Raw genomic sequence first — 72089 nt, forward strand, 5'->3', positions numbered from 1 at the left:
ACTATTTCAAATGGTGCAGCTTTAACATTGAAGCTAAATGAGCCTTATAAATAACAGGCTGCCAATATGAAATATCAGTGGTGTTATGCCATGGCAAAGTAGATCTGACTATGATTTTGCTTTCAAAGATGTAATTTAATGGATATATTTTCTTTCTTTTTTTTTGCGTAGATGTCTTCTTTAGTTTCTGTACACTCTGAATTGCGTAGGAATCATTAGCAGAATATATTCTTCCATCAAAAAGGAGATCAAATCCGTCACACCAAGCTCTAGTATGTATGTAAGAAGCACTACCCTGAGGAAAACCCTATCATTCTGAGAAGTCTTTGTAAGCTGAATCTCGTCCAGACAAGTGGGGCAGAGATTTGCTGCTGTGCAGAGCGGTTGAAAGACTCAGCATGGGATGAGGAATGGATGTTCCTTGAGTAACAGGAATCATGAATTGTAAGAACTGCACAAAATTCTGATCCTTCTGCATTTTTTTTCATGTCAAACATTGGTGTGATTTGTTACTGGGTGTTGGATGTACAATCTGGTAATTTAAAAAAAAAAAGTTACTCATACAAAGTGGAATTTGCCAGTGCTTGGACAAACACAGCAAGTGTAGCCAGAGATTTCTGCAGGGTAGGGGGTCATTCGGAGCGTTTCCAAGATGCATCGCTGTACATTCATGCTCTACAAATATTACTTAGAGTTGCTGTCTTATGTTTGAGCTAACAATTATTTTGATAATTCTTTGAGGAAGGACACTTCTAGTCCCTCATCCCCATCGTTATGATGCTTGTGATGTTAAACACTACCGATGTTCATTCATTCATTCATTCATCTTCCAACCGCTTCATCTGCTGTAGTGGGTCACAGGGAGCTGGAGCCTCTCCCAAATAAATAAGGGCCTGAGACGGGAGAAACTCCTGGCGCAACATTAGTGCACCGCAAAACTAGCAATGTCTGGTCCATAATAAAACACTTGATCATGCAGTCAAAAACTTTTGGAAACATGATCCACAGTTGAAACATTTGAAAATATGACCCTACTGTTGCCACAGAAACATGAAAAGTGCAACCTCACTGAAAACGATGTCGACTTAGCCTCACGTTGTGCAACGCCGATGATGCTTTCTCCCAGTTTTATGGCCAAAACAACAACAAACAACAGCTACTGCCTCGACATTGATACTACAGCATTTTCAATCTTCTTTTTGTACTGTTGTAGGATGTTTTTGAAATTGATACCTTGCAAAAGCGGAACTTTTTGAAAAAACATGTTTTCAGCATAAAATATGAGCTATAAATAGAAAAAGCATATTGGTTTGAACTTCTCTCTGTTTTCTCTCTCTATCTATGGTCTAATTTTAAATTTGAATTGTCCTCTTTCACTCTGAATTTATTCATCCTAGTGCAATCTGGGAGGGATTTTAAACTACCAGGTCGTAAAATTGCTGTTTAAAAAGTATAATGTGATGAGCACAATTAGGTCCACAGTTCACAGACTGGCAGGAGGTTCAGCATTGGTAGGAGGTAATTTAATTGCCCCTGTACCAAATGGATCTTTAAAAAAATAAGCATTATTAGAAACACAGTCATTTTTAATAATAATGTAACTGTCAGAGAGCGCCGCGGGGGGAGTCTGTGTATTCTGTTTTTCACAAGATGACCGTCGACCTGAGCTGAATTAATGAGGAGAGGTTATATGGATACTTGGCACACCAGCTGTCAGCATCATGGCGCCGCACTGTTACATTTATCCCCGTCAGAACAGGTCACTGTTTCATAGACGTGTGTGTGACACAAATTGTCAACACATCTACAAATGCTAGAATGTGGTCGCTGACAGGTGCGATGTACTGAGGCTTATTAGCCTTTATTTTGTTTTTTTTTGTGTACCAGTCAGAATCGTCTGTATCAGGTATCACATGAAGGATGTTTCACGGTTTTTGATTGCAGAAAAAAAACCAAAAATCATTATTTGACAACTTCTGAGTATCTTTTGCATCACACCACTCAAAACAGGAAAATAAGACCAGCGATAAATATGAGCAGCTTATGTAAAGGCTTATTGTTCTTGATTGAATTCATGAAGTGTGTGTTCATTCAACGATCAAACGTGGGCTTTACTGCTATTGTTTCAATGTCATCTAAAAGACATAAAAGTGCATGAAACAATATGCAGATGGAAACATCTTTACAATAATTTTTATACAACTTGTGGTCTTGATGATGGCTTCAAATATAGTATACATTATTTCAATATTTATGAAATGAAGAATCCACCCCTGGTAGCCCTGCACAGGGACAGAATACTGCAACCATATTGTGAAAAGATGCTCAGTTTTAAATTATTTTTCACAGGCCAGAACTGTTCAGCACATGAAATAGAAATACCAATCAGGAGAAACTAGTCTGCATAAAGGCTTTTTAAAATATTAAGTGATTTTAAAAGCCTCAATGAGTTGTACCAGAGTTGAGGACTCCAAAAGGTGTGATCCCTAACTTTGAATCTTTAAAAAGAAACATGAAGAGGTTTCAGGCTCCTTTCTTGTTGGTCAGGGGACAGAAGTTCACTTATAACATAGGTTGTGTCGGGTCATTCAAGGGGCCCTTTCTTAGAAGCTTTTTATTAAGAGAGTGACTGCTGCAGTGTGCATATTGTGGAATAAAGTCACTTATCTGTAATTCATACTGTACCTGTTCAAAGTGCATACATTATAGTATAGGGCAAATTTCCAGAAATAAAAGCTTGAATGAATGGTTCATTAAAAGTTATTCAAGTTCTAGCAATATTTCTAAAATGTCAGTAAGATGAAAACCAAGTTCCCAACATTTGCTTTGATATTAATTGAGACGGGACCAAGGGAGGATTGTAGTGAGCAGATTATCAGTACCGATGATAAGGATCTCCGTTTGACCAGAATTTAATGAGATTGCTGCCATTTTTGATGTTTCAAAGGCAGTTCTACATTCAGCCTACGTTCCCTGCCACTTGACTTGTTGTCATACATTTCAAATAACATCAACATAACATTTGAGCCTCATTTGAACTGATGGAAGTCTAAAGTTGATGAGAGGTGGTTGATGTCATCCATCTTCTTTGTTGTGTCCAAGCAACAGGATACACCAATGTTTTCAGCAAAAAAAGATGATAAAATATGAATTGATCCCATACATTTTTTTATTTAGTTAAATATACTGTAGTATATACAAATGCCAGTGACAGTCTGTAGATACTCTATTCAACAAAGCTCATTGAGCAGCATGAGAAAGGCCACTGCCATTATTTTTAGTGTGTACTTTCAACCTTGTAACCCAGAGATGGAAATAAAAAAAATATATTTCTTTGCAGTAAATGTCAGGATTCTGACTTTGTGAATAGTGAACATCCCACTATAAACTCGAACAAATATTAACCTCCACTTGACAGCAAAAGATTACAAAAAAAACAAAACAGACATAGACACCTCCGCAGCTAAAAGTTAAGTTGACATTAGTCAACTATGTGTGATGCCTTTTTCTACTCTGTCAAATTGAAGGTGACCTTTTGGTGAGCAGATACTGTAAGACAGCCAACAAATGAAGATGCCCCATACAAAGGTCATGCGCTTTTTTTAAAAGGACATCAGAGAAAAGCATCTGACTGTCAGTACAATATTTGTTCAGCACTGAGTAAAACCAGTTTTTCTTTGGCAAACGGTTGTCAGAAGTGTGATAAGTAATATTTTAGGATGAATGCCAGACAGATGCTGACAAAAAAGTGGCAACGCCTTAGTCTTTTTTTTTTTTTTGCAACAAGGGACGGTATGTCTGTATCTTTATATGCCTGTGGATGTGAATTCCTGATGTAATCTTGTCTGACAAGTGACAGTGATGCTTTAGTACGCCAAGAACTTGCAGCGTTGCATGAATTCTAATTTTTCCAAAGGGTTATATGGGAATTTTTTTTATTAGGGAAGAAATGTTTTGCGCTGGTCTTGCAGACCACAAGATCCTGCCATCTGGCTCTCGAAATGACTTAAATCAGAAAGTGGTTGGGTGAAGCTTCATACTGTCTGTTAGTCAAAAAGCTGCTAAATAACGAGTGCACACAGCCTGAAGGGGGGTGGAGGGCTCTCATGAGGAGCCATCATGTTGATCCACTGAATTGGAGCGACTGCAAGTGACAAGTGTGTATCTTCTTAGCATAGACAGAAAGCAAAGGTCTTCACACCAAACTTAGATTTTGACTGAATGGACCACAGAGAGCATGAACTGTCATGTTTGATTTGGATTTGCTCAACCCAGGTAGAGTTTCTTTTTGACATACTGTTTGCATGAAAAAATGCAACCTATTTGTGAGGAAGTGTGTTAAGACTCTGTACACATCATTAAAGAAAAGTTTAAGTCAACAGAGGGAGGAATGCCAGGCCAATCATGTTTTCTCCAATATTTATCTTTTTTTTTTTTTATGCAACAGATTGTTTAGGAAGTAGATGTCAATCAGTATAATCATTTTTCACTTACTGACAAATTAACTCTATACAAACCTTTGCTGTCATCAGTAAAGAGCGACATGCCTAAAGATTTATAACAATTTTCAAGAATGCGCAGTTAAATTAGTTTTCTGTAATTTCTGAAAAAGAGTGGCTGTGTCCAATTTAATCAGTAAATGTAGGCATGTTGCCAATTCAAATTTACTACAAGCTGGAAGAGGGATTATGCAAATCCAATTTGACAAAATTGAACAAAATGCTATACTGTCACTAACTGCTATTTATGAGGTGCACTGTATATTTCAAGGTGGTTTGTGTGATGGATAAAGACATATGGATCAATAATCTACAATGTTTATTTTGATGGATATACTGAAGAAAACACTGTGGAGAAGTACCTGTAATTATTCAGAAAAAGAAGAGAAAAAGAGACCAAGATCATTTTGTGTGTCTGACTTTCAACACGTTCTTATGTATCATGCTCAGCGGCTGCAGCGTTGATGCTCTTTGCTGACCTTGGCCGAGTTTTGCATGAAATCTCTTATCTCTCCTTGAGCCCACGAACATCACAATGACCTCTTGCAAGCTATCAATCTGACAAGGCCTCATTAAAATAGTCGTTGTATAGAGGAAAGATGCCCTCAGCTTTTTTTTTTTAGAATTGTTTGATCATCAAAATATGTCATCAGATATCGACTATATACCTTAAACCTGGGAACCCTGACCAGGGCAGCTCATAAATGTGTGAAACGTTTGCACTTTGATTTAAAATCTTCCAGGAACAAACACTTTTTGTAAGTCTGGACGGTTTGAATCCAATAAGAACAGAGCATCTTGTATGGTTCATTATATAAACATTGTAGTTTAGTTCGTATGGTTATTTGACTATAAATGATCGCCCTATGCTGAACTAATTTGGATTCACATTGTTTTTACCTTGACAATTATTAAAAACAAACAAGGAACAATATTTTTCTACACTCAGGATGCATCACCACAAAAGCTAATGGATTGTACCTTGGGCCGTGCCAACCTCCCCAACAGATTTAATCAAAATCCATTCTTATCTTTTTGAATATTCCTGCTGAAAGAAAAAATGCTGCCAAAAAGAAAGCATCCTTTACCGAGGAAAACAAACATGTTAATTCCTACTTCCTAAATCCACCAGGTACAGCAGCAATTTACTGTTAATGAGATGCACATTATTCATACAACATTAATTGGACAGGATTTCATGTAGATGCAATGTAATTATTAACTAAGGTGCACATTTTGAGAGGAACCAATGCCAACCACATTGCATTTTCTGATTAAATGTTTTCAGTTAACATAACTAACAGGTCACAAATGTTGATTCTGAATGATAACAAAAACTTTCATGAATAAATCTTTTAACATACTTTCTAAATTAATTGCCAATCTAGTAAGAGATGGTAAATTAGTAATAATGCCTGCATCATGAAACATGTAGTGATTACTTTGTTGGTGGAGGTTGAAAATGATCATGATCTTGTTTAAAAAAAAAAAAAAAAAAAAAACGGACAAAAGGAACAAACACATTTATTGACATTTAAATTAAGGTCGTACTTTTAGGTTCAACTTTAAAATCCAGAGGAAACGGTCCACCAAAATACTTCAGAAGATGCAATATGTGTTCCCTCATCTCGTCCTTGTTTTACATCAAGGCAAATGATTTTATATTATGTTGTATTTATCCTGTCATCAGAAAACCTCCCTCAAAGGATACTGAACAGCCACGGAAAAGAATGAGGCAATTGAGCATTAAAAACCACAGAAGACATGAAATGGGCAACTGGACTGATGCAGGGTGTTGAATGAGCTTTAATGTGTTCCCTAAAACACATCTGAATTGGCCTGTTGATGATCTAAGCCCATAAATAATCATTACCCCGAGTGTATATAAAAAAATAACAACACAACATACTTTTTCTGCAATTTTTTTTTTTTTTTATCAAACTGCCAAAGTATTATATACTACATCATTTACTTTGCCAGTATCTCTTAAATTACACTACTTCAGTTCTCCTTGCAACCATGGCGACATCTCACTGTGAATGTATTTTTGGAATATCACTTTGCTGAGGAGTATTCATGGAAAATAGTGATTCTTTTGAATTCATTTAAGTAAAAGACAAATAATGCTATGCTTTGGATTTTTGTGTTGAAATTTTTGCTATGAAAGGTGTGCAGTAGAACCCCAGCTTTCATGTTTCACATTACAAGTCTGTTCCAATCCATTACCATAACTTTAGAAGTGAGCTCCTCTCATTGGAGTATGAGCAGCAGTGATTGGTTGCTTCATAATGTTTGTTTGTTGTTTGCTTTGACCACAGAGACAGTCTCAGAGTACCTTTGATGTAAGGACCATTTGTGATTTGAAATGGGAGCATAGGCACTGGCGAGTGTCCCAGCTGACTTATCTCTTCCTCAGTGTTATTGGAGGCTCATCCTATCAAACAGTAGGAAACAAAATCATAATTAAGGACATTTGTAGTGGGGATTCAACTTTCATTATAGCGCAAGCCAACAAAAAGCCCCCAAGCCTGGTAAATGCTCAGCCAACAATGTCATAAAGGACAATATGGCTGCTGTAAGGTCCACAGCGACAAGACCAAATGACTCTCTAGCCAGAGATAATCAGCTTTGTGTGTGATGTTGACATGAACACAGTGTAAAGGCATATTGCACTTTGATGATGGCAACACTGGCACAAAGCTGATTTTGAGAATGCAATAGTACAACACAAAGGGAGACATTCCCACAGTGTCTAACTGGCATCTGCATTAAACAACAATCAGGAGCATGAGCTGGTTAGGAGTGACTCGGCGCATTAGGAGTTGTGAAACGAGTGGAGGTACTTAATGTCCAGCCTGCAAAGCGTCAAGCGGATAATGGATCCATGCAATGAGTTCTGCCCTTTGTTGTTGTTGTTTTTTCCGTCTAGAAAGGTAGACAAATGACTGTCATGGTTACCAGAAATCAGTTACACTATATGTTTCTCAGCAACAGCCACCACATGAAGAGGAGTCAATTTTGAGAGCAGTCACTGCCTAGGCACTGTTGTTGTCAATATTGCAACGTTTAATGGAACGTAGTCATTGTCTTTGGAGCATTTCTATTTGAAGAGATGCAGGTAGAGAATGGAAAGAGACAGTTGACGGCAAAATAACTGGGGAGAATTGCACGCAGCAAAGGTTTCCTGTCACATTTTTTTAATCTCCTTTTTCATGAGCATGTGATGCGTAATACGCCCTGGTCTGCTGACGGATTGTGTTGGTTGTGATAATGAGACAGGAATCTTAACATCTTCAGTAGATTTTTTTTTTTTTATTATTAAGAAAAAAATGACAGTGTCACCTCTCATAGCAGCAGTCGTTAATCTATTCCACCCTCACACTGAATGCATTATGCAACCTATAGTCGATGATCTCGGTTCAAAGCGGTGTTCAAAAATTGAATGAACCGCCCTTGACAGAGTTCTTTATTCTACAGCTGTATTTAAAAGCAACCGGATGTTTTATCAATGTTGCCTGGGCACGTATGTAGATACGCCGACTCACTTAAAAGCCAGAGCCATGACTCATCACCCAGACCCAGTTTCTCAATTTCCATGGTCGAAGTAGCAAATATATAAAATTGGCAATAAAAATCAAAGAACTTTTGTGTTTGGCCCCCAGGTGGTTTGACTTCCACCTGCACTTAAATGCAGTACATGTGAATCAGTGTGTCTGAATTGTCCATAAGTATAAATGCAAGAATGAATAGTCACAAGATCATCATCAACCAATCTGGGACATACCTCTAGCCCATGCCAGCTAGCAGAGGCTGACGGTCTCCAGGGACCCTGCAAAGGTAAAGCAATTACAGCAAATTGCAAAATATCAAGTTGGAGAGTGGGATGTCATCCTCAGTACACAGACTCTGAACATGTAATAACCATCTTTTGTTTGCTTGTACAAGAATATCACCTCCAGATATGATGAGTGAGACATTCAATTCAAATATTACTCATAAAAGTCCATTTACTCAACATGTGGTATGGCTATAAATATGTTTTATTCTACAGGCGGTGGGTAAGGCTAACTGGAATGGCACTAGAACTTCTTATTAAAACGGAGTTGACAAACCAGGACATCAGTTTTAAATCTAAAATGTGTCTTTGCATTGTAATGAGAGCGACCCATTATGAAACCAAATAAACTCTTCATAACAATTACAAAGATGACTGAGAATCCCACCTCTGCCCCCCACTTTTCATGAGGTTTGAACAGAGGGGCTCAGTAATGCCTGATAGTCGGCATTTAATTCAAATCCATTATTAAGAGTAGAAATGTATATGATATGCACAGCAGCCCACACTTGGTATTCAAAAGCGTTTTCAGCCTCCATGCAGTTGTATTACTTTCAGTTACAGCTCATGAATAACATCAAACAGAGCATGCAGTGCATAGAAATAGAAAATGTGATAACTACAAGGGTGTATCCAGCCACTGTTTGAAGTACCTCCGAGCCTCTCGATCTAGAAATGTGGGTACAGGGAAATGCACATTGCTGAAGTGTGTGTAATAAAAATAACTGGGTAAATCGGTTGATTAGGAGATTATGGGCATGGTGTGAGAAAAGAAAAAAAAAATATCCTGAGGCATTAGTAATAAAATCACAAGATGCAGCTTTCTAATGTTGGCTTTAAACCAATATTTATTTAAAACTCACATTAGCCTGCCTTCTGCTTTTTTGGAGGATCATAGAAAAGGATTTTTAATATTCGGAGTATTTCATTACATGGGCTGCACATGCATGCGAATGTGATTTGGAATTCCTGTATTTGGAGCAGATTAGTTATTGTACACCTACCACTGAAGCATGCCAAATGGTTGTAGAAATGCAAATGGGTGTTTTCTAAAGACCGTATTCAAGGGAGCTGCCGTGCTCATCCCTTGAACACAAAGTAGAGGGCTTGCTCATCAAATTCTTACAGCTTTGAGGGTACATTCATCGCATATTCAAGGCTACCAAAGCTTTTAGCTATATGGTTTTGCTAACTATTACCTGTCAAACATGGATTGGGAAGGCTTAACTTTAATGAAAGAAATTAATCATTACTTTGACATTCAGCTCCACATTTATTATCAGTTATAATTTTATTATGTGAAACACTATTGTGACCCACACACACACACTTAATAAAAGGAGGACATGAAACCAAAGAGGACTTTTTTTTTTTTTAAACATTTATTCAATCATTCTTTCATGCTTGTTATAGTATCAAATAGCAATGAAAGACTTAATCTAAGCGCTTCTCTATTAGCGTCTGGTAACATCCACCATTGCTTCTAACCTAACTGAAGCACTAACATATGAATTAATAATATCACACAGTCAATAAAGGGTGTGTTGAAACTTGACAGGATTATGGGAATTTCTATGGTTTTGCCAACTTCTTATTATGTCAAATTTGCACTTTTGCTTTTTTCTTTTTTGGTCCTTATTTGTCTTTTCCTACAAACCATCTGACTTTAATTTTGCTTGCTTTCAATTGACAGTTGCTCCTCTCACTGAGTTAGGGCAGTTTATATTTAAATCTTACACACATTCACGCTGTGTGAGGCAATGCCTGCAGCATATATACAGGAGGACATGGAAAAGGCTGAGGTGGGAGCTTATAGATAAAAAATGAGCTGATCCTGGGATTTTCATTGGCTGTTATGGCAAAAGTCAAGCATTTCACTGTCTTGGGCTCCTTTCGCTGCAGTGGTTCCGATTAATTCATGGAGTGCTTAGCTTTTGTCACACAGAGATGCTACTCAACCATGATCCACCTGAGGGAGGTTGATCCAGGAGGCTTGGGTCGGGATAATGTATGGCCAATGCCAAGATTAAACCAAAGTGTGTTCAAGTCCCTGTGGCTTGGAGCAGAGCGACCAGGTCAAGAGCATCCGGGGTCACGTTAAACACTCCTGGCCATCACTCTCATCTAAAAACTCCCAAGATAAGAAATAAATTCCTGTTCTCTGCCAGTATGGATATAAAACCTTTCCAGAGAGGCTCACGGGAGGCTTTGGAGAGGTTATCGTACATCTGTCCAGACATGGGTCCTCAAGCTGGGTGGGGAGCTGTCTGTCCCCAGCAGTTGAAATTGGTGTTTTACTTTCAACTTTATATCTTTTACACAAAACAATAACTTTCAAATGCAATCTTTTGTTGTCACGACACCTTTCGGAAAGAGCACTCTTGTTGGTTTGTATGAGAGCAATGGTTTAGCCTTAGACTGTGTCTTATAACATTTAACTCAATTATAGATGCATTCAACTTTTAAGAACTCACAGACACAACCCTTGCTTGCATTCGTTCGATCTAAATGTAAATGTAACACAAAACATAAAGAAATCACAAATCAATATCACACAATTTTTACTTCACGCTTTATTCTCATGTGATCATTTCTTTTCAAGAAATCAATTATTTTTCAAAAGCCCAGTTCTCCTCCTGCTGCTTCAACTCAGAAAGCACCTTGCTGATCAAACAATCTGTGAACTTTGACCCTTTTCACCAAGGCATTTTGCAAGTCTTTCAGCATTGGATACTCATAGATCTTATCATTAAATATATGAGCGGCCCCACTTTTAATTGAGTGCTTAATTTATATTTTTAATCTGACTTGGTACGAGAGAGAATCCCTGACCTTTGGAAGGCAGCCAACTTTCTGTCCTTGCATAAAAGGAGGCCAGCACAAAGAACTGAATAATTACCAACCAATTTAAAAACTCTGATGCCCGGCGTGGGTGTTGGGAAAAAACCCCAAACAAACTGGATAAATGTCAGGTGTGGATATTATCACAACAGTCAATCCACTCAACAACACACCATATAAATATTTTCAGTCACAATACTGAGAGAGCAGCAGTCAAAGTTTTAAATTACAATTAGTCATGCATTTACTATAAATAAATTATAACGCATGTAAAATATATGATTAGCCCCGTCAATATTTAAAAGGCATGTCACAGGGTCCTATGTTAGGACCACATTTCTTCTTTTCCTTGGTCTCTTATTTCCTTTCCTGCTAGGGGTTACCGCAGCAGTTTATCATCTTAATCACTAATTTTATGAATAAATTGGATAAAAATGTAAGCGAAAGTTCAAATCATCATGTGCAGATGGCACTAATGATCTTCAGCATTGCTTTCAGTTGCCTAATTAGTTCTTTTTTTAATTAGATAAAATATACGTGCAAAACTATAATTAGCGTGTAACTCTGCAGTGGCACCGTATGAACAACCTGACTACTAATTGTCATCTGCACTGTTGTGTTTCAGGCTTAGTTCTTTTCTTTTTTTTTGTACTGTACTAAAAAATACATCTATATTACCTTTCCAGCATTACATGACTCACAGCCAAAGTTAGCGGTGATCTGACTGGAATGATAATGGAGTAAAATAAGCTACTGTTTGCTTTCACCTCAGCCTTGAATATACCAGGTTGTATATCAGCATCAGTTTAAGAGGTTAAACTTTATCTTGGAAACTGCTATTAAAATGACTTTAAATTGCAGGCCTTCTTACTAACTTTTGCTGCATACTTCAAGTGGTGTCTAAATTTTCAGAAGTGAATACACCCAAATGGATTCATCTAGGACTTAGAACCGATTTGACTGACTGGTTTATCTCTGCCGAGTCAAACCTGAAACCTGTGTTGTCTGAAGTCCCTTCAGCCTCACAAGTCTTACTCCTGCTCTGTCAGCCTGGATCCAAACAAAGGCAGTCTCTAATCACGGCACCCTGGCACTAATATAGATTATGGCTGAAGGTGAGCCTCATTCAAAACTCATTTTTCTTCACATCCCAAAGTGGTGAGGCGCAGTCTGTATTCAAAAAAAGAGTGACACTGTTAATATGAAGCACTTCTGCAGCCACTTTTGTGAACCATTTTACAGCTTGGTGGCTGTGCAGTAATTTAGCTGTAGAAAAACAACTGGAACCCTGAGTGCCACCAACAGCGATAACGCACTTGAAAGAAAATATGCATGTTTAATGGATATAAAATTGTATATATATTTTTTTTCATATAGGGGTTTATGTGTGATCCTATGAGCCACTGAATCAAACAGAGGATACCAAGTTTCAGTTTTATTCGCATGTCCCACATTTGGGTAATCTTAACACAGCAGGTAATTGTCTTTCCCTTTTGGCTCGTCCTGTAAGGGGTCGCCACAGCATTTCATCGTTTTCTGTCGTGTCTGCTCTCTTTAACTTTGTTTCCAAAACATCTCACCTTAGCTGTTCCTCTGATGAATTCTGATCAATTTCAGATCCGATCCAACCTGGTCACCTGGTCACTTGAACCCAGACCCGCCGTGTTGTGAGGCGACAGCTCTACCCACTGCGCCAACATATGTTGAGGTTTATCCTTGTGAAAGACAGGGTGGTAATGCAACAGTGATAATGCACTTCACAAAAATAAGCAGGTTTAATGGATATAAAATTATATTTTCTTTTTTTAGCATACAGGGGGTTGCGTGCATTCCTATTGGCTACAGAATCAAGAAGAAAATACCAAAGGCATGGGGGAACACTGCCCTACACGCGCAGAAATTTTTCATTCTATAAGCTCATGTTGTTAAGTGAACCTCAATGACAGCTGGGAATGTTGACCATCCCACAGAGCTGTCCCAAACCTGCATGAGAACCTTTACCTGTTAGCTCAAATTGCGTAAGCAGGCCAGGTAATGCTCGAGGTCCTTATAAGAACTGAATCTTCATTTTTCTTTTATTAAGCTAACAACAGTTTGTGGGCATTGCATGATACAGTTTTTACAAAGTCGTGGTCATTTACAGGAAGATGCTTGTTAGTTCATCCAACTGCTCGGGTGAAATAAAGAAATGAGTGACAGAGGCACCTTTGTGCACTGCACCACTTTACTGTAGCTGTGATAATTGTGGTCATAACTAATTTCATGCATTTTTCCCCCTACACAGCAGCCTCCAGGATGGCACATTACTTCATTACTCTGCGTGAAACATGCTATCTCTTGTACATGCACGTGTCATTGCAAGGTAGTTGAATATCCAGATACTTAATGCATAGACTTAATTCATATGCATAGTCAGGTCCAGCGTAGCCTGCAATGGTGACATGTGTTGTACACAACGTGTGGCCACCCAGCTGTCCCTGTTCCATGTATTGATTTAATATGTTGACCTGTTTCTGCTTGCTGCCAATATCAAACACCATATTCCAGCTGTTGTGACTCCAATCGACAATCCAGAATTACATATGGAGTCACGTTTTATGATCACTTTTTTTTTTGGTGCATGTGGTCCACCCTCTCGTGCACTATATTATTTCTTATTTGATTAATTATTTTGAATACAGTTGCTATATCTTTATTTTCGTGAAAAAAAAAAAAACTTAACCAAAAATTATTATTTTTCAACAGAGGTGGCATCAGCCCCCACCACTGCCAAGGGGTTTATATCTGATGGTTCAAACAGCACTGCTGGAACACTATGGGCTGTTTGTATTCTTGTTTACTCCACCCCTAAGTACCCCCTAAAATACCCCCCCCCCCTCACTGAGTAGATTTGACTTCTAAGTCTTTTTAAAGCTTGCAGCCTGTTTGGTGTATGCTATTTATGTTTTTAAAAATGTAAGTATAAAGAAGAAAATCTGTGTCCAAGGACACAGATGCCCACACGACTGGAAATAGTGGATAAACCATGCGACCTCTGTCAGTATATATCTTGAAGAATATAAGTTCTATCTAAGAAAGGGAACTGAATAGACGTCACTGCAAGAATTTAATTGAATAGACGTCAAGTGCAAGTTTAGAAGTGCCGAAAGATGTAGTGGTAAGCAAAAGGAAGAAACGCTTACCTATTAGGTACAAATGGATGAATGGACAGCTCCTCCAGCAGGGCCAATAAAAAGGCCAGATTAGGGTGATTCTAAATTTAGTTTGATATGTTAACTAATGCCAATCTGTCCATCTCTATCCTCTCTTTGTGCTTTTCTTCCATTATTTCATTCATCTTCATACTGCTTTATCTGCTGTATCAGGTCGCGGGAAGCTGGAACCTATTCCAGCGGACTAAGGGCGTGAGGTGGGGGGACGCTGTCTTTTTGCTTTTGTGTTTATGTTTTTTTGATGCTCTTTAAATCCCACATTGAGTTATTCCTTCTTTGCATGGGATCAATCTCTGAGAAGCAGTGGGCTGGCATGACTGGCACTGGGGTAAAAAATGTGGGAGAGGGGGCAACATCTTATTCAGGGATAGGGGTTCATTTAGACTTGCAGAAAACACTGTTCAGAGAACAAGCCCTATACCACCTGAGCCACATTTCAGAATCAGTTTAGATGGGGTAGATTGATTACCTTGTTCTCATTTACAATTCAAGGTCAGGCGTTAGATGCTGACTGTTCTCTGAACTGCAACCTGTATGAATATGTACTATAGGCAGCACTGAAGAGTGAGAAGGTTCTGAATGTTTCACATGTAATCATGGACCACCACCCATATTAGATAAAGCAGCAATAGCTTAACTGGATTACATTGCTTACCTGTAAATTAAAGGGAACTCAACATGGATAAATTTTTCATTTTAAAATCTTCATTTGATCAAGTAAAAACATTTGGGACTGATTCTGATTTATTTTCTGAAACATTGCTTGTTAAACCTCCGTAAGGACAGTGAAGTAATTGTTAGCATTCCTGTTTGGTGTGTACGCAGTAGAGTAATTTAACAACCCTCTATTCATTTTTAACCTGCGCATTCCTCAAATCTGCTATGGAAAGGTGTCTTTTTTCAACTCCCTAATCACCAAACAAAGTCAATGGGAATTTACTGTATATATCCACTTGAATTATTCTAAAATTAATAGTATGGCTGCAGGAGAAAAAGTGGATTATATCGATAAAGCTTCCGCTCAATATCAATTCTTGATAAATGTTCTACATTATCACCGAGTTCTGCAAGAGTTAATAAACCTAAGACCTAAATGAAAGTGGGTAATAATAAATTTTACCCATAAAGGGACTTTGCAATCATAATTCTGTGGCGAATTTATGCATACTGCTGATACATTGTGTATATTAAAGGCAGAAAAGTCAAAGAGGATTATTACACTATTAATGTGTGCCTGGGAGCAGGCAGCGGGGAGTTGTGAAGGACAGGACAGTCTTCAGGGCTTACTTGTCCATTCACTTGTAATTTTAAATGTTTAATCCTTAATGACCACCACATCATATTCACTTTATTATCTATGAAGCTATTATCTCTGTGGATAAGTCTTGATTAAAGAAACACACTCGCAACTTCAAAGCACCTAGAGCTTCAGCATATACTTATTCAGCAATTGTTGACAGCCTAACACTGCACTTCAGGCGAAATCTCATACACAAGAGAGCAGGACAACCTCTTTCAAGGTTTAAGAGATAATTATAGATTATTATGCAGTAATTCAGGGAGTTGGGTGGGATCCAGCCGGTGCCAGATGGTTAATGCTGGGGTCACAATGGGGTTATGTTTACAGAAGGCCAAGGAAGTCAAAGTCGGATGACTTTTACATACCATACTCTATGAATATTCAGTATATGAAGCACATTGTGTAACGGAAGAAGAAGTGCTTTGGATGCATCTTAGCTATGGTGCATTCGATTCAATGCTCAAACAGTCTTGTCAAGTAATACATAATAAATTTTTGCCACAGAACATAACATCATCTCACTGCTGTGCACCTGAGTCTTGGGTTTCTTATTTCCCTCTACATGGTAAATTTAAAAAATAAAAAAAAACTGTTTACAAACTATAATGCGCATTGCAATCTGACCAACCAATCACAGCACTTCACAACCGATGTCAGCGCTGACCTATTTTACACACTGTCATTCACAAAGGTGGCAGAGGCGACCATGCGAGGTGCCACCTGTTCCTGATGAGTGCTCATAATGAGCAGGTGGTACCTCCATATAAACACACGTAGAATACAAAAGCAGTTCCTACAGCATGTACAGCACACGGGATGGGTATGGAAGAAATGAGGAGTGAATTCATTTGTCTGCCAGTGAAGTTAAAGTTAACTTTGCATAAAAGCAGGCATCAAAAGTAGTCAAGGGAAAATATGAACAAGCACATCAGTGAGAAAAGTTCCTTGTGCATATTACTATTTTCTGGATGTATACTTTGATTCCTCTTTTTTTAACAGACAATTGAACACACGCACACACACACACGCACACGCACGCACGCACGCACGCACGCACGCACGCACACACACACACACACACACACACTGTAGTCAGAGAGGGAAAGACAGAGAGAAAAGGGAACACATCCATCTCTCCAAGTTTCATCGTCACGCCTATCAAGTCAGACAGACTGTGCCAGTTCAGACCACGGCTTTCCATGTGCATTAAAACACTAACAAGTTTTTTCTTTGCCTCAACTCAACTTTGCATTCATCAAACTTATGAAGGCACTGCATGTTAATCATTTCTCAAAACATTTTTTTTCTTCTCTCGCTCACCCCGAAGAGGTTCAGATCAGAGCATAAAGGGACACAAAGTGCAAAAGGATTGTATACTTAGTCCCTTATTTTCTCATAGGGGGTTTTGGGTCATGACATTAACTAACCATGGCGCCGTGCTATGTGGCGACTGTTGCCGTAGCTTCCTTGTTTTTGTATTCTTTCTTTAATGTGTATGTGTGGCTTACACCTCAATGCTGATTAATAGCAAAAAGGAATGTATACAGGAGAAAAAATATTGTTGTGTTCCCTGTGAATAGTGAGTTTTCTGGACACAGAAGGCGACACCTATTCATGTACACACACACATCAGAGATTCACAATTGTGATACATCCCAAGGAATGGGTGGAGGTGTCCTTATGGGTGTGGGTTTCTAAAGGGGAGGGCAAAACAATTTGTGCAAGGTGTATTGTAATATAATTGCTAGTGTGATGTGTGTATATTAAAAAAAAAAAAATCTTAATCTCAAGCTTGTTTCAACAAATACACAAATCTTTATCTTTATTCTGGTATGATGCATACAGTATGCAACTGAGGGTGGACATGCACAGATTTTAATTTATCAATTATTGAAGCAATATAATGAGAATTAGTTAGATTAGTTAGATTGCTTTAACCTTTTAGTGTTAACAAAGCTACAGCTTATCCAGAAGCAGTTGTTTTGATTTGAGACCCACTACCGGATCAAACTAATTAATTACTAAATGATTTAATCACTCGTGTGGATTGAGCCCGACAATGGCTTATTGTTATTAACCTTTCTGGACACAGTGGGAGCTAATACAGTAAGTACATTGCATGCTCCCAAATGAAGGTTATGGAGTTGGTATTACACTAAAATAATAATAATTTACATGATAAGGCAGGAAAGAAATGTAACGCTGTTGCTGCTTTTCAAAATTTTGATTGATAAAATCCTGTTTATTGTGCATAAATACATTTTTTTTTAAAAAGCAGTAGCATCTACAAACAAGCCACTCCGGAATACCAACTCTGGAGGAATTCTAAGCATGTAGTGTGTAATCATCACTCTTATCTATTTACTTTCTTATTACCAACACTGAGGAGCTTTTTTTTTGGGGGGGGGGGTTATAGGATAACTTTTAACAACCTATGCAATATAAAAATGAAATTATTGCCAAACATAATGGCACATTACAGAACCCCACATGTATACTAGCAGTGTAACAAGAGCAGCGGTTAGAACATATGACTGAATGCTGAGTAGAAACAAAACACTGATGTGACAAACTGCGTGGAGACTGTCCAGCGAGGAGCACAATAGGTGAAAACACAGCTCTCCGATTGCTGACGTGTATAAAATGGGAGCTCTCAAAGAAAAGCACAGATAAACGGCTTGGCAGAAGACAGAGACTGTAACTGCAGCCGATAGGAAGAAGTGTGGCGAGCGAATACAAAATTCAGCAATCCAAAAATAGAGAGCCGATGTTTAGCTCAGCATTGTTTGCTAATCCGCCATTGGCACTTAAGTTAACTTTTAAATTATCAAGTGATTCACCTATTTACCTTTTGAAATTTAAAAAAAAAAAAAGTTTAATGGGGTGTCATTTCAGCAATCACTATGATAGTTTTGAAACGATAGACTCTGAAGTTATTATAGGCAAAAGTTTTGTATGGTAAAACACCTCCGGGTGTACTCGCCATGGTGCTGTGACAGTTTCCAGTCAACTGTGGCCGAGTGCGCCAGATGGGTATCATTAAGAAGGGAAAAGATTCAACTCATGTTCTACTGTCAAGTCTTCACTAGTAATCCTTTAACAATCATTTTATGGATTATTTTTCAGGTGATACAAACTAGTATTGTGTCACGTGACACCCATGTGCCGTTTCCAGAATGTCAAGTGAATCCCCCCCTGACAGGAAGGGTTAAATTAAAATAGTCACATCCACCTCAGGATCAATTAGCATCGTGATTCATCATCATATAATGGAGTAGTTTAAATTTCTGGATCTCTAGAATGTGCTTGTTGTCTTTCTGATCTTTATTTTAATGAGACTTAATGAGGCGTTCCCCTCCCCCTGCAACTAATTAGTTCTCCGTTAACATGTCGGAGTTTTAATTCCACTGTTGATCAATGAGATGGAGATGGGCCGTTTCATTTACCTCAAGGCTTTAAGTGTTAGAAAACATTTTATTGGAAATCCCGACCTTAACTATTTGGAAATATGTGGGCCTGCTGCCTATCCAGAGCCGCCACAACCGCAAAATAAATGGCTGAAATAGACAAACCTGTGAGTGCTCAGGCTTTGAATGAGGGAAGCTTGACTCATTCACCAGCAACACTTAAAGCCACACAAAGTTCTTTTTGTTAATGATGTCAAGCTGTAAGAGTTACTTGCGAATGGTCACAAATATCATCCAGATCATCTGCTCACAAAGAGAAATCTGAGCGTCTGGTTCAGCCTTTTTTTCCCCCTTCAGACACCAATGCAAGGCAATTCATCTTGAGGCATCACAGATTGACATTTCTTAATGTGAAGCTATGAGATATAAAGATTAAAAAACATAGATTGAATGCTTGTTATTATTGATTAGTTGGGCTACAGCGACTGAATGTCTTTGTGCACTAAGCAATTTACCGGTCCAGTCAAAGATTACAACATTTATTATGTGAACAACAAGTTAGTCATCCTGCAATTGACTGCTGCATTTTGGTGCATTATCAGCTTGTGTAAGATGGGACCAGCAATTGCAATGTCTTATAGGCCCGTAATGGTATATGTCCCAAGGGGGACTACTATCCATCCTGGGTCATGTAAAGAGGAAGATGTGACATCTTCCATGTCTATGTCTATGTCTATTTATTTCTATTCTTCCAAATAAGCTTTTTTCATTTGTTTTTTTGTTTGTTTGTTTTTGATTATTATTATTTTTTGTTTCCGGAGTATTTGTTATTCTCTCCTTCCACTCCAGGCACTGAGCTTGAGGTCCAGACATTGATAATAGAAACTTAGAGTAAGCTTTTAAACTGCTAAAAAGACTAGACAGTTGAGCAATTGGCCCAATTGCCTGATTTGATCTGAATGAAGAGTTCTTCCAGTCTTTCACGGTTCGCACCACTCAAACAGACAGGACATTTTATTCTAGTTGGTTAATTCTTGTATGACCACAGGAATGATAAAGTGTAAGCTCATCAAATTCAATGTCCAATCAATACTGTATTTTCTTTTTACAACTCTTTGTCACATCCTTCCACTCTGCTCAGATGAATGGCAGAAACCATGAATAGAGGATGGCACTTCATCCAGACAGAAAGCAAAAAAAAATATGATGTAGAACTTGCCGTTGAAATAGCTTTATACACAAGGTTACAGAATCTTGTAATCAAAATTAATGTGAACATTTACATTAACACCATCTGTCAACTCATCTGTGTACGAGCTAAATTTGGATAGTTTTGTTTTATATCGATATTTTCATGTTTACTGCACCTTCTCATATAGAGTGGATCAACTGCAGACAGGTCAGTTATATATATATATATATATATATATATATATATATATATATATATATATATATATATATATATATATATATATATATTTCTGTTTTTTATACTGTATGATGATGGTGATTAACTTCAATCAGGAAGCTTCAGATGTTTGTGTGCTTTCAGTAACTCTTCAACCCAATGTATTTTAATGGACAAATACAGCGTAGAGTATTGCTTTATCTGAATTCGTATTTTTCTTACAATTTGTTCTGTCAGAGAAAGTCTGTTGAACTTTGATTTCTGTTTGTTTTTTTTGTTTTTTTATCAAGGCAAGTGAAATAGTTGGTTAGAAGTTGTGTGACATCCATGATTAGATTCAGGAATATCCGTGTTGGTGCCTCAGTCGGATGACTTACCAGTTCTTATCGACAAGCTTTACCCATAGCTAGAGCGTGAGGATGAGAGAGAGGTGACACTTGTCTTTCATGATAACCATATGTGATGTGTATGAACGGTTCCTGGAAGTTTGGCATCGGCTAATGTTTGTTAAAAGGGTCTGATCATTGAGACGTGCATGGTGTCGTTTCCTGTCATCATGCACCATGACTACTGAAAAGACCAGAGAGGTATATTTTCAATGGATTTCCCTTCCAGTAGGGATATCGATCTTAAAAACAGTGACTTCTATAAATAGCTGCGGATAAGCCAGAGATGTCTTGGTTTTTCATGAGCAGTTTTGTCCACTGTTCTCTTTTTACTAACACTTTAGTGTTTTTGTCAGATCTTTTAATGTCATTAAAGGCTGGAATATTCTATTCTGAGCTGTGACTTTTAAACGTGGATAAAAAGATCTTTTGAATTTTGATTCAAGCCATCAGCTGTCAACCATGACATTTGCTGAAGAATCTAATTACTGTTCTTGATATTCCACCGGACACTCAGAAAAAGTGTATTAGCTTGGAAGATAGATGAAATGTAGCATGAAAGTCCTGAGCTTCAACATGAACAGTAGCATAATAGATTAATTCCATATCAATATACAAAAATAAGAATAATTAACACCCTTGACAGATTTTTCTGTATTTTGCCTAATCTGTCATCTCCATCTTTTAGAAGACGAGACAATCGCAATTGTATTGTGCAACTTCATAATCGTCACTTCTTCATCATCTTGTCTGAATCTGGGTGGCTACAGATTAGAGGCAGGGTAGACCCTGGGTAAACTTATCCAGGGTCTACCCTGCTGTTGTATAATCACCAATTCATCTAAGTTTCAGGTTTATACCAGTGTGAGGACGACAGAGAAGCTGGAGAGAATACACACACAGACATGGGGAGAATATACAAACTCCACACAAAAAGGCCACAGGTAGAATCAAACCAAGGACTTTCTTGCTGTATGATGCCACAACTACTCAGTGTGCTGCTCTTTCTTTCACATACTGTATAATTTTATATTTGGGCAGGGCAAAGAAGAAACTTAAAAACTTTCAAAAATGTTTCCACTGATGAAATAAAGATGAATTGGCTCCTTATTGGCTGCAAATACAAATTTAGATTCAGTGATATTGATATGTTTGTACTGTAGGACAAGTAGCCATCTGACGGCAAGAAACACCAGGCAAGTCACAAACCGTACCATCAAAATTGTGCATCAATACTTATCTGCTCAGGCAGAGCGGTAGAGAAAGAGAAACATGCCTTTCAGTGAATGAAAAGTGCTATTTATATGTATGTTTGACGTCAGGAGATATACTCACATGATAACGTGACAAAGGATGATATCGCAGTTATTGTGTTGGTGTTCGTTAACTGGAGACTATTTTTTTAGGAAAGGGAAACAGCAAAGGACTACAATGGACTCTCTGGATGCACCCTAGATGGAGATGATTTTGATACTAAACTTATTTTCTGTTTAAAAATATGTGATGACATGGTTGATATAATTCCCTGAGAAAGATATTCATGATGATTGGAATAGAGAAGTGTGACCCTGCCGGTGGCACTTGGCTCAGAGGATTGGTGACAAGGTGCTGATGAGATGCAACCTTACCCTGATAACATCAAGGTCAGCATCCTCCTATGAAGACCAACTGCAAATGGAACCAATGTGTAATCAATATACTGTTTGTGTTGCGTTGCAGCTGTACATGACTGATGAGTTATAGTGAGATCCTGTCAGGCATTCTAATTGATGAATGTTTGTTTACCCTAAGCAGGCAAACAATAAAAACGAAGCACCCGTAGTTTGACTCTGAAGTCCAGGCTTAGTATGATAATTATGACATTAATGTTGTCTGAGTAAATGCATGTGTGTAAATGCATATGAGTGTGCATTTTTAGAATTGATCTCTTCACATTGTTTATATTGTTCTACGGAAGTAATTGCACTCTGTATAGAATCCACAGTGATAGCAAAAATCTAGCAGTTTGTTTAGGTGGCTAATTATATAATTATACTTCCTCTTCTGCACGTTCACTGTGCTTGTTTTTGTGCATCGTCCTGCTGCTTCACTCGCTATTTCCATTGTTCTGTTCACTCTTCAACCACCGCCTGCATCAACTGCTGAGCAGAAAGGAGACCGAATCACACTTGACTCTCTGTTCTGTTCTGTTCTCTTTTCCATGCTGCTGCTTCTTTTCTTTCTCTATTTAACTTTACATATTTATCAAGCTTTATTTGTTTCTCTGAAGACTATGGGCAGTGAACCTTTCTGTCTGACACGGCTGGCAATGGCACAGCAGTAATTGTGAAAAGCCAGAGCCAGAGAAGTGCTTATCTCTGTGTGTATGAGAGGAGGAGAGAAAAAAAAATGAAAGGATGGGGAGGTGCAGTGAGAAGCAGGGAGGGGTAATGCATGAGGGAGGGTTAAGGCAAGAGAGAGAGAGAGAGAGAGAGAGAGAGAGAGAGAGAGAGAGAGAGAGAGAGAGAGAGAGAGAGAGAGGACAAGCAGCTTGCTTCATTCTGCTTCTTTCGCGGCATCCATTCTGCAAGACCCTATTCCAGAATCGGGAGAGCTGCGTAAGAGGCAAATTGGAGGAAGAAAAGGACAAAAAATCAATTGAAGAGAGAGGATATTGACAAAAATAACACATAATCAGGACTCAGTGTCATCCTGTGTCACATCTTATTGCTTTGACAGAGGTGTCTGAAAGTTTCCATCCGGGGGAACCCTCCCCTTGTGAGGATAAGCAGCGGATGCTGAATTTCATCCCTGAAGGCAGGAGGATAGCTGTGAACACCGGCCGGATTCACTTGCAGTGGAGCTGGTAGTGCGCACCAGAAGATATCCTACAGTGCCTCTTTCTGTCTCTCAGCCGCTCGCATTTTCCAGTAGAACACGTAACATTATCTCACTGTTCCAAGGTGGAATATTAAGGCGGGGGGGAAGGAACCCAAAAGAAATTCTGCTGTACCCAAAAGTGAAGAAGACCGGATTATGTAAGAATCAATTAAGGACACCCTTTTCACAAAAAGTAAGTTGTAATCAAAAAAACCCTTTGGATTGGGTCCTGATTCCTGAGAGACTTGCCCTTTTTCATTTTTTGGATCAGCACCAAGCTTCAGACAGCTTTCTGGACTATAGCTTAGTGGATGGTATTTTAAGGTAAGAATTGTTTAGCATAAATGGCACCAACTCGATTGTTGAGAGAATGGGAGATTAGGGAACCAAGAAAAAACAACAACTTATAATGGTAGATGCAGTAAAGAAAGGGAAAAGGGAGGATGGAAAAGATTTGTCGATCTTATCCAAGATGGAATTTATTCTCCTAAATAGAAAGTGAGTAGTTGGGATAGATGCCATCCTAAGAAAAAGGACCCAGAATGAATATTGAGTTTGGATCACTTCTGTTTTGCTGCAGAACAACATCTGTGTGTGTCTGCATACTTATGCATGTATTTGCTGAGAGAGGAGATGTCTGTCTGCAAGGCAATTCATTTCTTTGCTTCCTTGCCACATAACGTATCACCAGGGGAGGCTGCAAGTGGAAGAGGCATAATTGCTGTGCCTGTCTGTCCTCATCGTTACAATAGTGTCTGTAAGCACAGGGAATTACTTTTGTACAGTGGCCCCATTTTCTTCATACTGCTGAGTGCTTCTCTGCATAAAGACTGTGGCTTTTATCTTGCAGAGAGGTGATGATGTTCGGTATTACACTATCTCAGATGTCCTATCATTGTACATTGTACCTTCATATTCAGTTTTTTTTGTGTTTGTAAGTTTGTCTTTGTGCTTCTGATCCTATGCTAAACCTTGTCCTGCTTTTTTTGTCTGTCTAGTTTCCTTGCTATTTTTCTCCATATGGGGAAGTGATGGTTCAGAAAAAAAAATTGCAATCTTTGACTTCCTATTCAAATGGAAATCAAGACTGCATGAGGTTAGGGTGGGATTGAAATTGATAAAGATAGTGTTTTCTTTTCTGGAAAGAGTAAATATGGTCCTCTTGATCAATACCAGACAAGTGCAAGGCTGTGTCCTTTTGCAAGGGAATGGCTGAAATATTAATGATTGCATGAGCATCCTGTTGGTCCCTTGAAACATTAAAAATAATTGAATAATAAATACCCTGTCTGGGCCGTCAAAGTACGGAATTGTACCGGACAGATGATTATAATGCTGTGTGCTCATGTAAGATGCAAAACAGTGACCAGCAAATGTCTTAGCCTCTGGATATTAAAATTTCAAAAGAAGCGTCTGTTCTCCTTGCAGTACGTCCACCTGGTGTAAGTGGCATCTGATTGGAAGCTGATGACAGGTCCTGTGTTCTTTGGGCTGACTCGCTATAGGTGGCTCAACTCGACAATTGTTCACCTGAATATATAACCTGACTGCAAGAAACGATTGTGCACAGATGTTCCAATGAAATCACATTAAGCATTTTATGAGTTGCAATCCTCAAGTCTGCTCTCCTTGCAGAGTTCATTCAATATAATACTCCACATTTGCAGCGTTTAAAATATAAATATGCCCACTAGTGTACACATATTTATTTACAGAGCTTGAAAGAGAATGAAAGGGGTTTTAGTGTGTATCTGCGTGGGTGTGTGTTTGTCCATGGCTCTGAGCTCCATCCCTATTGATGTTTTATTGAGTGTTAACCACGATATGGAGTACAACGGTGAGAGGAAAGCACTCAGACAGACTTTGTTCTTCCTTGATGTTCCTTATCTCTGAATTAGTGTAATTCCTTGTCTATCTCTTTCAACTCTTTGGATTTGGTGAAGGATTCAGTTGCACCAATGCACTTTTAATGTCCAGGCTTTGGGTGTGGGCTGGTGTACGTCTGCGCCTATGTGATGTATATGTGTGCCGTGGTAACATGGGTTTGTAACCCTCTGTGTATAGAATATGCAGTTTTCCTCTATCCTGTGTGTCAAACATGAGGTCAGAGACGTGGCCTTCTATTTTCAGTGACATTGCACATGGACTGAATCATGGGCGGACCCTCTTATGATTATTCACTGCTGTTGACAACACGTTCACATGGAATGGAAATCAAAGGTAATAACTTGTATGGTAAAAATGCTATTTTGATTTATTACTCAGTCATAATCAGTATGCATGCATGCCTGTGGGCATTTGAAGCCTGACACACCTGCTACCCAGTGTGATGAATCATTCCCAATCACGTGTGTCTTTTTGATTTTCATTTCTTTTGATTTGGTACCAGTAAAATGTAAGTTCACTTATTGATCACCTACTTTTTTTCCAGTTGTGCTGTAAGACTCCACATGGTTAAATAAGTGTTCAATAGCTTTAATAAAGATGAAGTAACTCATTATGTTATTGTGACTAAGTACTCTTTTTCAAGTTCACAGCATCAAAACAGACGGAAGTTTAGGTCAAGTATGTCTTCTATAGTATCCATTAATTTTATGAAACTAAATTATATTTCTCCAAGTGAGCCATTAATAATCTTTGTCATTGAGTAAAATTTAATAGAATGTTTATATTTTAATGAGCAAATGATAAAATCATTTTATAAAACAAAGATTTAAATGTTTCATACCACAAAAATGTCCAAGCCCAATGTGTTTTTAATTTTTTTCGTTATTTTTCTTGTGTCATGGCTCAGTTTTCCATGAGTTGGACTGACTTTCAAAAACAAAACTCAACCATGGATTTAGATTCTTGTCAGGGAATACAAGGACAGTCCGCCTGACGGTGTTGCTCTGAATGAGGACCCCAAAAAACTGCCACATGTGTCACAATGTGGGATCTTATTCACTTGAAATTGGAAGTCTAGATCAAAATCCCCTGTTGAAGCAAAGAATTCCACTCAACACCTTTTACATCCACATATTTGTAGGTGCAGCATCTAGCCTAGTCTAGTTCTTGTCTATTATTAGAAAAGCTTATTGAAACTTGCAGAAAGCTTGTTGATGTCTTATTTAGTGTGAACAAATGGGCTGCAAGCTTTTTTGGATGATGACAAATGCATGATAGGTCCCACTCCTCCTTTTTACAGAAATAAATTAGCCAAAAACCTCTTCTTTGTTGCTCGTAGCCCCAATTGTACCGGATACTGTTTACTGTTTCCTTCTGTTGAGTCCAAAATGGGTTGAAACAAAGAGTCAGAGCTTGCAGCCATAATTAAGTTTATTAAGTTTAAGTTTCTCAAGAATTACAAATATAGTTTACACATTAGCCAAATACTTTGGCATTGACAGAAATAAAAAGGATGTGACATATCTGCACAAAAATGGCCCCAAACACATTTAAGGATAGGAAGATCAGACTGTTCTCTAATTTCTTCTGTTATACTACTATCTGTTGCACAACCATATAATGTTCTATAGTGGTCATCCATGTGAGAATTGTGTTTCACTATATGATATATAACATTTGTATGAAATAAAAAAAAGCTCTTGCACATTTTTAATAGCACATGTTGAATATGTATCTTGCTAGAAAACAATTATTAAGATATATTCCAAAAGTGATGCCAGTACCCAGAAGCAGAACAGCATATTTTTAGTCTGTCCATTAAGGGCAGGGAAGGAAAATCAATGGTGACAAACCAAAACATTGGGTTTCAAATGTATTTATTTTTCCCTGTATGACCTTTGAGGACAGTAGTGGATATATATTTTGTAAATATGATATTCTAAGATGGTCAAAGTGACACAGCTGTAAATAGTGAAAGGTGTCATTCTTCAAATCAAACATAATTATATTACTAACACATTCATATAATAACTGTCCTTACTTTCTTGTAATACAAGTATTAGGCGTATGATTCACTAACTCGTATCGCACAGCTGTGAAGCTTCACCATGTACTACATACTCAATTTACAGGCTAATATGCATTTAATTGTTGCTCTCACTTAGGAAGACATCGACGTGCTTAAGCTAACTATCGTGAGCTACACATCTGTGCTCTATACATCACCAGCTGCCTCAAAACAAAGACTATTTTTAAATGGAGGTGTGGTCATCTGGAGTCCAAGCCGTGAACAGAATTGGCTATCTGTTGTCAGCTCCTTTGAATCCCTGATGAGGCGAAACACAATATGCTCAAACAGCTGGGTCATTTACGGAATATGCTTAGTCAACATGGTCGATTGGCTAAAAGGAGGGAAATAGGTCTGTTTTTAATAGTGGATGATTCACAGATTAAACTACTGTCCGTTTAAATCCCTTTCCTTGCAAGGCATTTGCATATTTGAGGCAATTGGCAAACAGCATGACTTATTTTAACTTGGACTAAACTGAAATTCATATAAAAAGAGTAAAACAGCATAAAAGAGCTATGGAAAAGAATATGGATATGTTCTGTCTGCTCTGGACTGAAAGTGTGACATGCTAAATGACTGCTGGTGGCAGTGTAGCTCTCTGGGATACAGTAACCAGGAAGTGGCCGTCTGGGCCATGAGGACTGCTACACAAAAGGGTTTCATTGACAATGACCTTGCTTGTCTGCATCACTTTACAGTGTGACCTTCCTGGGCAAGTTGCTGAGGGCAATAAGTGTCACACCACCCTTTGAAGTCCCTTTCCGTGGGTGGCGACAAGGAGAGTTAGCAAGGGTCAAAGGTGAGATAGCTGACAAAAAAGAGGGGGCAGAGGATATTGCACCATGTCTTAGTTGAGATATAAGAGGAAAAAAGAGTACATGAATAACTACTTTGTGCAGCTTGAATCATTAAAGCATAAAGTATATTCCAGCATGTATTTACTCACCTGAGTATATTGCTTTCAAACCTTTTATTACACACATATAACCTACAGATAAAGTAGGTAGAGTTATAAATCAAAACTAAATTATAGGCTAGAGTCGGTGCTTTTCACTTTGATGAAAGTATGAATGAAGACAAAACAAAGGTGTGATCAAGGACATATATGGGTTCTTAAAACTTCTTATTAAATTTTGAATAGTTAAAGAGATTTCTGGGGTATAAAGAGATACACACCAAATACCACCTGGGAAAAACTAAAATAGAATAGAAATAGAAACTCATTCATATTAAAGAATTATGCATGTACTTTTTCTTCAAAAAGGATGCAGATTCAATTCTATCAAGCAAATAAAGTATGTAGTGAGCCGAATTCTGTCATGTGATATAAGCTGTTATTTTTCCAGTTCTTGATTGTCCCTCCTTCCAACTTATTACCGATGTTTATATACATTTTTTGATATTTATTTTATTTGTTGTCTCATGTCTTAATGAAGGTGTAGAGTACATGCAGGTATTCTCCAACAGTTTTGGACATAATGGCTTACAAAGCCCATGTGTGCACATTGCGTCCTTTATGCCTTTTGCATGGGTGCTTTTTTACTCTATGTAATTCAGTCACGATCCATCAATTAACCAATAAGCAATTAGACTTGCAAACATATCACCAAATCACTTGTGTGTCATTACTAACCTATCCCATATTTTAAGCTAATTAAGGATCATTAAATATTGACACAGTAGAATAACCTGCCTATAACATAAGCGCAAAGAGTGATTGATACCGGTTTGCTTTTCCCATGTTGGAGCCATCCATTTTGTGTTTTCACCTGCATCAGCCACTTTAGCATGTCCTTATTCAGACTAAACTATCTTCATCCTTTATCCGCATCCTCAGTTTACGGCTGCAGAGCCAGGGTATTTAAAGTATTGAGCGCTGTGGTCTTAGGAGGATTACAAAAGCATTGTGTCTCGCATCAAGGTGAGGGGCTACCTACAAGTTCAACTCTTTGTTTGGTAAGCTTTATCTAAGTAGAGCTGATCAACCACAGGTTGTTAGGGCTGGATTGTTATTTATCATACAGGTTGAAAAACACACAGAAAATGTGGTTAAAACAATATATATACTGTCGCAAAAATATCCGCAATGATTGCAAAGCAAAGTGTGTTAGACTGCAATTGAAAGTGAATGTGAGCAGATGGGTTGGTGATCTTATAATATTCCACACATGCTTCACAGGTATCCGGATATGTCATGTAGTCCTTTCACTTCAATTATAGTGGAAATGTCAGTACACGGATACTTACTCTGCCTCTGAGGAGACTATAGACTCTTCCGACAGCACTTGAGTCTCTCATACTGGACAAGCTCCCACAACCTTGCTACAGCCAGACACCAGACAATGAAAGGCTCTCAGCAGGATGCCGGTCCTGCACTTGTTAGTGCAGGTCACTGATCCCGGCCTCCTCTGGGCTTTCAGTTGGTGCAGACCAAAGTAAAGCTTGGATGTTTGTTAGTCGCTTATGTTTTAATGAGTCTGTGGGGAAGAGTACGGTGAGCAAAAGGCACTGTTGTTTTAGGGGGGAATGAAGTGGGCTGTTTTCCCAGATGCTCAAGGTTCAGACAATGTTGTTTTCTTGAAAATATGTTTTCAGAAAGTAATGCATTGAACGTCTTATAAAATGATTTAAGAGATAGGCCTAATAGAGGGGCCAGTACAGTATTAATCATTCATCTAATTGGTGGCCCTGAATTTATTGGGCCACAGAGCTTAAATGTCAATTTTGACCTACTGTATAGTGGAAGACAAAAGTCAAGTGATGAAAGATTAATTCTTGAACGGACGTAAAAAGTTCCAATTTACCTGAACTGCTCTATAATGTTGAAAGCTATCAGATAACCATCAATAAGTAGCTCAAATTTATAACAACATCTCTGTTAAACAGGCTTATGTTTTGTATTTATATATTCATCTGCTTTCCTTTTGACCCCTTGCTCTAGTTCTATTTAATGTATTAGCTGCCGATACATTGAGAAGATGGGCTGTGAATCAGTGTTGCCCTTTAATTCACTGCATGCTTCTTTCTTACATTTGTATAATTTAAGATAGCTATCAGTTGGGCAAGAGGCTCATTAAAACCTTTGTCATGCTGTTGCTCCTTGGCTCTGGGACATTCTGAGTCGATAAGAACTCTTCCTCTCCTCTCAGCTCCTCTTCCGCCCTCTCTATCACCCTTGCTCTCCTCTCTTCTCGTCTCTGTCCCTTCAGATGTGTTTCCCGGATGTTTCACAGTCAAGTGGAAGCACAAGACATTTCAGAGTCTTTCACAGAGGCAGAGTAGGTTACGACGCTAGCACATGAAATTTTGCCTCTTTTCTCACATTTTCTCGCCTTTTTTAGTTACTAAGGGATATTTTCGGATGATTCAGTTTGGAGTCTGGTTCAAATTTGCCCTAAAAGAGATGAGCCATCAGATCATGGTATATCCACCCACTTCTTACAATTTAGGACCTCTCATACTACCAGCCCATTTTCTATGCCATAAGTCATGTTCTCGATGATACTGACATTACAATGTATAAACACATTCATGTTTAAGGTCTGCACAGGATTGTTACATCATCATTTCAGACCATGTGAAATGGACGTGAAATAGATTCAAAACATTAAACTGGAAACTAATTTGTGCAGTTCGCACTTCATTTCATATTTATACTGCCATTCATGAAGCTCTTATCTCTACCTAGTGTTTTTGTTCTAAAACTATCTGTCCAATGAAATAAGGCAAACTGTTTAAAGGTCTCCAACAAATGGTGCATGCTACTAAGATCTCTTATGTATTCTACATTCAAACAAACAAGCTATATGTGGTACATGTAACACCTCACATGTCTTTTTTGAATAAATCGAGGATGACAGCACAACAGCATCAACCCCGCCACTCTTACTATAAGGGAAACACGACAGAGATTAAATGTGCATGCCTTGAGATATGTAGCATATGTTGTGATTTGAGCTAATCTGCCACATTGGATATTGCAGGGACTGCATTGTCCACTTCTATTTGATGAGCTAAGAATTAAACCTCCAGATTTATACACTGACCTTTACTTCCAAGTATACAAGCACAACCACTATTGTCAACATGTGTAATTCCCTGCCTTGGATGCACACTGTGAATTACAAATCAATGAGCATGTATTAGAGTAAAGCCCTTGCTCTTGGGGCTTTTCTTGTGATGGAAAAATGAATAGGATGGGGAAACAGGGGCGTCTCAAGGGACGCCAGGCCGTCCAATGCTGAATCTCTTGGTCGCAGCCTGGAGCTCATCCATACGGAGGCAGGACTCGTATAGCATTAGTTGGCATGTGTGTGTGTGTGTGTGCGTGCATGTGTGCCTTGATTAGCTTGAGGATCAGGAGTATCAAGGAGGGTTAAAGCCTATACTGTATGTTAATAAACAAAGAAAAACACTCAGCTGTGTGATGCATATAAATAATGCAATTGATTTTATGTCAAGTAATGAAAACAATGCCTATTCTTTAAAAAAAAAGGTTTGTCTGGCAGAAGCAACCATGATAGGGTGTCATGACCGGAGGACTGGCTTGGTTAAACAGGCAGAGGAAAGATCACAGCAAACTACAGACCAAAAGAATAAATATCACGGGACTGAAAAAGACCAAACGCTAAAAGTAATTTACGTGATAATAATTGCAAAAACAATGTAGAAATGGATGCTTAGCAACAAACAGGATAGCCCTGCCAAGAAATGTTTTTAAAAAGGCTGCGTAACACTCAATTTCCACTTTGACAGAGTGTTTAATCAGTGAGCATGAGCAATGTGTGCGGAAAAGCGTTGCTGTGAAAGTGACCCTCACAGTTTGCATCCTCGCAGTTTGCTGGGCCTTGAACATCACATAATGCAGCTGAAACTTCAGTAAAATCCATAGACCACTTTAAGGTAAATTTATTTAACCATCACATACAGTTAACACAGTTTAACCTCTGCATCTCTCTGGTCTGCTCTGGTCTTTTAATATGTTTGGAAATTTCTTTCCATGGATATTCTACAGAACATGTTTCGGGTCTTTTATTTTGAAAATGTTCTAAATAATTTTTAAAAAATGTAAATACATATAATGACACTAACATGAAATCATATAACCTTAAAAATATTTTTTATAAAAATAATAGATCAGTGTTTTCAGCAATGCATATTTTGCATACAGTATGTAGTGCCTTTTTATGCAAGTGAAGGAGTGACTTATTTAAGACATATGTGCACCCTAAAGGCAGCACGAACACACACACACACACACACACACACACACACACACACACACACACACACACACACATTTGAATAATTTAGATGCCACGAACATATTAAGATGCATTCTTTCCGAAAGCATTCAATAGAAAGTAATGAGATTATTGTACATGACTGCATAATGTTCAACATGTTTGCGTAACTTAAGAGAAGGGAACCACTCAGTTTATTTCATCTACGAACCAACTTAATGACCTGACATAACACAAATACTAAAAACAAAACCATCATGTTCTGCATTTTGTATGAATGCATGCGTAGGCCTGGAAACTTAAACGTTCCCTGTGAGGTTAACTCAGAGGCAGATTGTGATGCTGATGATCACAGAAACTTATTTGCCCTGCAGGAAGTAAAAGAAAAGACTTTAGGAGCAACTGCAGGGGTGTATGACTGGCTCATCAAGGATAGAAAGGTTTTTAAAAGCACTTTCCATGCCCATAGTAATGATGACATTGCACCCTGTGTATTGTGTGGTTGAGGAGTACATTAACTTGTCAATTACTATTCTGTTAGGAAGTAAAAGTGTACTTCCACAATGTTTTGTGGCCATAGCCTTTGCTACACAGGGTTGCCCATATACTCAGCAGCAGCACCCGTTTCCTCTTTCCTGGTGCATCACCCATCTAATCCTGTTACTGTTTGTGAGTCACTACTTTCAACTGTCAGGAGAAATAAAAAAAAAAGTGCATAAATAATTTATTCCTCGGATTTATCCACCCCCAGATCAATGGCAATACAAAGACCATCTACAAAGACGGTTGGCTGAAGGCCATATTTGATCGCACGATCACTGCTCCCTTTTTTGTCAGCCCACTGAGACTCAATTATTTCCTAGTGTTTGTAAGCTATTGTTGAAAGAACATGAAGTGAATATTTAAAGTTAGTTAGGGGAGGGAAAAAAAACTTGATGACACATGGAAACAGCAGATGGATAGTAATAGTGAAGTGTTTAACAGAGAAAGAGGAGGAGAAAGAGTTGAAAAGAAAATCCTGTTCCTCATAATGATAAAATTACAATGCATTCGATCATATGAAAACAACTGATAGAAGAGATTATAGCTCTTAGTATTAAAAAAAAAATCACATGAGGTGCTATTATTCAGTCTTCCTCTTTTTCCTTCCTTTGGACAAACAGGATTGCTGTTATCAAGTCACAGACAGATTTGGGTTTGCCTTGTATTAGAACCAGGAGTGGTGAAATATTCCCTGTCCTCTTCTAAAACAAATGGGAAAATAATTTTCCTCTATGATTCTTGTACCAGGGTTTTCATGTGATTTCTATATAAGGTGCATTCAGAGTGATTCAAGCTGAAATGCCAATATCTCAGTTTTTCCAGTCACGGTTACTGCTGAAAGAAATATTTCTCTTCCAAAAAAAATGTTTCAAACATAGATTCTGCACACTTCTACCTTCCTCCCATCTTCAAAGGACCTTGTTTGTTTCCACTGAATTCTCATAGAACACCAGTACACTGGATTTTGTGCTGTCAGGAAATGCAAGAGGATCTACAGTATTTAGATGCCTTCTATTCGGCATGAGTTTTTTTTTTTTCCTGTCTTCTGAAGAGACAGTTTTCAGTCTAAACATTTCTAATTTTACTGAATCACTTTACATAAGGACATACTTGGCAGCAGTGGTGAAAAACCTGATGTCATACTACTTAGCTCACCATATACCTGTCATGACAAAACAAAAAAATGCTCCCATCCTGTTATTTCAAATGGCTTTCCTGTCCAGATTTGAAGATAGGCCACTAATTGGTGACTCCTGATTTAAACAAGTAGTGCAACTCATATCAATCACCCAGGATAAACGTAAGCAGCATTGTAAAAGGAAGTTGTGATTTAACTATGGGATTTCTAAATGCAAAATAAGTGAGCAAATATCTAACAATTCAGGTCCAGAAGAACAAAATACTCACATTTTATTTGTTCATTTGATCTCACATCAAGATAAACAGTTTAAGCAAAAAGCATGCCCAATATCTTAATAGACTAGACTTGGGATGACATTTTTTAATTATAGTGCAAAGCTCGAGTTAAAAAAGAATATCTGAAAATGTTAGAATATTGTGTAAATATCATGAATCTCTCAGTCAGTTTCATTGCATATTACCATAATCATTGGGAAGACTGCTGACCTGACAAGATTCTCACTGACTCCTTCCACAAGGAGGGGAAGACACAGAGGATCATTGGTGAAAGGACTGGCTGGTCACAGAGCATATTCATGGGAATTTGACTGGAAGGGCAAAATGTGCTCGGAGGTGCAGAAGCAAGAGGAATGAACACAGCCTTGAGAAGCTTTTCAGACAAAGTTGATTCAGGAACTTTAATGAACTTCACAAAGAGTGGATTCGAGCTGGAGTAAGAGCATCAAGAATGAACTGGTATGTCATATTCCTGGTGTCCAGCCACTCCTGAACTGGAGGCAATGTCAGAGGTGTTTTACATGGCCTAAGGAGAAGATGGATTGGACAATTGTTCAGCAGTCCAAAGGCCTTTTTTCCAGATGAAGCTAAATTTTACATTTAATTTCGAAATCAAGGTCCTAGAATCCCAGAAGATTGGAATGTCCACATGCATTGACGGTTTGTGGTCAGTGGAATATCTAGTCAGTGACCATGTTCTATCAAGTCCAAACTGAACACAGCCGTGCCTGAGGATATTTTAGAGCACTTCCTGCTTCTATCTGCTGACAAGCCTCTGTCTGTCTGCACACTGTCAAACGTGATCATGGTTTAATTGTAAATGATTGGCCAGTGAACTCACCTGACCTGAACCCTATAGCACCTGAGGCACTTTGTCAAGAGGAAGATGATGCAGCCTGGACTTCAATAACGCCTCAACAGTACAGAGTACATGCATGAACATAGTTTTCAGAAGAACCTATTGAAATATATTCAAATTTTACTGTTTAAGTTATGCCATGAACATAACATGCATTATTAGGAGATCAGAGGAATTGGTTGTTATTATCTTACCTTATGAATGGAGTTGGAAGGTAAACCAAATTCCTATAATGGAGGTGTTGAACTTGAGCCTCAAAATATGTTTTTAATTTAACGAATGATTTAATAAACTTTAGAGATAGCGACTATAATGAGTATACTAGAAAATGTGATGTACAAATTCTCTGCCCAAACACCAGGTGACTGCAGACAGTCTCTGTAAAGGAGCACAGATTTATTTTTCCTCTCACACTTTGCTGGATTTGCTATTCCCTAACGCAGATAACTGGGATCACAGCCCATTTTTTTGCCATTTAAAAAAAAAAAAAAATCGAAAAAATCAGTCGACATGGTTTACTTGTTGAACAAGAGTTGATTGACTGGCACTACACCGTCTTTCCAGCTGTACTGTGGATAATGTAAAGGGGCAAGGGACACTAAAATTAGATCAAAAGTAAGTACTCTGCAATCATCAAATAGTGGACAGTACCCACTGGGATGTCTTGATATGGAAAATCTGAAGGAGAATAAGATAGTTGCTGTAATTAGACAATATTTAAAAGGTATATAAGCAATTGTAATAATACTGCTCTTTATTCAGTGGCAGAGGAAAATTATTTCACCCACAAGACACCATAGTTGAAGCAGGATAAATGGCTTTAGATTAATTTCCAGATGATATGGCAAAAATTCAAAGTATTAAATAAGTAACTGCCACTATTGGTTGGTTTATGAAGAAAAAACGATATTCAGCATTGTTTCAATGAGTAAAAGTTATGTTTGTAAAGTAGAAGTGATGACCACTACATCATAAATTATTTATACAGTATGTCTTAACATCCCATGAACTTAAACTCATTCTCACCATCAGTCATCAACAAACTCTGTACAATCATTGAAAGTGTGGCACAGATTGTGAGCTGCTGAGCATGAGACTAACTCCCATCATCAAGACTTCATTATGAAAGTCTGGCATTGGCAGCAATCTCCCGTTGTCGTGTCTGACCGATTAACACTTTGGTAATGAAGCCGCTCTTTCAGCATGTTGATCTGGCAGTGTGTCATGTGATTCACACTCACTACCCACTGCATATGAGTGGGTCAGTGCATTTTAATGTTCCAAAATGCTAATTTAGCTTGCATTTCACGAAGAAGTCATGAATTGCTTTGCTTTCATGTGCATCAAAGTATGTTCCATGACTTTCATGAGAAATCCAGGTAATGTTTTAAACAGGAACCCTGGGCGTGAATGGCCACATAGGTTCAGTTATTTTACATTTCAGTCTCATGTCTTGTCATAAAAAGTTGCTGCTACACAAACATCTTTGAATGTTGTAAATGCTCAGGATGACTCCTTGTGTACACTGAGCTCAGACAACCTTGTGTGCACTACTTTAATGAGGGAGGGGGCCGAACCTTCATCAGATTAAAGTAGGTCACTGTCTGTGCTGAAGCCAGATACAGTAGATTACGTGCTTGCTATCGAAAGGTACACCTGGGAGACCAGCCTTGGCCCTGAAAGTAGAACACATTATGTTATATTTAAGACATTAATCTAGGCAAACATCAATGCCTGGGTTTGATTATTTCTCTGAAAGTCTCTATTCAGCACTCTTGTACTTTACCGTTGTGGGATTGACAGAAGTCATTTCTGGCTGTCTTGATCTCTTGATCAGCAATTGTGCTGTCTTGATTGTGGCAAATTATGTTCCAGGCAAAACATGGTTTGCAGAAAAAAGGTATTGTAAACTAAAACAATGAACTGAGTGGTAAATTGTTACTGTTTCAAAAGATATTTTAACATAGAATAGAGTAAGAATGATAACTTTGAACTCTGTACACAGATAGGTCATAATACGTCATAGCATATGTCTTCTATGTATTTTGATCAGTTAAAGTAAATTTTCTATCACACTCCAGTATATTTAAGGTGATTGTGTTGCTTAACGTTTAACTCTTTTTTTCAGTAAATCTGTACCTGCACTGATTTGTATGTCTGCTCCATCGGCTGACTCGTCTCATCAATACTTTTACGTCTGCTCTGCATTGACTTCACATTCATTCGGATTCATGAAACAACGCATATTTTGGAAGTGATTACACCTTTTGTAGCATTGGAAGTCTTTTTTGAGGCTTGAGGGGTGTTAGGTCCTTTACCAGGACAATAACAAGGTCTCTTTGAAAAGTAACATTTAACTTCAAACTGTGTTCACCTTCATAAGCACTTTTTTAGGAAGACAGCAATCATACCAGCATTGCTAGCATACCAGCATCCTGTAAGATTGCAAGTAGCTTGAGCTTTCCCCCACATAATACATCATCAGTATACTGCAAGACAAACATACAAGCAAAGACATTCATCATAGTTACTCATGTTTTGAGTTTATTATGTTATGCTCTTAGACTGCAACAAATGCTTCGCGACTTAAGAATATAGGCACAGTAAGTACCAAGACTGTGGTCTGAGCACAGGAAGTGTCAGGTCACGTGTTAGCTCCAGTGTGTCGGTCAGGGCACTGAGTGATCGCCCTTGGGTTTCGGGAGCTTACTCTCAAGATCCCTAGTGGGAAGAATTAGATGGTCTGTGTGACTCTCTAAAGCAAGAACGATAATGTCTCTGCTGCTCAGGAAGACAATGACATTTGCTAGTTTTGAACTTTTTTTGAACTATTTTGGTTTTGAATGATATTAGAATCCAGATTTTTTAAAACCAAAACCAATTAGACATGAGATACAATCTTCATCCTATTACTCAGTGGACTTTTAACCTGCAATACAAGTTAACAGAACATCTACCAATGAAATTCAGTGTTTTATTTGTAACTATGTTCATGATATTCATTACATAATAGATGTTTTTTTGATCCAAAAACTAGGTTATGGTGCTATCATTACCAACTTCATGACGCATTGCTCCTGTGGCACCGTCTTCTTTTATTGATGTGTATGCAGGTTAGGCAACATTTGTGGACAAAGCATTTTTCACATCATAACACTACACAGCATTTGTCTCAAGAAGATTTCCATGCCTTATCCAAAAGACAACCCATCCATGCAGGTTCACTGGAGTCGAGTATATTATGTACTTTATTATAATTCATTCAAAAAATATATAATTTCACTTAGTAACTTCCTCACATATAATCAGAGAAAAACTTTGTTCTACCGGATTGCAATATTGTCCTTATGCAATTATACTAAGCATTTCCTCCATTCATTTCATAAATGAGAAGGAAGATGATAATTTGATTTGTCGGTGAAATGGTAATACTCATAATGGGATTGTGAAAGGAAGTGCCTGCTATGTTCATATGAATGGTCATCCGAGCTGAGGAGATAAATCGACCGAATCCGATGAATATCCTTTTTTTTTTTTCTTTAGAAATGGATACACATTAACAATCTGCTTAGTGCTTATGGTGATTGTCACATATTTTGGGGATAGCTATTGTAAAAGTTGTTAAACATATTCTGTAGACAGAAGCTTATCAGGATTATAGCATCATTTGAACTCTACAGTGACTTCCAAATAAATTATCTTGGTTCCCGTTAGTGGATGAGAACATCAATAATTCCTCGCTAGGATATATTAATAGTTAACCATAGAGATCATATCATTTAATCTAAATGTAAAATTTATTCATTCATATTACTACATTGCACTGGAATGCTGGACAAGTTCTATCACAAATGTTGAGGGAAAAAAAAAAACCTGACATCTGACAACATGCTGCTCATGAGACTTACATCGGTCTGTAAAATTAGGGTCATCAACTTGTTTACTTTTTTTTCACTTCTTTCACCACGCTTTGTCAAATTCCTGCACCGTCAGATCACTTTTTCCTATAATTAAAATTCAGTTGGACAGAGAGATGGATAGAAAGCATAAATGTGGGCTGGGCTGGACTGGTGGAGTCGGGTATAGAGGAGGACTCATTTAAAACTGACAGAACTCACTGATTGGCTCTTAAATAGGGACACTATTAAATGCAAGTGGAACAGCACAAGGTTTCCAATGGTAACTACTAGTGAGACAGACAGCTGTTTTCATATGGTTAAGTGTTAATTAGTAGAATAGATCACAGATGAGGGTCACTACATCGTGGCATGTTTTGTTTTTTGACCGCCAAGCGCCATCTCCAATTACGATAGCTCATTTTGAATGGCAGTATTGTTGAGGTAGATATAAATACATCGCATTATGATGTTTACAGGGGTATGTCCTCACCACTTGGATCGACTTTATCACAGACGGATTTCGCTCACAGCTGCACAGTCGCAGATTCTCACTGAAGAGAGTCTCGTGTTGTATTTCGCTAATCAGACGGGCTTCTCAAAAGCTGAGTGCAAATTAATTTTGGAAACATAAAGCTTCAAGAATACAAATCCCAAATGTTTTGTGATCCCTCATGAATAAAACCACTCTTTTCTTGTTTTCTGTACAGCACAATGTGTTTAATTTTTACAACAGTTGTTGGGCAGAAGTCACACATTGTATACCTCAGTGGAATGCATATTACATTTTAGTTCAAACAAAGACAATATGTTAATACTGAATCAGAAATAAAGAGAGATTGAGCGTAAGAGTTTTGCATGGGAAGAAAGTTTTTACTCGCGTCTGAAGGAAGCTGGTTCACTCTGTCAGCCCATCTCAACAATCTGCAAGTCTCATTGAATGAATAGTGGAGTAATTTAGGTTTATCTAGCATAAACACACATAAACACTAAAGATACTGTAAATATCCAAGTGTTTCATGCAGGTAAGTTAGACATTCTACATCCTAAACACAGTCCACATTGTTAGCTAGCTCGCAAACTTGTGTTACACGTGTGTATAAAGCAGAAGAGTGATGATTGAATGGTGCATGTGACAGGGAATCTGACAAGGACGGCTTTTGTTGTACTGCAAAGCAGTGCATTTCTGTCAGAATACAACTTATGTAATATCATATCAGGTGATCCAGATATTTTTTTAATTCCAGTCTTACTAAAAATATAAAAAAAGGCCCTGAAAGAGTCTGTCAAACAGACAAGAAATGCTCTGTGTATGTGTGTCTGAGAGATAGCACAGAAGCAATGGCTCAAATCATGATTCATGTGTGACCAATTTGACGGACTGGAACTTGATAGCTGTTTATGTGCTAGTCTTTTAAAAGGCTGTGATTTCATATTTGTGCTGCAGTCATGGTAAATATGCTGTAGTTACTAAAACTCATATGCAAATGAAATCTCACTTGAGCTGTCAGAAGCAGAATTTAACTGTCATTTCTGCTTTCCATAGCTTAAGAGATGTTTAGCCTGCCAATTATCATCCTAAGAGGAGGAATGCATGAACACAGAATGGAAAATAAAGCCTGATCCGTGGTCCCTCTACAAGCATACAGAAACACCAGTCTTTAATTTTCTAAGAAACGGAGCAGCAGCTTGATATATGCCTTCTGTTAAACTGGACAGCAGTTACAGCCAGAAACCTAATGGTTCATTGAGAATGAGTGATTATTGGACCTCAAGTATTTGGCAGTAGAGACTCACTGAGCCTTTAATGGAGAGGGTCTAAGAGAGAACATGCAGAGGGCTGAACTTAAGTCTCAAAACTTGATCATAAAAAATCAGCTCTAGCTTCTCTGGCTGTGAATAACAAGAGAATAAAGGGGAAATATCTTTATGTTCATGCCTTCCTGTAGAGGATGTTCCATCTCAAGTACTCTAATAGTAGACTTCCTATCTGACTTGAAACACTTGAGAGAAAATAGGCTTTTAGCTTGGCTTGAGATGTGAACAATAACTGTATTTATTTATTTATTTATTTTCTTTTTCTCCAGGTTGATGTACAGTTCTCATTAAGCCTATTTTCATGCATGACCTTTTGGTCATTCCTTCTGTTCAGATTTTTTTTTTCTTCTTAGGGCGCTTTCAGATGCTGAAATCACACAGAGATTTCCAATTGCTCGAGCTCTAGCCTTAAGCTTTGTGTGCAACAGCGTGTGTCTACTATACACTAAAGTGAAAAGCATAGGGTGATACTTATGGTAATTGTTTTCATGGTTATGCAAGCCATATCTGGTTCTGAAGGTTAACATCAGACATGGGGAATGTGTCTCTCTCAGCGGATGAAGAATTCCCTTTATGTTTTAATGCAAAGTCAACCAGTGAAGCTAGGAAACAACCACTAGCTGTGAAATGCTACTTTTACTTCTAAAACAGTGAAGCTGCTGTTCATGGGAAATTAATCTGATGATTTTAATAGATTACTGCTATGTTAATACAGAAATTGATTCAACTCTTTGGTGGATGGATTGAGACATTCTCTTGAAAATGATGGACGACGTTTTTATGAAAGGTTTGAAATATTTAAAGGATCATTTTAAAATAGTCATCTAAAAGCCCTGTATTATTAGACTTCATCTGCCCATTCAACAGGCGTAAATCTCTTATTCATGAGTGTGGATCAGTATGCATGCATGACCACTATGACAGGAAGAAATGATCATTACCCAGAGAAATGCATCTCATAATACGGGCCACCACACTATGTCATCACTTCAGGCTCTCATAGATGTGTTAATCAGAATGGGAGTGCAGGCAGGATACTGTGCAGATGAGGCGGTGTGGCAGAGGTGACAGACGGCTTCCTGTTTCAGACAAGGCCCTTCTTATGATCTCTTGGCAGTGATTAGGAAACTTGGCTGTGGGCGTAGTATGGCTCCATGCTACTTCTCTGCACTCCTGCAGTTTTGCATTTGCAATAACAAGGGGCAGACGGAGGCAGAGACAATGAGGAAGCGAGGACAATGTGGCAAGGAGGCTGAGAGCCTGAATAAGAAACAGACATTTGGTTGTCCTGAAGACAAAAAGAGCGCAACGGTGATTTGTTGTTCCAAACACAGGCAGATTGGGCATGAATGGTAGCATGGCTCCGGGAGAACAAAAAAAGAAAACACTGCAGGAGAGAGATAAGGCTCCTGTATAAAGGTATGGAGAAAATAAGACAAGATGCTCTTACTCAATGTGAAAAATGGCTTAAGCAAATTCACTCGCATCACTCTCGTCTATTTATGTTGTAACTGCAGAGGATGGCTGACAGAATAAGAAGTAGGTACATTTCTTCACAGTGAATTCAACAAAATTTGTTGAATTTTATTTGAAACATCAATTAGTGCAAAAACAACAACAATCAGTATCTCTACATTTTTCATTCTTTTAAATTCCGATGACACCACGATAGTGGCATGCATCTCCGATGACACCGCGATAGTGGCATGTATCCGGGAAGGTGATGAGGGGGGGTACAGGGCATTGGTGGCTGACTTCGTGGAGTGGTGCCAACAGAACCAGCTCCAGCTCAACGTCTCCAAGACAAAGGAGATGGTGCTGGATTTCCGGCGGGCACCTCCCTCTCCACAGCCAGTGATCATCAGGGGCAGTGAGGTGGAGGTGGTAGAAAACTATAAGTACCTGGGACTGCAGCTAGACAGCAGACTGGACTGGTCACTCAACTCGGACTGTGTGTACAAGAAGGGGCAGAGCAGGATGTACTTCCTGAGGAGGCTGGCCTCCTTCAACATGTGTCCTAAGCTCCTTCTCATGTTCTATCAGTCCGTAGTCTCCAGTGTGCTGTCATACGCCATTGTGTGTTGGGGTGGGGGGGCCAGGAAAAGAGATATGGACCGTCTGAACAGACTCATCCGCAGAGCGGGCTCAGTGGTCGGGCAGAGCCTGGACTCTGTGGATACGCTTCTGGAGAGCAGGAGAATGTCTAAAGTTAAGGCCATCATGAACAACACCAGCCCCCCCCTGCACACCACCTTCTCCCAGCAGAGAAGCACCTTCAGCGGCAGACTGCTGTCACACAGCGCCTCCACAGAGAGGCTGAGGTCCTCCTTCGTGCCCCGTGCCATCAGGGGGTACAATGACTCTTTCAGGAGGAGTGGGGGGGAGGTGGCGAGGTCAGCACTGGGTTGAATGGATTTAATTTAATTTAATTTTATACTGTTTATATTTTTTTTAATTTCATACTGTTTTATATTTTTATTTAATTTATACTGTTTATTTTAATTTTATACTGTTTATATTTTAATTTTATAGTGTTTATATTTTAGTTATAGTTTAGTATATAAGTCCTGTTAGTGCTGCATGTGTCTGTTAGTGTAGTGCATGTCTTGTGGTATGTCCTGTGATGTCAGTGTTTCTTTTTCTCCTGGTGTTTATCCAGTATTATTCGTTATGTAATGCCTGAGCAGTGGATATATACAATTTCCTCCAGGATTAATAAAGTAAGTATCTATCTATCTATCTATCTATCTATCTATCTATCTATCTATCTATCTATCTATCTATCTATCTATCTATCTATCTATCTATCTATCTATCTATCTATCTATCTATCTATATCTATCTATCTATCTATCTATCTATCTATCTATCTATCTATCTATCTATCTATCTATCTATCTATCTATCTATCTATCTATCTATCTATCTATCTATCTATCTATCTATCTATCTATCTATCTATCTATCTATCTATCTATCTATCTATCTATCTATCTATCTATCTATCTATCTATATTAACCACCACCTTGTGGACTACACAGGTTTCCTCAATGTGAAAGTGATACTGTCCCCGTGGAATAAAGTAATGTTTTATTAAGTTACGTGCAGCTTTGTAGGCCAGAGGAGTATGTAAGTGTTTACTAACTTCTATGTGGTGTAGACATTTAAATTATAAATGTGTATGCCTATAACATTAAAAACAGAGACACATTTTTAAAGGTATACACCAACACTGCTACATTGGATGACTATATAATGTTGAGCTTTTGTTTTTGCTCCCAAATGAAATATTGAAATAGTGATGTAAAGCAGTGTCCTTTTGCAGTGAACATTGTGCTCATGGTTATGAAGAGAACATATTATAATGGACATACATGAGGGAATCAACTCTTCAGACACAGTCCAAGTATTATTTCAATTATTTCTGAGTAGGAAGCAGCGGGTGGGGGTGTTGCATTGGGAGAGAAGATCTAGAAGGGGTTAGCCTCAGAGTCTGGATTCCTTTGTGAATAGAGCACTTGGTCCATAGATATCAGGAGTCTGTTTTTTCTATAAGATGCTCCTTTTTTTGCCCTTCGCTTCTGAAAAGAACAACGACATGGAGGTAAATATATGTATTTTCTAATAGCAAAGGAGAGGTTACTGGTGTCTTCAGGTCTCTATTACTGTGTTGAAACAAGACATTTTCATCAAGTCAAATAGCAGCTTTGTGCTCTTTTGTAAGCAATAACTCTCTGAAGCTACTTTTGTTCCTGTCATCTGTAGAGTTATTAGAGTAGGTAACATGAACTGACATGCCGAACTGGACATTCTAAGCTCTGTCCTTTGATCTCTTTGGTCCATTTTGCTGTCTTGGAGAGAAAGTTAGTCTTCTGCTTGAGGTGCTCCTTCCCCAGCTTTTTGTAATCTCATTGTACTGGCTCATTCTTTCCGTCAACTTGACACTGATTCCAGATTGTCAAAGCAGAAGAAGGAGTACCTGTTTTCAGCTCGGACAGCTCCATTTGAAGTTTGGCTTTCTCAGTGAGAAAGTTGTTCTCCTCGAGGAGCTCATCCACAAGCTTTTTGTAACCTTCACCCAGTTGCATTACTCTGTCCACCAAGCTGGCCCAGGTTAGCTTTCTCTTTGAAGGTTCGAGCAGGTAGTGCTCATCATTTCTGGCCAGCTTCACCTCCAGATCAGAGAGATCACAGAGTGCATATTTCCTTTTCCATCAGAGCAATCCTTCTCCTCTGCACACCCGAGGCTCTCCTTCAGCATCTTGTTCTTGTCCTAGCAGGCAGAGAGCTTCTCCCTGAGGAGGTTGTTTTCCTTTAACAGCTCAGATCCATTGCTCTCCATGGAGGTCGTGGTGTTTGCAGAAGTTGTGTCATAACTTCAGATTCTCATTTCTGAAATACATTTTTAACATATGGAAAACAATGCATGAAATACATTTCATGGTGTGGATTGATCTGGAACGATGCATTCTGCCTTTTTCTAGTGATTTTCAAGATCGACCGTTTTCACACACACAAAAAAAAACCTGCCAAAAAATCACCCCTCAGCTCTAATGAAGCAGCTCAAAAATATTCATACACTTCAGTGATTTTCTCACTCATACTTTCAGCTGGAAAGGGAGAGAAAACCCAACTAGCTGTTGTGTTTTCTGTGATCTTTGTTATTTGTTTAGTTTTGTTAATTCGCTACATGTTTCAAAAAAACATACCACTAAAGGTAATTCAACAGTTGGTATGTACTGTCTCTTTAAGAGTGAGGTGTGCCATGAGTCCATGTGACCACTGTGACCTGTTATAAAGGAAGTGGATTCACTAAACTCAGTTTCAACCTATTATGCAGCCAATTGGTTACATGCTGGATGTTATCACCTGGATGCTGTGCTTTCATTGGTCTCTTGCTTGTGTGTAAGTTGTAGATATTGTGATAACTTTAGGGAAGTAGGTCAGGGTGAGTCGCGGGATGTTGCAGTCCCTAACTGCTTTGCCATGTGATGTTTTCATACAAGTGAATTGCTGCATGTCTCAACCTTTCAGGTTTATTACATACATCTGCTGCCACTACCTGAACTACTGCTGTCACTAATTTTACTACATCATCTTCATCTGCCAGTGGTCCATTATATCAACTCCTTCTACTGCTGCTAGCCCACTATTCTAACTGCTTCTGTTGCTTTTGATTAAGAAAAATAAAACAAACAACTGTGGAGTTGTTGAGTAATACCCTTGGCACACCGGGTTGCACTTTCCGTTGGGCGAAAACAAACGAAACACTAGCTCACTTAAATTGTGATATGAATGACTTCTGTTTCCCTTGTTGGCTAATCCCAGGTCTTGTCTTAATATTGCGCATTTGTTGCTAAAACTGTCTGAAGCCGTCTCCTACCCCCCCCCCCCAACAAAATCTCTGAATCAACAGAATGTGCTTTGTTGATTATCTTAATAATCATAACCCTAACGTATAGGAGTGAACAGAACCAGAGCAAATGGCGGGGAAGCTGTAGAGTGTGCATTGCAGAATGAACCTTTTTGGACATGTTTTATTCATGCAAATATGTGCACAGAGAACATTAAGAGCATGCATGCTTAGCAGTGCTACTTCTGCACAGCCAACACAGGGACATGGCTAGCTTTATTTGGGTCACTGAACAGACTGGGCCTGACTGTGATAGCTAAAGCAGGGCAACTGCGCACTGAAAATGATATTCACCCGCTGCATAAGGATGGTTTTAGATTTTTTTGTGTGTGTGTTTTTCAATGAACTTATCATTTTATAGCTTTGTTTTTAATCTGTGTTTCATCTTTTAACAAGTTGGAATATTTGGATAAGTGGGCTTAATAATCAGGTTAGACTTAACATATGCAGATGAATAACTGTTATATAAACTGTGGTGTCTCATGCTTCAATGCTGCAGTAGATGTGATGTACAGTATATTATTTGCATCCTATTTTAAGATTTTTGCTGCTCAGTAATGGGAAGAAAGGTTTAGATTCCGTTCTGGGTCCAATGAACTCTAAGATATGAGTTGGAAGTTATGTCATTATTAACACAAGGAATGGTATATGGAAAAACTAAGATTAGAATGTCCTGCACAGTGAGAGACAGAATGCAGTCAATCATCTGTGAACAAATCTTACAGCAGTTAAGGATTGTAACATGCAGCCATAGTCTTGAGTGACTAATGGTAATTTACATGTGAAAAAAAGTCATAACAACATGAAGGAACGTTTGAATGAGTATTACATACAGCCCTCTGGTGGAGATGGGATGTACCATCATCTAGATTACAAAACCTTTGCTTTATGGCTTGTTAAAAATATAACTATTGTGAGAAGGGCATTTATTGTTAAATAATGCTTATTTAAGCAGAAGTTTAAAGTTTATTGCAATGATAATCTCATTAAAATCTCGTTGGCTGTTTTATGCCACATCCTTTGGACTGGATCCAATATAGAATAAAGTCCGTCTTTATGGTTTGTCTTTTGTTGCTATAATAGGTAATTCCATTATTATTAAATCTATCAGGGTGCAGTGTGTGCTGTGCTATTTTTTAGGTGTGTAGGATGCATCATTGAACATGTTGCCTCTGTTTGGACCGGTTGTAAATCGCGATGCCTTATTGGGAAGATATTCTCTTTTGTCACTTTCTCTTCCACTGTTTGAATTCTAGCTTTTCCAAAGTGATGATGCTTTTTTTTCTACCTTATAATCATTTTTAAGATGTCAGGAAGCAAAAAAGAATGACTAATTTAAGGATTACATTAATTTTAAGGGCTGCGAGCAGGACTGGATTACTAGTATGTGATTACTACAGATCACATAAGCAGACTGAGTCACTGTGCTTTGCTGTTCTCCTTTTGACACAAGGGAGTGGAGGACCAGGAAATCCCACTTTGAGAGAGTCTTGCCGGGTGTCGAGTTTGAGTAATCTACCTGTAGCTGTAGGAAGGTTTGAGCTCAGGCTACGCTACAGCAGGTTAATTGGGTTCCATTTGGTGAATGGACTTTCATTTATATAGCATGTTAAAATACATCACTTAACACCTTCACCCAATCAAGGACATATACAGTGATGGAAGAGGTAGTCAGGATTGATGCAGCACCAGAACAACCATACCAGCCTTTTATGCTCAGTCATTCACACGTGCAGTCAGTCAGTGATGGTACAGCCACATGGGAGTATGGGGTTCATTATGTACCCAAGGACACTTCTACATGCAGCTGCAGCCTGGCATCAAATCATCATTTATTGGACGACCTGCACTTCCTTATGAACCACAGCTGCCCTGAATAACTTCATTTTAGATGCTTTGCTTTATATTTTGATTTGAATTATTTCTATAAATTTGCATAACTCATATCCACTTGTTAATACCCATCACTGAGAATGAAGCTCATTCTGAAGTTATTAAAATCAATCCAGTAAAAAAGCTTTCAGGAAATTAACCAGATTTACACATAATGTTCGGAATTTCTAACTGTTCTACAGTTGCTTTCATAAGCGACAGACAGTTAATGGAAGTGAGGCAGGTTTGGGAACATGATGGTTTTCATATAAAATTAATTCCAGCAGACGCAAATAAACTATACAAAACACAATGAACTATAATTTGCAGTGTGTTTGTTACTGCATATTATTCTGATTGCTCTTTATGCTCTGATGGCTACGCAGGTCGGCTGCATATTAATTTTTTCAAAGGCAGTACTGTGCTAAAAATTGCAATTTCAACACAGTCTCTTCTTAGACAACATCTTGGCTAATATCAAGGCTGAATGAACATCTTCTGCAGTGAAATTCATACAATACATGAGTTTTTAAAGAGAACAATGGATATAGAGAGTGCAAGAGAAGATTTAAATAATTAATTGTTGAAATTGTAGTTCGTAAACATCTTTAGATGATAAAAATTGGTATGTGTACTGTATTTCTATTCCTCCAATCACCATTGAAATGTTGTTCCGGTATTGATATTGGTGATAAGTTTTTAAAAAAAAAAAATACAGCTCTTCCATTCAGGACTGACTGCAGCATCTTTTTGAGGTTGTCATTGTAAGCACACAGTGTCCTTCCACTCAATCATGCTGATATCATCTCTGCCACCAGCCTTTGCAAAGTGGCACCCTCGTCTCATCTGTTTGCGAATGGTGAGCAAAAGTGCTTTTGCTTTGCTGTATTTTGCATTATATAAGGTCTGAATGGATGTAGTAATAGTAACGATATTCCAGGCCTGTTTCAACATTATCGGTAGTGTACAGCAATGCAATAATGTGAAGTTAAAAGACAAGGACACACTGCTGATATTCAACTGTATCTCTAAGGTCATGCTCGTAGATAAGAAATTAGATTAGCAGAGAGCAAGTCGAGGCCATACCTGTTTGTTTTCCCAGTAGTTGCTTCACACCTTTATGAAGATTTCTACCTGTGCGCGAAATCACGTAAATCACAGGTTATTTCTTCCACACAACAGAAGCAGAAAAATATGTGATTAAGATAAACAATATAATTAGTTCAAGTGGAGTGAAATGCAATTAACCATGTAGAGGACTAGGAGCAAGAGGGATGGAAAGTATATTTAGTGAGTTGATTCTGTAGCCTTCTCCAGACCAGAATTTCTTCAGACAACAGCCAAGAGGGATTTCCTTTTCCTTTTTTCATCCACAGTTGATTTTGTACATTTGCTTGTAAGGGCAGCCAAAAACCTTTAACATCTTTCCCTGCCCTGGAGGTCACTAAGTATGAACTGTGGTTAAAGTCTACATACATATGTTGAACTTAGAACCAATAAATCACTGGGTAGTATTACATATTTACAGGGTTTTTATATTTCAATGTGTCACTGTATGGCATGAATTGCAAAGAAAACTCAGACAAGTCCCATATGCTGTTTATCATGTCATGAGATGCTACTTAGGCAAATTTGCTTATTTTGGTCAGCACAACATCACGAGTCAGTGAGCTGCATAGATGCACACATGGGAGAGTTTAAAAACAACTGTGTAAGAAAATAAGCAAGTCAGTGAAAAATAATTTCACAGACGGCCTCCGGAGGTCGGGTGTCTGGCTTTGCAGGCCAGTCACTTTCACAGACTTGGAATCACAGGAAACCGCAGATGCAGCTGAGATTCAAGATGGCTCTGACCAAAGAGAGCAGGTCTGTGGGTTTCTGTTAGGCCACAGGCCTTGTTGGGTCGCATGAGTGCATGAGTAAGAAAGACCAATAAACCTGACAATTATAAGTAACATCACCGGAGATGCACCCTGATGTGAAAGCGACAGGATGTTTCTGAAAGAACCTAATTTATGTTGACTTTGAAAAGAGCAAAGCAAACAACAAAACCAAAGCTTATATCAGCAATGGACAGACTTCTACATGTTCATTCCCATCAGCAGTTCAAAAGCTGTATTTCTCATATACAAGACTTTGCTGACAAGAAAAAAGGAATCAATGTAAAAGCACCACTACCTGACAAAGCACACAAAGCAACCTTAGCCTCGAAGTCCAACTAAGGGCACAAAAATAAAATACTTGTCCATCAGAGCTGCTGCTCATGAACTGAATGTTCATTTCTCCAATCTGGATTCAATGTCGTTTCCAAAAATTTAGCAGCAGATCTACCCAAAAAGACAATAGCAGGCAATGTGTAACCATGCCAGCCCATATTATAACCCAACATCCACAATAGGCCACTCTGCTCATAACCTTGGCGCCAACAAACTGCACGCCCACATGATGCCATCTATGCTGTCCACCATCTGTGCAGTTCAATGGAAATTGGGATTAATCTGAGAAGAGCACTCGCGTCCAATTAGCTATCAGCTAAGGCTCTCAACTGCATTGAGGTTAAGACCCCAGTGAAAAAAGAGGTGAATGTTCGTAACATTATTTTGGTTTTGGTTTTTTGTGCCAAGATTTACCAGTTATGCAAAACATTTTTTGCCTCAGCTTTGTGGGTGGATATTCTCAGACAGTCTGGTAGTAGGAGGTCCTGTCCTGGTGTGGTTACATGTTTTCTTTAGTTATGCCAGTTGTATGTACTTTCAAATTCTTGGGAACAACTTTGATGAACCTCAGCTGGATTATCTCGAAGGGAAATGCTTAATAATATGAATTTAAGAATAGGGCGGCACGGTGGCGCAGTAGTTAGCGCTGCTGCCTCACAACACGGCGGACCCGGGTTCGAGTCCCGCTCTGTGCGGAGTTCGCATGCTCTCCCCGTGTCTGCGTGGGTTCTCTCCGGGTTCTCCGGCTTCCTCCCACCTCCAAAAGCATGCGCTTCAGGTTGATTGGCCGGTCCCAAATTGACCATAGGAGTGTGTGTGTGTGTGTGACTGGTTGTTTGTTTGTATGTGGCTCCGCGGTACACTGGCGTCGTGCCCGGAGTGTCCCCCGCCTCACGCCCTGAGACTGCCAGGATAGGCACTGGCTACCCCGTGACCTGCGTTAGCGGATTAAGCGGGTTGGAAGATGAATGAATGAATGAGTAGAACATAAAACGGATATGAGTCTTATGTGGGCAAAGACAAAGTCTTAGACCTTTTGCTTTAACTCATGAAAAGAGGGTGCTTATTACTAGGTAAAGAAAAAAAAACCCTATGCATTCACAATGCTTGGTGGAAACACATAACAGGAAAAACGATATTGCAAGTAAAGTGTACACATGCTTATAAATGACTGTTAGTCTTCTGATCCTCAGCCTTTATTGACAGTTTATAAACCCTTAGATCATCTAATGTCTTTTATGCTCAAAATATAAATAGATAAAACTGATTGGCGGTTGCCCAAGTGCAGACATAAAAATAGCCCAATGAAGGGTGCTATTTCATATAAATATATTTTATCCCTTCTTTTGACAGTACATTATATTGCATGCAATACATAAATATACACAATGTGTAGATCATTCTCAGTGGCACAACTGTAGTGTTTGTAATAGACTGGGGCAGGTAAAGTTTTGGAAATCCCAGACTTTGATTGTTGATCATGGGTGATACCATTTTGTCTGGGGGAGGGGGGTACTTCCACCTGCTGAAAAAATTCCATATTTTAATATATTGTAGATTCAAAACAGTGAAATCTATGCAGGAAATGTGAAAGAAATCATACCAACACAGTAGCAGCTCATGGCGTGAATAGATATTTCAACCTTAATGTTGCAAGGCCTTGTATATTTAAAGTCAATAGTCATGGCAGATTTAGATCTACAAAATCAAACAAAATATTCTACGCTGCATCTCTGTGTATACACCGTCAAACTGCTGATTCACTGTTCCACTTACATGTGACAAAACTGTCCACGGTTGGTCACTAAGTGTTATCGTACCTACAGCAGCGCATGCAAATCTCCCTGACACAATATGTCTCCGCTTTGGCATTTACTTTATAAACCTTCCCTGAATCCTGTGTTCTCTTCATGTTCTAAAGCCTCTGTACTGCGGCCTACATACTGATGGTTGAGATTTAGAACCTCCTGAAAGCGTTTGCAAAGGTCCCAGTGGGACAGGTAGCACTGCATATAAGGCTGCTCCAGATATCTTTTTGCTTGAGATAACAGATAGCCATCACCTCAATCAGTACTGTCATACTTTCAAAACTTTTTTTTAATCTCTGCAAGTTGCCTAAGAACATGTGAAGCCTATAATTGTACACTGTTCAGAGTTAATGCTGGTCTTAACAAATCTTGATTTGTCTGGACTTGAGGCTGTCAAGTGTATGATCCTGAAGTTGTTGCAAATGTTTGCAATAAAAGAGGTACAACGCAGTTCACAGATCCTTAATTTATAATTAATGTAGGACCAAATTGTCAGCTATTTTATGAAACATTTCTCCCTAGGAAAATATTGTTTTGCAATTAAATAAGGCTGGAAGTACATAAAACTGGATTTGTCGCATGTTTGGGCTGTCATCCTTGTCTTGTTTCTCTTGCTACCTCACTGTAGTGCTTCATTACTTCAGCAGTTTACATGTTCATAATAAAAATGTCAGTGGGACTCTTAGAAATTAGTTTTAACTGTGCCTCTAGATCTACATCATCCTGGTGATCTTACAGCGACGCAACAAAAGCATTTGATGTCTTGGCATGCAAAGTTCCCTTATTGTATTGTCTCAGCACCAAATGTTTGGCATGACAGAACATAAAACTAATTCCAAGGCTTGTCTGCTTCCAATGGTTTCAAAGCTGCTGCTGATTTTTGTTTCCCAAGGGAGTTTCAGGCACTTGCTCAGTGAGCCAAACAGCTTTCAGTCCCCTTATTTATTTAGCGCCTGTTTCCTTCAGGGTACTTCTGAGAAATTATGATGATGAATGCAATGAGTAGCTTGAAAAAACATACTTAAAAATGTATATTTTCCATAGTTTTAATAAGTGTTTCATTAGGAATGGAGGTGGAGATAGAAATATTGTACCAAAGTCAGGAGCTCTTCCTGCAAAACTCCATATCCAAGTCAAACCAAACATACACACACAAAAAGGCACTCTGGAAGGTAAGAGATGCAACTGAAAGGATTACAAAATGCACTCTTTCTGGGTCATAGACATGTGATTTTGATTCCCCCCTATCTGCATTGTTAATACGAATAGGCATGAATGTTTCAAGACTGATTCCAGCATGCTGGAAAACAAGAACACTGCCTTTGACTCTCATTGAAATTTCATAAGATGAAAAGATTATATTGACTATAAGACTATATTGAAACGTTAAATAACGGGATAGAGCACATTTTAATACATTAAATCCAGAACATGTCTGCAGTATACAAAAAGTGATTTGGCACATTACGAATGGGGAAAAAAGTGTGAAAGGGTAAGTTATTTTATTGCATTTCTTGCTTAAGTAATAGGACAGTAGTTTGCACGATATGTAAGAATGGATGGCTTTAGTTCTTCTACATGTTGAATCAAATTTGCAAAAGTTTTTTTTGTAAACTGATGCAACACTGAAATCATATCATTGTGAAATACTCATGAAGTCATACAATGGTTAACTATTTTATGAGAAGCTGTTAACTTGTTTCCATGGCCAATTTGAACTGAGCTTGTGTTAGGTATAGATGTACTTTAATGATCCTAAACTGGGAAATTCAGTGTTCTTCCTAACTTTAAAACTACTAGAATTATCCTTAAGAACTTATTGATGTTATATTATTATTATCTCCTTTGCCAGTGTTCTTCAACCTGTCTATAACACACAGCCCTGGATATCCTGTATTATTTCTGTATACAGTAAATAACAATCAAATTATGCAAGGAACACAGGGATAGAAAACAAGAGTGTGTTTATGGACAGGTAGCTGTGAAATAAAAATGTCATCATGATCATCTAATCACATAACCAGGTGGAACATAATTCTCAGGTTTAATGGTGAAACCGACACTACAGACTATTCCTTCTGTGTGAGTGGTGGCAATCCGTGACTGTAAATCCGCTGACTGTAAATCATCAGTTGGATGAATGTATTTTGCTACATGTGCTCGCGTCTCCTGTGGAAAATGGACATTTTTTTTACATCATTATTGCCATGGACCCATATTCTTATGGGTCCATGAGTGGTTATTGTAGCTGCTGTGACATAAATTTGATATTTACCTGTGGTCACGACGTAAAAAAAAAAAAGCAAATATTACTGTCACGTGGATCTCAAATGTCATGTTTGAGATGTGATTTTGATTTTATTTTTTACAAATTGATCGATGTAGAATTTCATATTTTTTTGCAATAACTTTTAAATTTACCCCTCATCTCAGATTTTTATTCCAGATGTCAACATTTTCAATTTTCATCTAAGGACCATAATGTGCCTTCCAATTCACAATGTAATCAGTGACACAGAAAATAGAAGTGACATTCACTTTCAGTCACCTGCCTCGCAGCAGAAGGGGGGCTTTTAGCTGAATGGCAGCACGTAATTGGCAAAAGAGATGGAAATATGCCAGCATAGTAGCTCAGTATTAATCCAGTCTATGTACAGACAATAGATTGTTTAATATATAGAGCAGCAACAAGAAAAAAAATCTATAATTTTTGTTGTGGATAAAAAAAAAGAATGGATGACTCTGGATGAATGAAGGATGGATGACTGGTGGTGAGGAAGATGAAGAGGACAAAGACAGAGCAGAGGACAAAATGGTGGAAGCTGAAAATGGAATAGTGTTAAATGACTTTTAGGAAGGAGTTAAGAGTTAAGAAGGCTCTGGGTGGTCAGGAGGTGCTTCCAGATGACTGGACAACTACAACTAATGTGATCAGAGTACAGCGAGTACTTGGTGTGTCATCTGGAAGGAAAGTACATAAGGAGACTTGGTGGTGGAATGAAGAGGTACAGGAGTGTATATAGAGAAAGAGGTTAGCTAAGAAGAAGTGGGACACTGAGAGGACTGAGGAGAGTCGACAGGGGTACAGGGAGATGCAGTGTACCGTGAAGGTAGAGGTAGCAAAGGCCAAACTAGGGGCTTATGATGACTTGTATGCTAGTTTGGTTAGTAAGGAGGGAGAGACTGATCTATACCGGTTGGCAAGACAGAGAGATAGAGATGGGAAGGACGTGCAGTAGGTTAGGGAGATTAAGGATAGGGATGGAAGTCTATTGACAGGTGCCAGTAGTGTGATGGGAAGATGGAAAGAGTACTTTGAAGAGTTGATGAACGTGGAAAATGAGGGAGAACAAAGACTAGAAGACGTGACTGTTGTGGACCAGGAAGTAGCAAAGATTAGTCAGGATGAAGTGAGGAGGGCACTGAAGAGGATGAAGAGTGGAAAGGCAGTCGGTCCTGATGATATACCTGTAGAGGTTTGGAAATGTCTAGGGGAGGTGGCGGTAGAGTTTCTGACTGGGTTGTTCAACAGGATCTTAGATAGTGAGAAGATGCCTGAGGAATGGAGAAGTGTGCTAGTGCCCATTTTTAAGAACAAGGGAGACGTGCAGAGTTAGAAGAATAAAGCTGATGAGCCATACAATGAAGTTATGGGAAGAGTAGTGGAAGCTAGACTAAGGGCAGAAGTGAGCATCTGTGAACAGCAGTATGGTTTCATGCCAAAAAAGAGTACTACAGATGCAGTATTTGCTTTGAGAATGTTGATAGAGAAGTACAGAAAAGGCCAGAGGGAGCTGCATTGTGTTTTTGTAGATCTGGAGAAAGCTTATGACAGGGTGCCCAGAGAGGAACTGTGGTATTGTATGAGGAAGTCTGGAGTGGCAGAGAAGTATGTTAGAGCGGTGCAGGACATGTATGAGGACTGTAAGACAGTGGTGAGGTGTGCTGTAGGTGTGACAAAGGAGTTCAAGGTGGAGGTGGGACTGCACCAGGGATCAGCTCTGAGCCCCTTCTTGTTCGCTATGGTGACGGACAGGCTGACAGACGAGGTTAGACAGGAATCTCCATGGACTATGATGTTTACAGATGACATTGTGATCTGTAGTGAGAGCAGGGAACAGGTGGAAGCTAGAGAGGTGGAGGTTTGTCCTGGAAAGGAGAGGAATGAAGGTTAGCCGCAGTAAGACAGAGTACATGTGTGTGAATGAGAGGGACCCAAGTGGAAGAGTGAGGTTACAGGGAGAAGAGATCAAGAAGGTGGAGGATTTTAAGTACTTGGGGTCAACAGTCCAGAGCAATGGAGAGTGTGGAAAAGAGGTGAAGAAGTTTGTACAGGTAGGATGGTGGAGAAAAGTGTCAGGTGTAATGTGTGATAGAAGAGTTTCAGCTAAAATGAAAGGAAAGGTGTACAAAACTGTGGTGAGACCAGCGATGTTGTTTGGTCTAGAGACAGTGTCACTGAAGAAAAGACAGGAGACAGAGCTGGAAGTAGCAGAGATGAAGATGCTGAGGTTCTCTCTGGGAGTGACCAGGAAGGATAGGATCAGGAATGAGTACATCAGAGGGACAGCACATGTTAGAGGTTTTGGAGATAAAGTCAGAGAGGCCAGACTGAGATGGTTTGGACATGTCCAGAGGAGAGATAGTGAATATATTGGTAGAAGGATGCTGAGTTTTGAGCTGCCAGCCAGGAGGCCTAGAGGAAGACCAAAGAGGAGGTTTATGGATGTAGTGAAAGAGGACATGAAGGTAGTTGGTGTGAGAGAAGAGGATGTAGAAAACAGGGTTAGGTGGAGGCAACTGATTCGCTGTGGCGAACCCTGAAGGGAAAAGCTAAAAGGAAAAGAATAAGAATAAGAAGAAGATTAAAAAAAAAGTACTGTATAACATGAGGCATTTATAAAATGCTAATGCCATATTGTCCAAATTGATCAAAAGAGAAACGTCACTAATGCTGATGGCTGCTGGTGTTTGGTTTGAGACTGTAGGAACCCTAAGATATATACTGTGTGACCTCAAAAGACATGTCAGTGCTGGTGATAGGGGAGGGAACATTTTCAACGTAACCATACACCAATGTAATAACATGAACGTGTGTGTGTGTGTGTGTGTGTGTGTGTGTGTGTGTGTGTGTGTGTGTGTGTGTGTGTGTGTGTGTGTGTGTGTGTGTTAGTTTACGTGTACAGCACATACTGTATAGACAAGCCTGTGCCCAATGGTAATTTAGCAGTTCTGAGCAGGCTGTCTTTAGGGAAGGGCTAACATGGACTGTGTGTATGTGTGTGTATGTGTGTGTGTTTGGCAGTGTTTCATCTCACAGTGAGAGTTCTGCTGACCTTGGCATACTCAGGATTTCATCCCACCGGTGTCTCATCATCCCTCTTCTCTTTTTCTTTCTCCTCACCCTTACTCCACCCCAATCTCCTTCTGAAGACAGTGATATGGATTTCCAGAATCAAAACCAAAACCACTCGATAACCCCCCCCCCCCCCGAGTCCCCCCCACCACACACACACACACACACACAAATCCCCCCCCCCAAAAAAAGAAAACTGCAAGCATTTTTTTTTTCTCTTACCTGAATAATTTCTCAGGAGGCTGTGATTTGAAAGAGACAGGACAGAAGTTAGACTTTAAAGTGTGAAGTCTGCAGCCAATAGAAAGCCTGGATGCAGTGATTAAATGTTAAAAACTCTTGCGGCATGTTTGACTTTTCCTATCATCCTCCTTTCTGCTGGCTCATGCCTTTCAGGGTAAATCATTCCAGGAATCTCATCAACTCAAAGAAAGGCAGAGATGCAGCAAATGGCAGATTGAGGTTTATCTATACTACAATTTCCTGAAATGAAACAAACATACAAATTGTTAAATTTCAGAGTTTTGATGTAAAGTCATGGCAACAAATACCTTCATCACTCTTAGACGTGAAATATTTTTCACAGAAAACATCCCCCAGTGAGCATGAATGGATTTGGAAAGGACTGAGAGATGTTCTGAATGCTGCTGCACAACATGTTTATTAATGTTTAAAGTATTTCAAGTTGACAGCAGGCAAACCGACCAGAGCCGCTGTCTTCCTAAGGGGAAAATGACTGGCAACACAAATCAACTGATGTGACAAGTGTTTTTTTTGTGTTGTTTGTAAAAAGCCTGGCAGTCTTAGTACATGTTGTGCACCAATTGTGCAAAACTTGCTTTCATAAGGGGGATTAACAGCATATCAGACATTTTGCAATATGGACACAAATGTCATATGGTTCTTATAATGTTGTTTATCTTATGAATCAAGGATGGGCATTATATGTGGGCTTGGATTCCATCTGTGTTTTAGGCTGCTGGTTGATGCTCTTATCTGATGTGACAATGAGTAGATGACACAATCTTCCTGTGTGCTGACCCTCCAAATGTTTTTGATGTGACTGCATTTATAACATAAGTCATTATTGCGTGCCCTTACAGAACTCTTCTTCTCTTCTACTTCAGATTGAAACTGTGAAGCCACCTACCCACTGCCCTGGCAGAAACAGACATGTCCTACATGTTTGTTCCAGTATGGTAAGTTCATATTTCTTTTATCCATACGCTTGATTTATTTTTTTTTAACACAGGAAGAAGCATGTTGTCTATGAATACCCTTTGCATTATAAACACACGCAGTTTAAGGACTGCCATATGATTATGGTTATAATGGACAGATATTCTAGGTGCGAAAAACCTGGGATAATTTTCCTCTCCTGTTTTTGTTCATTTTAATATTTTTACATGAAAGGTATATAATCTAGACATGAAAGGAAGTGTGATATGATTGAAAGAGCTTCTGGCATCTTTGCACTATGTCAGCCTGTGTCTTATACCCAGATTCACCCGCAGGTGCATTGAAAGACGGTGAAAGACGTAGGTGGCTTTTTAAAATAGGTCTTTCACATGCACGTTTTTGAATCTGCCAACAGTCAGTGCAGATTAAACATTAACACCGCTTTTGATGCCTCCTTGTCAACTCAGCATTATAATAACAGGATAAAGAGCTAATGGATGTTAGCATTTGGGTTCTGTTGCGCCACTTAAACCCCTCAAAAAAAATATAAGGTGCAGCAGATGTCCTGTACCTCTTGATATACAAGAAAAATATTTTAGGTATTGCTTGTGATGCACTTGACAGACAGTGGCGAATAATGTTTCGCACAAAGATACAGTAATAGTTCTGATGTTTGTGGTTCACGAATGTTCTCAAAACAGAGGTGCAAACACTTGTTGCCCTTGGGCTAAACATTGTTAGATTTGGTTTGGATCAGCTCAGCCCAGGGGCAGAATCATTAAAGCTTTTTTCTTGTTCCTATCTCTGCCATTGTGCTCATCGTGATAAGAGGAGCTCACACTTCCGTGCCAACTATTGCTGCCCATTTAGACGTCATAAATTTTACTGGCTCAGTACAGAGGAGGATATATCACATTGGAACAAAAAGCAATGCAGCGTGATATAGCCAATTATTGCAGAATCTTCTTTAATTATAGTTCTCCTTTTTGAGACAGTCCTGGTGCAAACGGATTTGGGAGTTGCTGGTTTTTTATTTTATTTTCCAGCAAATATGTGAGTAGGATGATTTATTTTAATTGTCGATACAACTAATCAAAAACAGGGTGCAAAAGTTGCCTGAGGTTTTATGGGCATCCAGTAAACACTTGATAGCCCTGAGGAGAGTGAAGAAATGGAGGCAGACATTGTTGTTACTATCCTGCAGTTACTTGTATTGGGTTGACAGTAAAAATGATCTATACCAACTGTAGCTTTTCAGGCAGCTTGTGAGTCTTCAAAGACGTATGAAATGCTGACTGTGGAACACAAGACGGAGGTGCAAACAATAATTTATCTTCCACCTTGGAGAGTAAATCACATTCGAAATATTATTTCATTCTGTTGCTGCTATCCTGGCAAGAGTCACTTTTCATTTAAGAGAAAGACAAAAGCAGCGGGAGCGGGACAAAATGGACTCGGATGATCTAAAGGTCTTAATGTTTTTTTTTGTTTTTTTTAATAGTTGACCTGAGGTTAATTTTCCTTGATGGCTCCAGTGCAGTTAAACTGAATGTAGTTTTAGTTCAAAAAGACGTTTAACAACTATCTGATCTAGTGTGTGCATAAACGGATAAAGCATGACAAGTTTTGTGTGTGTGTGTGTGTGTCTGTGTTTATGGTCATGTGTTACATGGCGATGGCAACGGTGATCTTTTTAAAAGTTAATAAAATTTACCCTTTTATCAAAAGTTTTTTTTTTATTTTTTTTATTTGGTTTCCGGGCTCCCAAATCACTGTTGTCATGCACAAAACAAAAAAGAAAAAGAAAAAAGGAAATAATGGTAAGCAAAAGTAATTTTGTAAAACAGCCCCAAGGTGACTTCACTTAAAGGTGACAGTATGCTAATTAGCTTAGGAGGTGCAACAAAGGCAGCTTGTAAAGTTCTTACGCTTCATAAGGCTCATCAAATTGATGAATGGAAAAATGTAATTGTTTTTGAAGAATATGGAGAAAAATGTCTTACTACTCACAGACTCTAGTGTAACCACCTACATCTCAATCTTTTCATTGATTTAAAGTAGGCTTTCTCCTACTGGGGTTGAACCAGTATAGGGCAGCTGGGTAAATGCTGGTGCCGGTTGCATCTGAACCTTCCAGCCTGTAGGTCGCAGACAGCTGCCACATGCATCCTATTACCTTCAATCATTGCTGACAAAGATTGATTGGTCTCAAAACAATCATTGGCAGAAAGTTAAAAAAAACAAAAAAACTTCATCACAAAGTTGGAATGCCAAAGTGTTCTCATTCAGGTTTGGTAGTTTTCCATGACTTTTATATGAACCTGACTTCAAAGCAAACAGTCAGAAGGTACATTTATTAATTGTTAATCGTGTTTGATGGATTTGCCATGCTCAACACTCACATTGTTTGGTTAAGAATACAGATTCAATTCACTGAAGTCTAAAGATTTGACAAATTTTTAATTTCACAGTTTGAAGCAATTCAGGAAAATAAGTGACACACAACACATCCAGTTTCTGTGATTGTAAATGAATGCTAATAAAATATGTTTAAAGAAACCACAGTTGAGCTCAAATTTATCAGATTTCCATCAGAACTTGGGGCGGCAGTGGCTCAGTGGTAAAGCGGGCGGTAGAGCGGGTCGTCCTATGATTTAAGATCGGCGGTTCGATTCCCGCTCCCGCCCCCCCAAAAATACCCGGAGGTGAGCTGACAGTGGGAGGTGCCAGCTCACCTCTGGAGCACTGCCGAGGCACCCTTGAGCAAGGTGCCGTCCCCTTTACAAATTGCTCATTTGAGGCGCACCAAGAAGGAGCTGCCTGCCACTCTACCTCCCCTGCATGCCTACAGGCCCCTTTGTGTGTGTGTGTGATACAGGGGCCTGTTCTCACATATATGTATGCATGCGTTTGTAATCAGTAGCTAGAGTGTGCTTTCTTAATTTCCCTTCGGGGATCAAACCAGTATATAAAATTAAAATTAAAAAAAAAAAGAACTGTCTGTTGATGCAGCACAGTTCCACTTGGTATTAAACAACACGGTATACTTGTATGGTATAATTGTATGGAATAATTGTAAGACCAATGAATTTACTTAGTTTTTAAAATAGCCCTAGGTGGCAGGTCTTTTTGCTCACTGCTTTTGTAGAGAATGTATTTGATGGATAAAATATCACTGCTTTTAGAGTCCAGCAGCTATTTCTTTCCTGGAAAAGATTTTTTTAAAAACCTGCACATGTTGGATGTGGAGCTCATCATTTTCAGTTCTAAGACATTGTCATTTATATTATGCATGGTCCCAGTGACATTGGTTTCAAGGAGGCCTTTCACCCTCCGGTCTGTGTCTCTTTTTTCATCTTTACTATTTCCCCCAGCAATTGTTTTCTTGTTATTTACTCTATTTGTAGGTCTGGTGACATGAACATCTTTTTTGAGTCATCACACATTCAGGGATAAATACTTAAAAGTTGTGTAATTTCTTTTTTATTTTATTATTCCCTTTACTTTAAAATAACATTATTGATACTGTGCGAGAGGATTTCTTTCGTCATTCCCATCTATTATGCGCACGGTATTCAAAAGTTTTCTGTGCATCTTGGTGGACTGATTTTGGCAAAGAATGAGGAATAGACCATTGAATCTTGAATACAAGTGGATAAGGTCGTGTGTTGGAATTATTTACTTGATTTGTTTATTATGAGAAGGTTTTGAAATTTGAACTGGGTTATTGATTTTCACAAGGTCAAGGAAATCATTATGAACTTTTTCTCTGATTTTTTGCTTTTAAAACAAAAAGAAAATTTAAAAAAAATTCAATCCACTGTAAATGATTAATCAATCTTTATCATGTGACATTGATAGTCATTATCTAATATTTCATATCTAATACCTTTTTCTCATCAAAAAGGAGTAAAAAATTCTACCTGGCTTGGTTGATTGCAACCAGTTAAAGCAACCTATTCAGGAGGATGCGAGGTAATAAATACCCACAATGCTTGCTAAATGGCTGGTTTGTGATTCACATCGCAAAATGATCAAAGATCTTATTCCATGCTTGGTGTGACCTTGCCTGTGAGGAGTGTGTTGTGTTCCCTCCAACATTTAACATGTGTTGGTTCTTAGTACACGATTCATGATGAAACTTGTGTTTCTTCGCACAGAAGAAACAGTAAGATATGATACAGACAAGCCCGTGTCGGCTTGTAATCCTGTCGATGAAAATATTTCTTTTTCCTTTATCAAAGTCTAACGTGTCTGCTATGCAGTGAAGACAGTATAAGAAGTTTTTACAGAAACTTGCACAGCTAGGTTTCATAAAAAAAACAACAAACAGGATTATACATACAGCGGCTAACTTCTAATCAACTAGACATTCTCGCACAGAGAAATAAAAATGATTGCATTTGGGAATTCAGTCCTCATCTAAGACTACTCAGCTTCCCGAAATACCACCTAAAAACATTACCCTATTTGATATACATACCTTGTAAGATGATTCCTCATAGAAATAATCATGTTTTAATTTAAAAACTTCGAGGAGAAGCCACATCTAAAACACCTTCACCTGCATTTTGAGCTCATATTTGTAAATTTTTCAGAAGTCTTAGTTTAAACATCTGGATCATCAGATGTATACTGTAGAGCATACTGTCATACATTTTTAAGTTGAAAATTGAGCCCCTCTCTAATATTTCTAGGGGCAGTGATACATGGATTAGGTTTACAATTTCCTGGCAGGAGACGGAGAAATAAACCAAACAGGAACAACAAAGCCTCTGACGTTTCCTTTTAATATGATTTAATACATCTGAATCCTGGGAACACTGACAACAAATCGGTTTGATGCTTCCTGCTGCCTGCTTATACAAATCTGCATGTTGGGTGAGTGTCTGTCCCTCAACACATTATCATCACTTTTCTGCTGCAGTACCACCGGGCTCCCAGCAGCAGCTGTGGAGCAGGTTGCCAGACGATAGACCCTCTGGCAACTGGTAACTTACAGTCAGCAGGATAATGCCACAGGATGAAGAGGTGACAAAGTATTAAAAGTATACAGATAAACAAGAAACCTGGAGAGGGTTGGATATTGCGCTGTCACCTATGTGTTGCAGATAAGTAGCAGCAGATAAATAAGACCGTGGCATGAGACATAGAGTGCAGAGATAAAGATGGGGAGCATGTCAAAAGATGCTAAAATCCTCTTTCACAAGTTGTTTCAATGTCTTTATTTAAACCCGTGGATGTGAATATTTGCCTTTCCAACTTTTCCTGTTTATCAACCACCTGATAATAGTGTTTGCCAAAGCGATTCTACCCACGAAAAGGTTATTTTTCCTGGGATATTGACAGTAGCTGTCAGCTAAATGAATTAGAGAAGTGATTATGGATCTGACACAGCTACATTTATACTCATGCTGGTTATTCTTCTTGCAGTGGCTGTCTATATATCTAGCAGACTGGATGGCATAACTTCCTTACCTGTTAAGGTTAGAGGGTGAATGCGTAGATAGCGAGGAATGCCATGGATTAAAGTTCAAGTAATAACAGAGTGGAGCCATTTTTCGACAACACCGTTGTTCTGTGACAACATAATCAATCATTGCAGAGAGTTCCAGCGGATGATGCATTCTTTGTGGGAACATTTCGCGAAACCAACCGAGACACATTTCAACTATGTCTGTTATTACTCTCACTCAAATGAAAAAATCTTTCCAGCACATTGTAGGTGGTGAGTTAAACCTTTGCATCCTGCGTGCGTGCAAACCGCATCTACTTTATTGAGGTATCGAAGGCCATTTGAGGTGACTAATCGGTGATGCTCCCATTGCTGACTTCAAGTTATCTCAAAGTCCCTGTGGCTTTCTCATGTCACTTAATGACTTTACGGTATATTTGTGGTTCTTGCTACCATGACAATGAGGTGGGTGCCAGCGGTGATGGAATGGATGACATTTGATTGACAATGTTCCAGGAGAGTGGCAGGAAAACTATTTGAATATTTAGTATAGAGGTATTTCTTTTTTCTCTTGTACTTCCTGAATATCTTCAGAAGTGAACAACAACAGGAAAGAAATGCTGAACATTATTTGGGAAGTTGGACTTAATTAGAGCACATTGTTGAGGAGCCATCAATAATCCTGACAGACGGCTGAAGGCAAGTTCGATCGTGAGAATATTGGGCAAATTGAATCCTCACACAACACTTTCAGTGAACAATAGACTTGGTGGTGAGAAAGCTCTGCTAAAATCACTGCGTAGCAGTTGATTCCAATGTGAAACAGACAAATGCAGATTTTCATTTAAAATGAAAAGTCACATGATTTTCCTTGTGACAATAATTGCAACTCCAAGGAACATTTAATCATTGAGCAAGATAAGTTCACCTGCCTTGCTTTTATTTCCACCATCTTTGCCCTTTGGTTTGGAATTCTTTGCAGTCTGATGTTCTAACAAGACAGAAAGCCGTTTATCAACCAACTCCAGTGCATTGAGCAGAAACGTCTTAAGTGAGATGTAAGGGCATCTGAGTCAGTCGACTAACTTCTCAGTCTCTGATGCCATTGCTCTGTGTCTTATTTCTCAGTATTGATGTCTTTAAATGAGCTTCCCAAGTACCTGAAGGGAGTGAATCCTGTATAGATTGCTTCCAGGTCAATGGGATATATCAAGCTGATGTAAACCTTTTATTCATGCTTGCATCACTGACTTCCGTGTTGTGAAAATTGATCATGACAAAATAAATTATAAATACAGTTTTGGTATGTATTTCTTCAGGCAGACACACAATTTTTTTTGTTTCTTGAAGTAAATGTGAAGCCGGTAATATTTTAATAAAATCAAACCAATCCTCATAATCCATTACCAATTTGATACAGGGTGGTCTTTGTGCAGGCAAATAATCTGGAGATGTTGTTTCAAAAGAGGGGAAGAATGGAAGGAGAGACAGCTCACGACAAAAAAAAACAATGATGGCAACGAGAACCAATACTGTTCTTCATCGTAGTCATGCAAGCAAGTGCATTGAAAGAGAGTTTTCATGTGTGAGTGCAGAGTAGAGTCCAAAATGTATATATACATTGAATGATCTACTGGTTTTACCCGACTGGATGCTGACAGTGATTACAGACGGGACTTGAAAAGAAGTGCTTGAATAGAGAAGCTTAGAGAGAGCTGCAGAGATTGTAGTCAGTCGGACTGCAGTAATTAGTCAGCGAGGCTCTCTGCGGTTAAGGAGCAGCTGACCACTGACACTGATTGCTGAAAAAAAGGACAGAGGTTCTTACTTTGCTCAAAATTGACAGTGATACGTCTGCAATTTAGCTGATGGAACAGCTCGCTTCCCTTATGTGTTGTCAAATGTCACCTTCCCTTTCTCACAATACTCATCCACTCCCTATAATCTAGTTTAGCTATGCTTATTCAGATTTTTTAAATCCAAAGGATTTTCATAACTGCTGCTTTGTTAAATAATTACACTATAAAATAAAGTCATACAGGGAAACAATGAGTTTGATGTCAATTAATCTGCTGCTAAAACTCACAAGATTCTTAATATCCACCAAACAACTTTTTCCTTCACATATTAAGCGTTTTATCATGTTTATTACACAATATTGTAAACATGTTACCCATGTATCTACCTCATTAAAAAATTGTAAAGGTCTATAAATGAGGTCTCTGATCTCTACATTCTTATATGTTTTAATTCATGGTTGAGCTAATGAGCTAACCCCATAACAGCTTGAGAATTTGTTGATGTTTACCTCCTCAGAATTTGGAAAGGTGGGGGAGAAGGGTGTAATATGCACATTAATGAGCATGTCACACAGGCAGCAGCTAATTAAAATGACGCATTTGGGCTCTTATTCGGCGATGGTGTCAGCAGTAACAGGCTACCAGCAATTTGAGGGTCCGTGTTAGTCTGAATTACCATAGAAAGTCCCTCTGGAAAAATGTGTCTATCAGGGAACGGAGGAAGAAAAACTGTACATTGTGTATTTTTTTTTCTCTCAGACTTTAAAAGAGGATACCAAGAGTATGTTCCTTTGAGATGACACAGAAAGGCTTTTATCAACTCCTGTGTGGGCTAAGCTGAGATTCTTGCGATCAAGTAAGCATGTTGGAACATATAGTGGAAACTGCATTGTTGTCCAGGGTCTTTTCACTACAGGTCATTTTGTAATCTTAAAGACTGCAGTGAGAAGCAGTGGCTTATATAAATTTGAATAAATAACCTTGTATCTAGACACCAACCCAAAAATGTACAAATTGCCTCGAATGTGGTTACAGCATGAATCATTTTCATTTTCAAAATCCATAAGAAAGGAAATAGATTAGCAGACTTGTTCAGGTCGTTTTATCTTTCCTATTTAATGTTCTACATAATTTATTTAGATGTGATGTGATAAAATTCCAATTTGGGTTAATGCAATCTAATAAATTTGAAATTTAGTGTAGTAGATTTAGTGTTGCATGAGCCCCCCTACGTTAACAGAATATTTTCTTTTTAGTCAATTTACCTAATATCCCCTGTACAAACAACTCCGTTACCAAAATCACTGTCGTGATTTTGCTATAACAACACAAATGTTTTGGTGAATAGCACGTTAAAATGAGTCAATAGTTGAGGAAGAATCAATGTTACCTCCCCATTGTTATGAAAAATGGACTAAAGCCCCCATTGGCTTTCAGTCATGCTGACTATTGATAGAAAAGACCATAATTTACTTTTGTCCCAAAATAAGGTTTTCACCTCATTACGTGCTGCTCACGGCTCTTTGGCCAGAGCCAACCTTGGTCTCGATCATCATTAACACCTACCTCATCATTAAATGGAGCAGCCAGACAAAGGGACAGAGATTATAGATTTGACCATTACTCTTCTCATCACCCTGGCTAATGATTTTTATAAAGGTCTAATGCTTAGCACGGCAAAAGGCCAAGCATTACCAAAAAGTCACAAGATTCAACACTGGAACCATGTGTCAGTGTGTTGGATTGGCTTGTCCACTGATCTTTGACACTCGTAACAAAGCAGTGACCCTTACTGATCAATGATACCTGAAGCTGGATTATAGTTCATTATTGAACCCAATTTATCTATAGCAATAGCATGTCCTAACACTAATGGCAATATAATGTGAGTGATGACACACTTTTTGATAAGAAATAAATTTGAAGGTGCATCTTGGTGAATTGTTATTTACTGTATATTCACACACGAACACACGCACACACAACAGAACACAATTGCTGCCAGATTTGTCCATTCAGTATTTACTGACAATCAGCACTAAGATCATTTAGCAGCTGTTCACAATATTATAATGCTATTTTATGAATGCATTAGATATGCTAAACTGGGGCAATGCACATTACAATTCTTTAAATAGTCCTCAACACAAATTGGTTTCCTTCCTTCGCTAGTGTCTGAAACGGGACTTTGTGCTGTTTGTGGACTCAATAAATGCATTTGTCTGTAAAGAATCCCTTCCAAAATGACAACTGAGAGCCTCAACAGTAAAGCACTGACAAATCAACAAATAAATGAGTGTCCTTATTTAGATAGACTAAGCCTCATGTATTCAGCATTTGGATAATACTCAGAAAAGCTTCTGAAATGGCTTTTTTATATGATTGCCATTTCTTAAATCTTGAAAAACAATGCAAAAGTATTTAAATAAATCAATTAGTAACCAGACTGAGAAAACTGTATTAAGACACTCACCTAGAACACACTAAAAACCTTTCACTGGGACACGAGATTGTAGTATTTATTTTTCCAAAGCATTGAGATCCATGGAAATCACAATGGTATAAAAAAATGTTCTTTCTGTAGCCACAAACAACCACACAGGTTTTGTCCTGACTGAATGGATTTGTGAATCAGAAGTACAGTAATACTGACGCCTGTCTCTCCAAGGCTGATTGTGACGGTAGACAGAAAAGCTGAAATACAAAAGGATAGTGCTCGTCACAGAGGCCTGTGGTACTTCCTGATATTTTGCTTTCATATGGAATATATCTAGGCAGAACAAAAACAAGAGGGAGAAAGACAGATTATTAAATGTACATATGTCTAGGGTGAACGAAGAGTGAAAGCCATGTCACTAATAACACTAAAGAGTTGCTCTGCCATATAGTTTTTTTGGATTACGTAAAAGACAGGTTAGCTGAAATCAACATCAGAATTAGAACTAGAAGAGAGGATACCCAACAGGGGTGGATATTTCAGCTGGCAGCAGGTTTTCAACTAAACATCCATTTATGGCACAATCATTTTTTCACATCTCTCTTTTTTTTTTCCAAGATGCACCTCATTACCTCGAGTTCATTGCACCTAGTTGGCCCTCGCCTCTCGTCACACTGAGAGATTCAGGCCCCTGCTCTCCCTTTACCTTCCTCTCTGACGCTGTTGTGCTTTGATGGGAGCCTCGTGCCTGCTCAGTTGATTAGCCGACTGATGGTAGCTGTGCTCCTCTGCTGCTGTATCATACTCACACCTACACAAAAATAAAAAAAACACTTATTTATTAGTTTCCACCTCAAATGCACCCAACAAACACATTATATTCTTTGTCTGCAATGCATGAGGGACACTTTAAGCCTCTGAATCCACTTTTAAAGCAGAATATAAATCCAGAAAACAGCAGAGTAAGCAAGGAAGATGGCCAGAATTGCAAAGTATATCATGACGCTTGTGTTATGATAGTTTAATGTAGTGGAGTCATGCTAAATAGAAATGTTTTGAACACTCTTGGATTCAATTGCTGGAAAGCAATCTTGGCTTTTTTGTGTCAATAGAACAACATTTGTGAAGACCTGGGGTCATGATATTTCTCAGTTGATTTTTAAAACTTACCGAATGGGAGACAAGCATTCTTTAAAAAATTCATTTGGCCTGAAACCTTACTTCACTGATCTGCACTTCAGTCTAGCCTCCAATCCATAAATTCAATATTTATTGTATCAGTATTTCCTCCTCAGATTTATGTTGGGTTTCCGTTGAATGCGGCTGTTGTTGTTGAGCCATTGAAACGTCTGATGCAACAAATATGGCAGCTGGGTCAATTAAAGAATGATTCTGAACCTGGTCCAATAGCATAATTTCACAATCGGCCTCTGAATTGTCGGAGAGAAGCACTATGGGTGATGGCGGTGGATTGACTTGACAAACTTCAATTTCAATCTCACATTTTTTAATGTAGACAGCCATTATTTGACTTAAATTAACAAGACATGTTGTGTTATATGTTAGTTTTGCAAAATACTTGCAAACGAAAAATAGCTAAAAGAACATTGTGTATTTCACTTGAACCCAAAGGCCTATGGACATGATCTGAGTTAGGCTGAACAATGCTTTGAAATACATGTTTGAAGAGGAAATAAGGCATACACAAGTATATAAATAAAAAAGTCTAAATACACTTGATTTCTCGACTTCAAATCAACTAATTTCATTGCTGTACATTCTGATTAAATTAGTGCTTGAGATAGTTATATTGAATGAATGTTAATACTCCAAATTTCTCTCGCAAAAACATTTTGAATTAAAATCTCTTTACAGTCTTGATGGGAAATAAATGACAAGTATTTGTGAAAAGGGAATTTGTAAAAATGAATGTTTACTGAGCAGTAGCAAAAAAAAAAAAAAATCATTGCATTGCTAAAATCTTCACTCAGGATCTAAAAAGGACAGCCTAGGAACTATCATCTGACAAATGAGAAAGTGAAGAACTGCAAGAGTCATCGACAGATGCTGCATATTAACAGGGCTGAGTTCCTCAAATTGGCATGTGGACCTCCTCGGCCCATCATCTTTCCTTATTCCATCACTCCCAATTTGCAAAGACAGATTTTTGCAAGAGCTGCACAGTCACAAAACTGGACCTCTTACTCAGAGTAAGCTTCATTTCAACCGACCTTTCACACTTCTGTAAGGAAGACCGTCACATTATTATTTCAGTGTCGGGCGCAAAGAACATAAATTGCTCATGCCATGTTTGACAATAGGGAGGGAGATAACTAATTGACAAACCAAAGTATAGTAACATTTGTCTCACAGTAATGCAATACAATACAATATTTCTGTGCACTTGGATTTTTTTTTTTCACAAATCCCATTTACAAAAATATTTCACAGAATATCAGCCTTCATTTAAGCAAGACTGTACTCATGTGTATTTTACAGTAGTGCAATGTTGACCTTCATTAATGAATGTACAAACAAAAACACACACATTTCTATTGATGGAGCAATTCTGCTTGTTTCGTGTTTGGAATCCACACAATGTTTGTTATGAAATCCATACAACGCATAATTAATAAGGGTATTCCTTGAATTCAACGAGTAAACAACTCATTAAGAAGGATGAAGGAAAATGGTCATTTGATAACTAAATAAATTGTTGATGGTGGCATGATCACGCGGTGGGTAGCGCCGTTGCCTCACAGCAAGAAGGTTCCAGTTGCAGCTCCTTTCTGTGTGTAGTTTGTATGTGTGTGTGGGTTCTCTCCAGGTTCTCCAGTTTCCTCCAGCCTTCAAAAAAATAGGTAACTGTGAGAATGAGGGATTGATTGTTTGTCTTGTGGCCCTGTATTGAGTTGGCGTCTCATCTGGGGTTTACCCCTTCATTCATCCCAGCTGAGATAGGCTCCACCACACCTGTGACCCACAAGGAAAATAAGCAGATTAAATGATTGTGATTGTCCTGTCTACAAAATAATGGATTGGATGGATGGGTGCGTGGATAAATTTTAGC

The sequence above is a fragment of the Antennarius striatus genome, chromosome 10 (genome assembly GCF_040054535.1).
Source record: "Antennarius striatus isolate MH-2024 chromosome 10, ASM4005453v1, whole genome shotgun sequence".
NCBI lineage: Eukaryota > Metazoa > Chordata > Actinopteri > Lophiiformes > Antennariidae > Antennarius > Antennarius striatus.